Source organism: Lonchura striata, chromosome 20 (genome assembly GCF_050655825.1).
Source record: "Lonchura striata isolate lonStrDom1 chromosome 20, ASM5065582v1, whole genome shotgun sequence".
Lineage (NCBI taxonomy): Eukaryota > Metazoa > Chordata > Aves > Passeriformes > Estrildidae > Lonchura > Lonchura striata.
The window spans coordinates 13,686,167-13,746,684 of NC_140722.1; the positions used below are offsets into that span (position 1 = coordinate 13,686,167).

At 45.8% G+C, this 60,518-nt stretch overlaps 2 protein-coding genes across 5 annotated transcripts; both read right to left on the bottom strand.

Annotated features, from left to right (window-relative positions):
- Positions 1-4,874: 4,874 nt before the first annotated feature.
- On the bottom strand, positions 4,875-29,464 carry DOK5 (docking protein 5). Of its 4 annotated transcripts, none has more exons than XM_085558300.1 (9): positions 29,320-29,464; positions 17,938-18,045; positions 12,989-13,156; positions 12,538-12,652; positions 12,318-12,437; positions 11,460-11,610; positions 8,995-9,130; positions 7,371-7,491; positions 4,875-5,486 (listed from the first exon to the last, which is right to left on the bottom strand). In XM_085558300.1, the coding sequence occupies exons 1-9, from the start codon at positions 29,383-29,385 to the stop codon at positions 5,419-5,421; spliced, it is 1,053 nt and encodes a 350-aa protein (XP_085414426.1). In that variant the 5' UTR covers positions 29,386-29,464; the 3' UTR covers positions 4,875-5,418. The 4 variants fall into 4 exon arrangements, with proteins under 4 accessions (XP_085414426.1, XP_085414425.1, XP_021389716.2 ...); XM_085558299.1 differs by having other exon boundaries at positions 11,460-11,649; XM_021534041.4 differs by lacking the exon at positions 12,989-13,156.
- A 26,888-nt stretch (positions 29,465-56,352) lies between these two features.
- Positions 56,353-58,495, bottom strand: PFDN4 (prefoldin subunit 4). The gene is made up of 4 exons (XM_021534046.4): positions 58,447-58,495; positions 57,599-57,706; positions 57,026-57,169; positions 56,353-56,770 (listed from the first exon to the last, which is right to left on the bottom strand). Exons 1-4 carry the CDS (start codon positions 58,468-58,470, stop codon positions 56,639-56,641), a joined length of 408 nt encoding a protein of 135 aa, XP_021389721.1. The 5' UTR covers positions 58,471-58,495; the 3' UTR covers positions 56,353-56,638.
- Between the last annotated feature and the right edge of the window lie 2,023 nt (positions 58,496-60,518).

Genomic DNA, 60,518 nt, shown 5'->3' on the forward strand with positions numbered 1-60,518 from the left:
AACACCTGCAATAAGTCTTGAGTTGTACAGAAATCATTTGTTCTGCAGTCCTGAACTGGTGTCCTGCTTTTACCTTGTGAAAAGTTCAAATTTTGGACAAGTCAGAAAGGAATATTTTGACCAAAGAGGCCATTTAGATAAGATATTTAGGGATCTGTGAACTTGGGGAAGAATTCTGCCTGGGGAATTGCAACAGCAGCACTGGACAGGAGGGGAGGGGTCTTGGCAATTGATGCTGGATTTCCCTTTTTCCTCCAGCCAGGAGGAGCCTGGAAAAGCTGGGATAAGCACAGCCCATCCTGGGCTCCCTCTGCCTGTGTTTTCCACAGCAGTGCTTTGCAATATCAGGAGTTTTGGAGGCAGAAATCCCAGAGATGTCCAGGTCTGGAGGTCTGCCCAGACTTTCCAGGAGGAGTCACATCCTCAGAGGAGGCAGGAGATAAATGTGAGCTGCAGGAAGGAGCCAGGAGGATCTAAGGCCAGGACAAGGCTGGAATCCTGGGGTCCCATTCCCAGGACAAGGCTGGAATCCTGCAGATCCCATGGCCAGGACAAGGCTGGAATCCTGCAGATCCCATTCCCAGGACAAGGCTGGAATCCTGGGATCCCATACCCAGGACAAGGCTGGAATCCTGGGATCCCATACCCAGGACAAGGCTGGAATCCTGCAGATCCCATACCCAGGACAAGGCTGGAATCCTGCAGATCCCATACCCAGGACAAGGCTGGAATCCTGGGATCCCATACCCAGGACAAGGCTGGAATCCTGCAGATCCCATGGCCAGGACAAGGCTGGAATCCTGCAGATCCCATACCCAGGACAAGGCTGGAATCCTGGGATCCCATACCCAGGACAAGGCTGGAATTCTGGGATCCCATACCCAGGACAAGGCTGGAATCCTGGGATCCCATTCCCAGGACAAGGCTGGAATTCTGGGATCCCATTCCCAGGACAAGGCTGGCATCCCGTGGCAGCCGCTGGCATCGCGCCCTGCAGACACAAACTCCCAGCTGCTCCTCCTCATCCCTTTATTCTCTTATTCTCTTATTCCCTTATTCCCTGTATCCTGCGGCTGGAAAACCAAAAATTCCTCTCACCAGCTGCTATGGTTTGACACTGGCACAATGCTAGTGCCTTCATGAAAATGTAACTTTTAATTGAATGCTGTGAAAGGTTATTGAGAACCGGGTAGAGCAGGCTTAAGCTTAATAACAAAGGAAAAAAATCTTTATTAAAATACTACTGCTATACTGTTATAAAAGAAAAAAAAAAGAAATAAAAACACACACTAAATCTAAAATAAAAACCTTATAAAATATTCTTTTTCTCCCCCTTCTAATTTTAATAAATTATAGTGAGACACAACTTGGACCCCTAATTAGGTTGCTACTTTTTAGATAATTCAGATTTAGTTTATTGAAGGAGAGAGAAGTATTTACTCAATTAAGGTTAAGTACTCAATTAAGGTTAAGAGTAACCTTAATTAGTCACTCTAAGTGCTAATATCTAACCCTGACCCCTGACTGGATTGAACTCTTCTTTCTGAGAAAATTTTTCTTCTATGTCAAACCATGACACCAGCACAATTAAAATCAGTCTTGCATTGTCTTCACACAGATGAACCCTCCCTCCTTTTACCTGCAGGATTCCCAGAGTGTTCAAAAGCTGGGAAAACAAACCAACCACCATGAATGCCTCTGCACCTAATTCCCTGTTTCTTTTTTTTTTTTTTTGATTGTCAAAACTCACTATCTTTCTTTAGAAGGTTTTTTTTAAGTATTTAATTTTAAGTGTTTACGTATTTAAGTTTTTAAAATATTTAAGTATTTAATTTTAAGTATTTAATTAAGAAATGGCACTTGAATTATTTTTACTTTTAACTTAATAACTGATCGCTCCAAGTCCACAATGCAGACTTGTCTAATTACAAAACACTGCTTCAGCTTATGAAGAAGAAGGTGCAGAAGAAGGTAAAGGAGAAGGACTAGCTGCCTTAAAATTTTATAAATATGACTATATTTTAAAGTTTTCTACGATGTGATATTACACACTTCTAATCAAAAGACACACTTAATCCCAGTTCTGCCAATTTTGGAGGCCTTCTCCACAGCCTCAGGTCAAATGCAGTGTTGTTCTTCTGGGGGCAGAGTTTGTCAGCACAGCAAGTCTCAAACTCTCAGCATCCAGAACTGAACAGCAGAACCCACGGGCAATAAAAACCACCCACACCAAACTTTCCCTGCGTTTGTAAATCCACCAGTGTGGAGCAATCAATAGAGCCGAGGCCTGGGTTTTAATTAGAGCTTTCTGTCTGAAACCTGCTTTTCTTTGAACACTACAGCGCAGGGCAGAATATTCCCTAAAAATTCAGAGTGTGGTTCATTAGTGCTCATGGACACAGCCTGCCCTTGTGGAAGTCAATGAGAGCAGCAGATTTCACATCCTGGCCCTGATCCCAGTGCCTGAGGCTGCAGGGCTCTTACCACCCCCAAACTGCTCAGGTGCAACTCTCCTGGAATTAATTTCCTCTGTGGGACTATTTAAATGAATGCAAATCTGCCTGCAAGTCACAAACTTCTAGAGATGCTCACCGACTTAAATGCTAATGAAGCTTTTCTGCTGTGAGGTGTAAGGGGAAGGAAAACTAAACAGAATTATAAGAATAAGCATTGAGAGCAGTGAAAGCTGGAAAAATAAAAGGTGTTTCACCCAGACAAGTGTTAAACCAACCCACCTCAATCACCGCCTGCCCTCAAGGGGGCAAAAATTGCTTTGTTAAATCTTGGTCAAGCAAAAAATGGAAGATCTCCTTTATTTAAAAAAAAACCAAAACAAAAAAAGGTCTGACCTATGATAAAAATATGTCGAGGTTTTGAGCAATTTTAGCAAGTCCTGGTGCAAATCCATGTCCCTTCATCCCTTCAAATGGGAATGGAAATGATGTGACCCATCCCATTTCTCCCAGTACCACCAGGATTTATTTCCAGCAGCTGTGTTGCCCTCTGTGCTATTTAAATCATGCCATTTGCATTTTGTTTCCTGCAATAAAAGCATCTAAAAAAAAAAAAAAAAGAGAAAGAAAAAAAGGGAAGTCCTGATATTGGATTTTTTTTCCCTCTTTTTTCATTCCAAGATTGGCATTTCAGGATCATTACCTGCTGTGGACTGGACTCCCTCCCTCTATCCACTGTGCTATTCCAGTTTGTTGGTTCAAAAACTGGAATAACTTCTCAGCACGGATTTGAGATGTGGGATGAGCAGCTCCACAGTTCCTCCCTGCTCCTTTTTTCCCTTTCCCCTAACTCACATCCTTCCATCTCCACTGCTCTGACCTGCAGGTGGATTTTGTGGGATGAAAGGCCCAGGGGTTCAGCATTTCCCTGAGGCTGGAGGATATTAAAAAGGATATTAAAATTGCCATGGGGCAATTGAAACCAGTGTGTGGATTGTTTTTTATTTCCTTTTTGCCCAGAGCCCAGCCCCTTGGTGAGGGGCTGTTTTTGTGGAGGGCAGACTCTGGAGGTGAGGAATTCTCCAGGATGTGGCACCCTCTGAGCCCTGGAGCCCACAGCCCCACAGGTTTGCAGCACATTTTCGGAGTCCCTCTCTTCATGGAGGATCCATGCAGCCCTTCCCAGGTGTGCAGCATCCACGGAGCCTGAGCAGCCAGCTCCAGCCCAGGGAGCCCTTCCCAATGCCAGGAAATATCAGAATTCAGGCAGCCCCGGCTCAGGGAAGAGATGATGGTGTCTGCTCCAGATCAGGAGGCTGAAGGATTGCTTTATTAAAACCATATTACATTAATATACTATTTAAAGAGAGACTGTGCTATTCTCCATACTTCTTACTTACCCATCTAATTAATTAACTAACTTGTGACTCTCTGCTGAGCCACAGCTGGCTCCATTGGTCACTGACCCCAAACAACTTCCCCAGAATCCAGCCCAGCCATCCCTGCAGGTGAACAATCTCCAACCACATCCCACATGGGCAAAACCAAGGAGCAGAGATAAAGATTGTTTTCTCTTCTCTCTGTGGGACAGAATTGTGTCTCTGTGCAGAGTGAGTGTCACAAGGAAGCCACCCCCTCCAGGAGCAGCAAATCCCCTCATTCCCTCTGAGCTTTCTGAGCCAGCAGGGATGCAAAGGTAACTTCATGTGCTGCTACCAAAAATCAAACCAAAGCAGCTTCTTCATCCTGTGTCACCCCCACCCAGTGATTCACAGCCAAGTGAGCTCCAGGCTGCTGTCCCAGCCTTCCCAAGTGGTTTCACTGGCAAGAATAATCTCTGGTTGATTTAATGACCCTTCACTTAAAGGTCAAGGTTAGAGTGGCTTTTTTGTTTGGTCTTCTTTGTAGTTGGAGTGTTCAGCCTATCAATCACAGTGTGTCCTATCAATCACTGCACACAGGTGAATAAAAGCATTTCCTGAACTGTCATATCCAGGTAAAAACAACAGCTGCTGCCAGCAAGGGAATGCATGAGCAGAAGCAAACCTGAAGGATAAAGACTCATTAGTCACAACATGCCTTTGAATCCCTTCTCTGTGTGAGCAGCTCAGCTCTGGGATGAGCATAATCCTTATTTACGATAAATTAAGCTTATCTTTGCACTCTGGGGCACCTCCCACAACGATGACAGATTGATTTTGCATTCTGCAGAAACACGTTTGCCTGCACCACTCTCAGGGTTTGGCTTCCCTGAGAGCCTCCCTCCCCTCCAGTCTGTTCCTACAACACTCCTGCACGTGGAAATCCAGCATTTACCTTTTTCTATTTTCAGCTCAAAGCCCCAGACCATGATCCTGTCCTAGAAGAAAATTATCTTGTGCTAATTGAATGACAAAAAAACCCCAAACTCGGAAACACAAATTGCATGGGACTTTTTTTATTTTCAATGCTTACAGAGATAGAAATAAATACAGGAAAGAGAAGATTATTTTAAAAGAAATCAATCAATACTTCCAACAGGAAAAATTGTATCCAAGAGCTGCTTCAAACTGGCCACCATTCCAGAGATCAGGAACAGGGTAACAATAATGGGAATAACTAAAGTTAAGCACTGCCACAAACCAGTGTCAGGAGACAAAATAACCACACTACAGCAGGAGTCTCACATATTTACAACATACCTATCATACAAAACCAGTGGGAAGTGTTTAGGGAGTTATTTCTTCTGTGTCCAGCTGTAAGATACAAAAGATTCACCAGAAAGGGTTTGGTGGTTTGGTTCCTCTCCCCAGTATCCACAGAAGCGTTTCTGTATTTGCCAAAGTTTAGAAAATCCTTTGTATTGCAAGAATTTTTCCTCCAACCTGAACTTCTCTGTGCCTCCATCCCTGGTTGTCATCAGCACTGTCACGCTCTGGGGCAGCTGGTCAGAGGACAAAGAGTTTGTGAAGCTCTGCCTGGGGTTCTATCGCTGCTCTGACCTGTAGGCTGGGAAAGTGTCCGTGCGCTGCAGCTTCAGGGGGCTGGAAACACCTTCACCAAGAGATGGAGAAACAGAACAGCCCCGTCAAACACAGGCACCCCAGCCAGTCATTTACACACAGACCAATTCATTAATTACCAAACAGAACAGCCCCGTCAAACACAGGCACCCCAGCCAGTCATTTACACACAGACCAATTCATTAATTATCAAACAGAACACCCCAGTCAAACACAGGCACCCCAGCCAGTCATTTACACACAGACCAATTCATTAATTACCAAACAGAACAGCCCCGTCAAACACAGGCACCCCAGCCAGTCATTTACACACAGACCAATTCATTAATTATCAAACAGAACACCCCAGTCAAACACAGGCACCCCAGCCAGTCATTTACACACAGACCAATTCATTAATTACCAAACAGAACAGCCCCGTCAAACACAGGTACCCCAGCCAGTCATTTACACACAGATCAATTCATTAAATCTAACCCTGCTCCATCTGCTGCTCCAGCTCAGAAATAGCCACACAGATTTTCTTTACCACTTCCATCAGAACAGAAACTTGTACAAAGCAAATTAATTTTTTTTTCAAACTTCTGAAATTTTCTTGCTTTTAAGATGTAAAAATGCTCTGTTAGATCTTTTTTTCCCATTCTAACAAGGAAGATATTTTTCTAAATATAAAACAAGTGGCTTGTACCCCTGCAATCTGTTTATCCCATGCCAGCTCCACGCTGAATTACTGATTTGGCTCTGTGGAAAGCACAGCAGGGCCAATGCAGACTGTACCAGGGGCTGCCACCAGGAGCAGGCAGGGAAGTGCTGCTTTCATCCTGCATCCCTCCTCTGCATGGAGCTTTCCATGTGCTGCCTGCCCCCTCTAGTGTCGGACAGAAAGAACCAGGAAAAACATTTCCTTCAAGGATTTTTTTGGTTTGGTTTGTTTGGTGGGTTGGTTTTTTTATTTTTGGGTTTTCAATTCTGGAAACAAACACAACTCCACGGAGCTGAACTTGGCCAGCTCTGGGCACCTGGTGCTCCAGCAGGGGAAGAAGATCAGCAGCACAGGGCACCCATAGGTGCTGCACATCAGCAGCACAGGGCACCCATAGGTGCTGCACATCAGCAGCACAGGGCACCCATCGGTGCTGCACATCAGCAGCACAGAGCACCCATCGGTGCTGCACATCAGGGGCTGCACCTTCCCCTCCTGCAGGAGCTCAGAGCTGGGCAGCAGCTCAGCTGAGTGGCACCCAGGAGTGCCACCCCCACCAGTGTCACCCCCATGGAGCAGAGCAGAGTTAGGGCTCAGTGTCATCCCCACGAGTGTCACCCCCACGAGTGTCACCCCCACAAGTGCTACCCCCATCTAGCAGAGCAGTGTTTGGGCTGAATGTCACCCCCATGAATGTCACCCTCATGAGTGTCACCTCCACAAGTGCCACCCCCATAGAGCAGAGCAGCATTAGGGCTCAGTGTCACCCCCATCAGTGCCATCCCTATGAGTGTCACCCCCATGAGTGTCACCTCCACGAGTGTCACTCCCATAAAGCAGAGCAGCACTGGGGCTCAGTGTCACCCCCATCCGTGTCACCCCTACAGGTGCTACCCCCATGGAGCAGAGCAGTGTTTGGGCTGAATGTCACCCCCATGGATGTCACCCCCATCAGTGCCACCCCCATGAGTGTCACCCCATGGAGCAGAGCAGAGTTAGGGCTCAGTGTCACCCCCATCACTGTCACCCCCATGAGTGTCACCCCATGGAGCAAAACAGTGTTTGGGCTGAGTGCCACCCCCATGAATGTCACCCCCATGAATGTCACCCCCATGCAGCAGAGCAGCATTGGGGCTCAGTGCCACCCTGGGGCAGTGTCAGGTGTGCCCAGTGCCACCCCGGGGCGGGTGCCAGGCGTGGCAGTGTCCTTACCTGGCAGGCCCAGGAGCTGCCCCGTGCTGTGCTGCCGGGTGATGTGGTGCCAGTAGGCGCTGCGGGGCAGGGGCACCACGGTGCCCAGCGACACGGCCCGCTCGCTCCTCCTCAGCTGCAGCTGCAAGGCAGGACAGGCTCAGGGACAGCTGCAGCACTGGCACTGCACCCCCATGCAGGGCCGCTGCTGCAGGGGCTGCAATCCCCTTATGGACAGGCTCAGGGACAGCTGCAGCAGTGGCACTGCACCCCCATGCAGGGCTGCCGCTGCAGGGGCTGCAATTCCCTTATGGACAGGCTCAGGGACAGCTGGCACCCCCACAAGTGTCACCCCCATGCACAGCACCCCATGCAGGGCTGCCGCTGCAGGGGCTGCAGGTCCATTAGGGACAGGCTCAGGGACAGCTGCAGCAGTGGCACTGCACCCCCATGCAGGGCCGCTGCTGCAGGGGCTGCAGGTCCATTCTGGGGTGCTGGGGGACACAGTGCTGCTGACAAAGCTGCTTTGGAGGGTGGGCAGCTGCTGCCTGTCGAAATAACTCTGCAGCTGGGAGTCTGTGGGCACTTGGAAGATGGAGATTTTACTCCATAAATGCAAACCAAATAAACTGTAAACCTATTCATGGTCATTTTGAAACATAAATTTTAAGGAATTTATATTATTACATTACATTACATTACATTACATTACATTACATTACATTATATTATATTATATTATATTATATTATATTATTACATTGTATTGCATGATATTACATGATATTACATTATATTACATTATATTGCATTCTATTCTATTCTATTCTATTCTATTCTTGATATAATACATTGTAATGGAATGCAATATAATGTAATTAGTATATAATGTAATTAGTATAATATAATGTGATTAATATAATATAATGTAATGTAATAAATATAATAATATAATATATGTGACTGACATATGATATTACATAATAGAATGTAATATAAAGTAATAAATATTATATTCTAATAATATAATATAATCTATGTTATTGATATGATATAATACATTGTAATGGCAAATGCAATATAATGTAATGTAATAAATATAATGTAATTAGTATAATAGACTGTAATGTAATGTAATATGTTTAATACAATATAATGTAATGTAATATAATATATTGTAATGGAATGCAATATAATGTAACGTAATAAATATAATGTAATTAGTATAATAGACTGTAATGTAATGTCATATGTTTAATACAATATAATGTAATGTAATATAATATATTGTAATGGAATGCAATATAATGTAACGTAATAAATATAATGTAATTAGTATAATAGACTGTAATGTAATGTCATATGTTTAATACAATATAATGTAATGTAATATAATATATTGTAATGGAATGCAATATAATGTAACATAATAAATATAATGTAATTAGTATAATAGACTGTAATGTAATGTAATATGTTTAATACAATATAATGTAATGTACTATACAATAACATAGTACCAATAAGATACAAGAACAGCAATAATAATAAACCAATGCTGACGGTGGCAATACAAGAGCAGCCCCAGCAGCAGCCCTGGGGGGTGCCCAGAGCGGAGCCCCTCCCGGTGCCCAGCAGCTCCTACCATGGAATCCTTGGCGCTCTGCAGCAGCCGCTCGTGCTGCTCCGCTATGGCCAGGGCGGCCGAGTGCACCTTCTGGTAGATGGCCTCGCCCTCCCTGGTCTGGAAGATGAAGAGCCCTTCTCCCGTGTCACACATCCTGCAGGGCACAAGGGGCAGCTGTGGTGGCAGGGCCCAGCCCAGCTGAGCCTCCCCGTGCTGCCCCTGGGCTGGGGGAACCGGGGGGACAGGGTCACTGCCACCCCCTGGAACAGGGTCACTGCCACCCCCCTGGAACAGGGTCACTGCCACCCCCTGGAACAGGGTCACTGCCACCCCCTGGAACAGGGTCACTGCCACCCCCTGGAACAGGGTCACTGCCACCCTCTGGAACAGGGTCACTGACACCCCCCTGGAACAGGGTCACTGCCACCCCCTGGAACAGGGTCACTGCCACCCCTCTGCTGGGGAACAGGGTCACTGCCACCCCCTGGAACAGGGTCACTGACACCTCCTGGAACAGGGTCACTGCCACCCCTCTGCTGGGGAACAGGGTCACTGCCACACCCCTGGAACAGGGTCACTGCCACCCCCTGGAACAGGGTCACTGCCACCCCTCTGCTGGGGGACAGGGTCACTGCCACCCCCTGGAACAGGGTCACTGCCACCCCCTGGAACAGGGTCACTGCCACCCCCTGGAACAGGGTCGCTGCCACCCCCTGGAACAGGGTCACTGCCACCCTCTGGAACAGGGTCACTGCCACCCCCTGGAACAGGGTCACTGCCACCCTCTGGAACAGGGTCACTGCCACCCCCTGGAACAGGGTCACTGCCACCCTCTGGAACAGGGTCACTGCCACCCCCCTGGAACAGGGTCACTGCCATCCTCTGGAACACGGTCACTGCCACCCCTCTGCTGGGGAACAGGGTCACTGCCACCCCCTGGAACAGGGTCACTGCCACCCTCTGGAACAGAGTCACTGCCACCCTCTGGAACAGGGTCACTGACACCTCCTGGAACAGGGTCACTGCCACCCTCTGGAACAGAGTCACTGCCACCCTCTGGAACAGGGTCACTGCCACCCTCTGGAACAGGGTCACTGCCACCCCCTGGAACAGGATCACTGCCACCCCCTGGAACAGGGTCACTGCCACCCCTCTGCTGGGGAACAGGGTCACTGCCACCCCCTGGAACAGGGTCACTGCCACCCCTCTGGAACAGGGTCACTGCCACCCCTCTGCTGGGGAACAGGGTCACTGCCACCCCCTGGAACAGGGTCACTGCCACCCTCTGGAACAGAGTCACTGCCACCCTCTGGAACAGGGTCACTGCCACCCCCTGGAACAGGGTCACTGCCACCCCCTGGAACAGGGTCACTGCCACCCCTCTGCTGGGGAACAGGGTCACTGCCACCCCCTGGAACAGGGTCACTGCCACCCCCTGGAACAGGGTCACTGCCACCCCTCTGCTGGGGGACAGGGTCACTGCCACCCCCTGGAACAGGGTCACTGCCACCCCCCTGGAACAGGGTCACTGCCACCCCCTGGAACAGGGTCACTGCCACCCCCCTGGAACAGGGTCACTGCCACCCCCTGGAACAGGGTCACTGCCACCCCTCTGCTGGGGAACAGGGTCACTGCCACCCCCTGGAACAGGGTCACTGCCACCCCCCTGGAACAGGGTCACTGCCACCCCCTGGAACAGGGTCACTGCCACCCTCTGGAACAGGGTCACTGCCACCCTCTGGAACAGGGTCACTGCCACCCCTCTGCTGGGGGACAGGGTCACTGCCACCCCCTGGAACAGGGTCACTGACACCTCCTGGAACAGGGTCACTGCCACCCCCTGGAACAGGGTCACTGCCACCCCCTGGAACAGGGTCACTGACACCTCCTGGAACAGGGTCACTGCCACCCCCTGGAACAGGGTCACTGACACCCCTCTGGAACAGGGTCACTGCCACCCCTCTGCTGGGGGACAGGGTCACTGCCACCCCCTGGAACAGGGTCACTGCCACCCCTCTGCTGGGGGACAGGGTCACTGCCACCCCCCTGCTCCTGCCTTTGCTCAGCCTGGAAGGGAAACCTGGGATCATGTCAGTCAGAGGTGATGGCAGAGGGGGGATTGATCACAAAGCCTCTGGGGTAATGCCACAGTGGGTATTGATTGATCAGAAAGCCTCCAGGGGTAATGTCAGAATGGGTATTGATTGATCAGAAAGCCTCCAGGGATAATGTAACAGTAGGTACTGATTGATCAGAAAGCCTCCAGGGGTAATGTCACAGTGGGTATTGATTGATCACAAATCCTCCAGGGGTAATGCCACAGTGGGCATTGATTGATGTGCTTTTTGGGAGGGGTTATACTTATTCCAACATTCTAATTGCATTTTTCTTTTTGAAGCAATGGGTCCATTATCCCTGGGAGCCCTCAGGAAATGTCTGCAGCAGCCCCAGGAAGGCAAAGGCAGGGGAAGTCCTGCACTTACCTGCCTGCCTCGAAGGTGAACCAGGCTGGGTCCCGCCCGTAGCGCCGCAGGGCACTGAGTGGCCACGAGACCAGTTTGACTCTGGGATTCTGGATGTCCCAAAGACAGATATTCTCAAATGTTATCTGCAAGGTACATTCCCCATGCACATCTAAATTAGGGGATGGCATCAAATACACATTGAATCTCTCTGGGAGAAAAACAAAAGGTTAGTCTAAAATCCCTGCCCAGCAAGTCATTCAAGGAATTTCCTATTTTCCATCTCTATTTCCACTTAGAACTGTTCATTCCCACACAAAGAATTCCCGCCTGTGACTCTGTGAACTCCACAAATGCTGCACCCAAAGGGCATCAAATATTTGTGTGTGCACACAGAGCCTGAGGAGAAGTGCACCAGCATAACCCTGGTATTTGCAAACAGCTCATAAATGTTGTGTGCAATTTGTGAATAAATCCATTGCTCGTGCAGGTAATGAGCTCGTTTGCACAGGGAAGTGGAGTAGCCACAGGCCCAGGTTTTGCATGCAATTACTGTTATTTATTATTCTCTTTACAAAGCCTCAGTCATTGACATCACACCAAAAAAAAAAAAAAAAACCACAAAACAAATAGTTCCCATTTCCAGGAGCAGCTAGCTCATCTGAGAAAGGGAAGTGCTACTCCAAGATATTTCTAGATAACTTATTTCTCTGGTAGCAATTAAAAGCCAAAAATAAACCTTCAAACAACCAAAACCACCCCCACCAAAACAACAAGGAGGGCTTGGAAAAAGAGTTTTGCTCCTCTTTACTTCCAATATCCGCATGGCTTGAAAATAATGCAATTAAAAATCCCAAACATAAAAATTTCTGTACCTACCACTCTGCTCCCTCTCTACTCCAGATGACAACAAGTCAGGCTCTCCAAGGCTAATGTCATTAATTCGTGTTCCCAGGCACTCCATCTGCAGCACCTTGCACCACTCATCTGCCTCAAGTTCTGCAGAAATGCCCAGAAAATCTCTGTGTAGGCAGATCGTGTTTATAATTTCACACTCAGTGCTCTGAGGTTTTCTAAGGAGCGTGGCCATGTCACCCACCTGAGTCACAAGCAAAAGTTTTGGAGGTGTCATCACTGAAATAAATGCCCACTGCGTGTTTCTTTGTGCTTTTTGGCAGCCTCGAGATATTCTTCACGTTGTTGAGCTCCGTGACCTGGAGAAGCACAATTTGGGATTTTAGTGAGAGGCTTGGAAGAGACCTGTCTGTTCTTGGCTGGGCAAGGGGAGGAGAGGAGGGGAAAAAGAGGGGGAAAAAGGTGAGGCAGCATCTGCAGGCTCAGGATCTCTGTGGTGGCTCTTGAGGAGATGCAGCCAGGAATCACCTGGGAAATTCTCCCACCTTCCCTGGGAGATGCAGCAGCCACCTCCTCCAGCTCTCCAAGACATCAGTGTGACACCATCCTGATGGAATTGCAGCCAAGGGAAAGGTGGGACCAAAGCTGCCTCCAGCCTGAGCAGCATTCACACGAAGGGCACGAGAAAAACCAACCTGGTGCAGCAGAACCAGAGAGAGGTGGAGATGGAAACCCAAATTCACCCACGTGGAGTTCCAGCACTCCCAGCTCCAGCACAGAGGAAAAAACAGTGGTGAAAAGCTGCTCCCTACATAATATATTTTTTTTTTGAGGGAAAGTTGAGGATTTGTTGGACTGGTCCACTTCAAAAAAAAAAAAAAAAAAAAAAAATCACGGTTCTCATTATCACAAAGTCTTTTAGTGGTAAAGATTCAAAAACACAGATTTCTGTTGTTTAGTTGCCAAACAATTATTGGAAAAATAGCTTTTACACACACAAAAATATAAAATTTGGTATTACCTTGTACACAACTTTAGTAAATACATAACACACTGATTTCATTTTTCTAACGAGAACCTTTCACCCTCACAACCCTTGAGTAATGCTCCAAAATTTGGCTGAGGAGCAAGTTTTCTTTACCATTTCTTTAAATTAATCACACTTCCAATCAAGAAAAGCTCTTCCTGCTGTGAATGAGCAGCTCATGGACAGCATCTCCCCAGAATAAAAACAAAAACAAGAGCCAATAGCAGAACCTCGCTCCATGGGCACAGCAGGATGGAGTGCAAGGAGCATCCCGTGGGGAGCACCCAAACCTTCAGCAGAGCTGCCACATTTGGAGCTCAGCTTTTTCCAGCCTCCACCTTGAAGGTTTTGTCAAAGTGTCAAAACTGAGACGTGCTAATTGGGCGTAATTCTGCAGGAGGATTTTGGTTCTCCCCCTCTTGCAGGAAATGCTCTGATGGGAGCAGATCCCCACGGCTGAACACAAATCTGTCACAAATTCGTGGGGCATGGCAGGCCAAGCACAAACTGCCAGCTGCCACTTCCACTCCAAGACATTTTTCTCAGATTAGAAGGATTAGAATTCAAGGGGGAATAAAATCAGATTTTTCCCCGTTCAGGATAGCAACCAACTTGACATTTTGGCCGAGCACATTTGCATTTCCTGCAAGGGAAATTGCAGATGACCCCAGCATTGTTTATCTCTCACCTATTGCCTCTGCAGTGCTCACAGAGGTTTGTCTGGCTTTCCTGGGAGATTAATTGTCCCCATGATGAGAACAGAGAAACCATTTCCCAGGAAAGCCCAGGGGAATGCTGAATGGAAAATGTTATTTCTCGCTCCTGCCTGCACTTCTCTGACCTGCTGAGTATAAATAAGGGATTAAATTTTATATAAAATCATGGAAAGGTTTGGGTTTGAGGGACCTAAAAGCCCATCCAGGCTGATCTTCTCTTCTCTTCTCTTCTCTTCTCTTCTCTTCTCTTCTCTTCTCTTCTCTTCTCTTCTCTTCTCTTCTCTTCTCTTCTCTTCTCTTCTCTTCTCTTCTCTTCTCTTCTCCTCTCCTCTCCTCTCCTCTCCTCTCCTCTCCTCTCCTCTCCTCTCCTCTCCTCTCCTCTCCTCTCCTCTCCTCTCCTCTCCTCTCCTCTCCTCTCCTCTCCTCTCCTCTCCTCTCCTCTCCTCTCCTCTCCTCTCCTCTCCTCTCCTCTCCTCTCCTCTCCTCTCCTCTCCTCTCCTCTCCTCTCCTCTCCTCTCCTCTCCTCTCCTCTCCTCTCCTCTCCTCTCCTCTCCTCTCCTCTCCTCTCCTCTCCTCTCCTCTCCTCTCCTCTCCTCTCCTCTCCTCTCCTCTCCTCTCCTCTCCTCTCCTCTCCTCTCCTCTCCTCTCCTCTCCCCTTCTCTTCTCTTCTCTTCTCCTCTTCCTCTTTTCTCTTCTCTCCTCTCCTCCATTTTCATCTCTTTTTCTTCTTCTCTCTACTCTTCTTTTCTTTCTTATTTTCTTTTCTTCTTCTCTCCTCCTCACAAACATTCCACAGAATTCCCCTGCGTGGAATTTCACCAAACACCAAAACCCCCTGAAAAGTTCCTTTAATTCTCTTGAAGCCCTGAACCTGGTGCCTCACTCCCAGCTAAGTTAAATGCTAAATTAGTTAAGCTAACATTAAAATAAATGTTCAACAGCTCCCTCCTAGCAGAGTGCTCAGATTTGAAACATTTAATTTGCTACCCATAGTTTTGCCTGGAAAACAATTACAAGTTCCTCAATCCAATTTTCCAAATGGATTATTCCAGAAGCAGACAGAAAAGACTGTGTGAATGACTTCTGCTGTTTCAAGGCAAGATGAATACAATGGGATTAAAACTCAGAGCCCCTCGAGGGCTCGGTGCAGTCCTGTCAGCAGGACACAGTTCAGTTTTTATTGGAATATTGAGGGTTCTTCTGGCACATCACAAACTCAAAAGAAATAAGAGTTTTTTCCTTCCTCCAGTATTATTTTGTTCAAGAATTTTTATCCATTGTTTTATCAATTATTTTATTTTATCAATAATTTCTATCAATTATTGTATCAATCATTAACAATTATTTCCATAAGAATCATTCAACTCAGCACCATCAGATGTGATGCTGCTTTCAGCAGCATTTCAGAATCACTCCAGAGGCCAGGTAAATGGAAATGGATTTGCAGAAAATGTTTAAAGTTTGAGAGAAGGTTTATATAGGGTGTATTTTTATGCAAATTTTGAGATAAGAAATGTTAATTTAGAAACATTATGGAATAGGATAGATATTGCTGAGAGAGAAATTGAATTGGAAATAAGTTTTAAAGGCTAGTTTTGCAAAAAAGATTAGGTATTTTAGAGAAATCAAATTATGAAAGATGTATTGTAGTGGGACTTATAAGAGGTAATTACAGATGATTAGTTTTAAGGTATTTATAGTATAGTGTAGTTAAAGTTTTATAATGTCACTAAAATCCCAACATCTTTATAAACAATATCACCAAGATCCCAACATTTTATAAATAATATCTCCAAAATCCCAACATGTTTATAAATAGTAGCACCAAAATCCCAACAGCTTTATAAATAATATTACCAAAATCCCAACATTTTTATAAATAATATCATCAAAATCTCAACATTTTTACAAAAATCACCAAAATCCCAACATTTTCATAAATGACATCACCAAAATTCTTATAACCAAAAAGCAGGTGGAAAGCAGCGAGTGTGGAAGACACTGCCATATTCTTTGTTGGGTGTTTTGATCAATAATTAATTATGATTTCCATCAGAATCATTCAGCTACAGCCTAATACAGAGCAGCAGGGACAAGTTCTCTTTTTCCAGCAGCTCACATTTAATACTCTCAGAAGCTCCATCATTCACATTTATATTTCACACATTTACAAGGCTTATTTTATTTTTTAAAAACCTGCATGTTTATGCACCTGTGCTCTTCACAAATGAGCCCATTTTGCCCAGGAAATTTAATATTCATTAGCTCCCTCTCAGTGAGGTTTGTTAAAAATAAAGCAGACCTGTCAGTTTGGAGAGCTGATGACTCCAAACCAGAGAACAGCCTCACTCAGCAATCTCAGCTCTCCCTCTGCCTGAGAATATTCTCAAAATCCAAATGAACCCCAGAAAATCAGATTTTTCCCACTTTTCATCCCCCTGGAAGTGTCCAAGGGTGTCCCTGAGTGATCTTCGAGCTCCTGTGCACGATTGGCAAAATTCTGATAAAAACCACACCAGATTTGTGTGTCAGCTCTCAGGAACTGATTCTGCACCTTCATTCATTCCTGTCAAATCAGCTACTAGAGAAATCCAGAAATTAAATTGATAGGAAAAGCAATAATTTGGAATTAATTAAGTGCAAAGCTTGGCTTAAAACTGAAAATCTCTGAGCCAGTGACCTTTCCATGGTGCTTTACTGTGCAGAGCCAGGCTGCTGTGGGTTAAACACCTGCAAACAGGTGCTAACCTGTGGAATTTCAGGAAAGAAGAGAAGAAATTCCAGCCTCCTTCAGCTTCCTCTTGGATTTCACATCCATTCCCCAAGGTGCTGCTGATATGTTGCATTGGCACAATGGAAAATATAGAGGTTTGCATCAAGACTTGACAGAGTTGTAATATATAATTATCTATAATTTTTATATATATATATAATATATAAATACATATTTATTTATATATAAGTATATATTTGTATATTTATATATAAATATACATAAATATGTGTGTGTATATATATATACAATAAATGTAGTGTTTGACACAGGGCTGAAGTTCTTACACACACCGTGCAGCCCTCACACAATAAATTTAAAAAAAATCTCATTACTTCTGGAAGTTGCCCAATAGAAATGTGAATTATTTCTGGGCCTGCCTTATTAGAAATAGCCACGGGTTTTATGAGCAATCAGTCCCAGACTCTGTGGCATTCAGAGGCAGGATTCCCCCAGGATTTCCTCCTAAATGCCTGCCAGGGTGAGTGCAGAGCAGCCTCCAGCCCCTGGGAATTCATGACCTGCACTTTCTGCCTACAATTATTATAAATGAAAAGGTTTCTGATTCCCACCTCCGTGCCCAGGAGAATGGCACATGGAAATTCTCAGGTGGGTGTGAGATGTGCATCATTCCAGAGCAGTGGCTGGAGGGAAATTCTTCATTCTTTTAAACACCAGTGAATTTAGCAGAGCTTTTCACAGCACTTTTCACAGCATCACTGCTGTAAAAATGAGTTTTGTGTCTGCAGCTGCAGAGGCAAAAATCCCACAAAAATGGGAACTCCAGGAGCCTTCAGCATTCCCCTGCTCCCTGGGGTGGCTCTTCCTGCAAATATGAAGAGCAGGAGCCACTGCAAAGTATTTCAGAAGTGATTTTAAAGGGCTGAGGAGAGGAAAGGCCAAGTGCTTCAACAAAAAAGTCATTTTCCACTTGCTTAGCAAGATATTTGCTAGAAAGAACATTTATTTTGCCTCTACTTCACTGAATGAAAGCACACACAAAGGTTTAGGACCTTAAGAGTAAAAAAAAAAATTTTGATTTTCAGGCTAAGTAATACACCAAACTTTAGATTTTGCTAAGTAATAAAAGAAATCAAGAAATTAGTTGGAGAAAACCTCGTGCCTTACCTTGTGGTAGCACCTGAAGTAGGCAGCTCGTTCGTCTGAGAACTTCTCCAGCCTCTTGGGCCCTTTGCTTGAAGCTTTTTTGAAGACTAACCAGCATCTCTGGTAAATCTGGAGACACAAAAGAATAAATTTGGCATCTCCACTGACCCGAGTATCACCAGTGCCCCCAGAGAAGTGAAGTCCTGAATCAGCTGTGGGCTCTCAGAAGTTTAGAGAGAACACAAGCCCAAGCTGCTGGGCAGTTCCATCCTATTCCTCTGGGTCCAGCCAGAAATTCTTGTGTGTTTGTGAATTCTGAATTTTGTGAATCAGGCTAACACGAGGGAGCAGGAACTGAATTACTGACAATGAAAAAAAAGCAGATTATTTAACTGCAGAACTCAGGATTTTGCTCCCAGGGTGAATTTAAAATTTAAATTTTTAAACTCAATTTAAATCCAAGTTATTTGGGGCAGAGTGGTTTTAAAACTTCCTTTTCCTGCCACCATTCCTTGCAGAGAAGGGAGGAATTACCAGCCCTGCCAACTGCTCCCAGCCCACACTCCATCAGCAATTCCAAAGCAACACCTGGCAGCTTCCAAATGAATCCAAACTGCCACCAAAATCAGTGGGATTTCAAAAGCAAAACAAAACAAAAAAAATAATAATCAGACATGTCCCCAGCACAAATTCAGTAGCCAGTGGCCACAACATCCCACTGCAGCTCCCAACAGACAAACAGCTCCATCCTCTGACCCCTGATGGACCAAAAAAGTCCTTATGTATAATTATATACATTATGGATTATATATAAAATTATATATATTATATATTATCTACATGGATTATATATAAAATTATATATATTATATATTGTCTACATAATTATCTATGATCTATATATAATTACATACTACAGCTCTGTCAATTATTGATGCAAATCTGTACGTTTTCCATTATAACTGCCTTGCTGAACCCAAAAAAAGTTGTTGGTTGTGCTTTTTCCACCAGTTTCCAGCTGCTTCTCTCAGCTTTATCATTTTCCCTCCCCATCTCACACTCCTGGCCCCTCGTGGCTGCAGGAGCATTTAGGTTATGGCCAGGCTGCTCCTGTGCCAGGCACCAGCTGAAACTGGATTTTTTTCCCCATTTTTTTCAGGATTTTTCCCCCCATTTTCCAGCTTTTTTTGGCCACTCAGCCTGTTCTGTTAAATGTAAGGGTTTGAAGCCCCTGACCACAAGGACAGCTCACACCAAAGCCACTCTCACCCTGAAGGCTGCAGGTGGAAAATCTTGAAATTTGCCTCTTTTTTTCCTTTTTTTTTTTTAATTTTGTGGGGAAAAAAGTGCTGCCTCTTTACCCATGGCTGGTAGGAACTCTCAGCCTGAAGGCTGCAGGTGGAAAATAATTGGATTTTTGCTGGACTTTGAGAGGGAGGGCTGGAATTCCAGGTCCAAGGTCCTTCCAACAGGGAGCAGTTTACACAGGCAACCAGCCAGCCTTTGGATCTGATATTTAAGGGAAGAAAAAAGCTTTAATTTGTCACTTCAGAGTCCAAAGGTGGGCAATGAGCCCTGAAATCATTTCTAGTTTGTGAGGGGATGGGATCCAGAATTCTGCTCTGCTTTGGGAAGAATGAAGCCGTGCCACAGCATCCCCCCAGCAGATCCCACCAGGAATCTGTTCCCAAAAAAAGCTCTGGTACCACCAGCTCTCATCTGAACAGACTGGGTCACCCTGGACAACACCCACAATCTTCCCAAGAGCTCACCAACTATTTAATTGGAATCATTCCCTCCATAAAATTACAGTTTGCCTCTCCTTTTCCTACCCATGCCCACGCTGGCAGCTCATTCAGGCCGATTTCACGCCGAAAATCCACAATATAACAAAGAGATGGAAAAAAAAATCCCACGGCTCTGAACATCTCTACCTGGAACTGTGCTCAGCAGGACTCGAGTGGTCCCTGCAGAGGGGAGCAGGGGCTGTGGAAAAGCAGAGCCAGCCCTGCTGCTGCCAACAATTCCATTCCCTGTCCCAGAGCACCCATTCCATGTGGCAGCAGCTCAGAATGACTGCATCCATCCACCAGGGCTGCTTTGCATCCTGCTCTTCCCTGCTCCTGGGCACTACAGAAAATAATCTCAATTTTCCTTCCCCCCCACCCGAGAACACATTTTGGGAAGGATAAACCTCCGTCCTTCCTCATCCAGGCTCTGTCCCCACCAGCAATATTTTACATGAGAGTCATCCACAGCTGCTAACAGGGAATGAGGCTGTAATCTGCTTTCTGGCTGCATTCAGAATGCACAGTGCTACTCAGGATTGCAAAGGGGTTTTTGTCATCGAGTTACAAAACCCAGCTTTGGCACTGGCCAGGACTTGCTGCGAGGCCAGGGCACACAGAAATGCCTGGCAGATCTTTAGGAATCCGTGCACCTTGTTAATGCAGGTCACAACAGATTGCTGCTGCTCTCAAACATCACTTCAGGTCTTTTCTCTTCAAAAACCCTCCCCTCCCCAGCTGGAATTACATCAACCAGAAGTGGGATTTTTGTTAAAGGTTCAGCCTCAGAGCCATTTCTCCAGATTACCTTCAAACACCTGAGAGCTGGGTGCTGTTACTATTTTATAACTACGTGTTTTGGTGTTACCAAAAACTACCTGTGCCATGTTTACAATAACGTGCCAATATCTGTCATTTATGTTGGATAGTGTCTCTCCACCTTAAACCAACAGAAAAGTGTCACCAGCACAGCAAGGCATGGAGGGCAAGAAGGAGAATAAGGTCAGGACATGCCCAAATCCCTCCATCTTGTCCCCTTGAACGCCTTATTTTAAAACCCTAAAATTCTACTTTTTCACTCTGTGTTAATTCTCTCCTCACTCTACTCAGAGCACACTGGGAGGTGCCTCTTAAGTGTGACCAAAAAGACATTAAAAAAGCAAGACTTGAGTCTCCAGACTGCTCTCCCTGCAAAACTGATGAGTTGGATGTGGTATCTATTGTTAGAAAGAGCATTATGTGAAATATGCTTCCTCTTTTTTATGCACCTACAGCCTGCAAAGTGTAGGTGTGCTGGCTTATTGGGGTTTTATTACAGACCATTCCCAGAGCAGGTTATAATTCAGGGCTGCTTAAGGCCATCAGGGGAGAGAAGAGCCATTCCAAAAGAAGAGCCAAGGAGCATTTACAGCAGTGACAGCTGAAAAAAAAGCAGCCAGGCTGGAGCTAAGTATCAGATTTGGCTGCTTGAACATCTGCTGAGCTTTGTACAGGGGCACAGTTAATGCTGGGCATGAAACTGGAGAGGAGAGATCAGCCTGGGGCTGCAACTGGGCAGGAGAACGAGTGAAGACTTCCCTGGAGGCTGAAGCTGGGCTCTGTGCAGGCAGCTGGTGCTGCCAGCAGCTGGATTTGCAGCTGGAATTGCAGCTGGAATTGCAGCTGGAATTGCAGCTGGATGTGCTGCCCTGCTGGGCCAGCCACGGCACAGTCCCGGGCACCAGCCCCGTGTAGGATCAGGGAGCTGCAGAACAGGGGCTGCAGTGATTCCTGTGTGCCACCCCAACCCCACAGGCCACGGGGCACTGCTGCAGCTCATTAACAGCTCTCAGAGCCGGCTAATTAGGGCATGGGATGCTCTGGGTGACAGCCATGCCCAGCTCTGGCAAGCACAGGGCAGCAGGGTGCTGTCCCCAGCAGGCACAGCTGGGACCTGCCCCATGCCTGGGGCTCACAAACTCAGATTTTCATCCCCCCAGCACACAACCAGCAGCAGGAGCTGCAGTCAGAGCTGCACTCCTTGCACTGCAGAGCAGGACTCGTCGTTTTAGGATGACACCTAAGGAGACCCCCCCAAAAAAAAGGCAGAAGTTGCACAGGGATGAAGTTTTTCTGTCTGTAAAGGAATTTTTCCAGCACTATGCTGCCAGCATCCAGAGGCAGCCACGGGAGAAGGGCTGCAGCTGCTCCATCCTTGGGCAGCCCAGCTGTACCTGAAAACAGGATAAAAAACCTGCAAAACTCGGGTAATGATGCTTGTTAGGAGCTGCTTGGAGAGCTGAGGTGACAAACGCCCTGCAAGCATCCCTGTCCCTCTGGCCAGCACATCTGGAGTGATCCTGCCCCTCTGACCAGCCCCATGAGGCACATCTGGAGTGCTGAGCCCAGCTCTGCTTCCTCAGGACACAGAGCTCCTTTTTAGGTTCTCTTTTGGTTTGGTTTTTCTTGGGTTTTTTGGGGTTTTGTTTTGTTTTGTTTCTTTTTTGGGTTTTTTTGTGTTTTTTTTTTTTTTTTTTTGTTTTGTTTTGTTTAGGGGAAAGGACCAATACTGACTTAAAGAAACACTGAATAAAACAAGGATTCCAGAGGCAGTATTTCCCTGGTAGAATTCCCTTTTCCAGTGGCTCCTGCAGCCCTCCTGCCCTTTTCCAGGTTGCTCAATGGACAAACCCAGCTCGTATGAATTTCTCATGTCCCAGCTGGGTAATTAAAGACAGAGGTCAGGAGTTCATTCCCATTTAGGAAGATCCAAACTGGAGAAAGCTGCATTAAAAATTCTATACAAGCCTTACACTCCTCCATTTACCAGGGAGTAGCCACTTGTATTTTAGTGCCAGGAGTCTGCCACGCAGTGGGATGAGTTAATTCAGAACATATTAATCCAGAACATCAGCAAACATCCCCCCTCACCTTCCTGGAGACATTCACAGGAAATTTTCCTTTGCCAAACACAGAGAAGTCATTGATAGTTCCCCAGACAAACATTACTTGGCAAGTAAAGGGACAATTTAACCTCTTACATTGACATTACTGAGGGCAAATTCCACTCTTTTTACCCTATTGATCTTCTGAACTGAAACAAGTGACATCATTATCAGTAAAACAAAAAAAAAAAAAAAAAAATCACACCAATATTCATTTCAACAGCTTGAACTCTCACTGGTATTTCTGACAGCACTTGATGAAGCCAGACAAAAAGGTAATGGAACAGTCCATCATCTTCCACAGCATTCCTGAAGCTACACAAACACCAAATTAAGATGTCAGGCTCAAATTAAGATGTCAGTCTCAGCCCTTGCATCTGTTACTTTCTTTCAAGTGTTTCCACAGCCACTGCAAAATGTTATTTATCCCTGATCTCACTCCAGGGCAATGTCCCTGCATGGCAGCAGAATTTCCTTCACCCTGGGAAAGGAACTGGTGATGAGAAGGCACCAGAATCACCAAAGAGTAAATTTCACCTGTTTATAATTAGGTTTCCCTTCTCTTTCTGCCTGTAAAATCATCCCTGACACACCCTGGCAGGGCTGGGGCTGTCACCTCCAGAAATCACTGATTTTTCTGCCTAAGGAAGAGCAAATAGGGAAAAGAGAGCCAGGATCCACAACCAGGTCAGGGAAGTGTTTGGGATAAAGGAGAAAGGGTCAGATTGGCTTTAAACTTGTTACAATAAAGCATCTTTAGAAGAAGACTGCAAATGGGTAAGAGGCACTTATTTGGGAGTCAGTTCAGACCAAGGAAACATTTGGAATTATTGCTTGACTTCACAAATTAAAGCCCATATTCCAAAGAACACAGAAGGTGATTTATCTGCAAACAGGCTGGAAAGCACAAAAAAACCCCGTTCCTCCTCCTAAAAGGTGCCAGCATCAAAGCAAGAGTTTCATACTCTAAATCACAATCTGTGTAATCTTCTGGGGGGAACCAGGAATGGTTCTGAGGTTTGTCCTTTTTGGGTTTTGATGGGGTTCTTTGGGAATAAATTAAACCCCTCATCACTCCATGCTGATCCCCCAAGTCAAACATCAAAAGAAACAAAATGCAATTCCACCTCAGGAGCTGCAAAACTTCCTTTTACCTCCTCCAGAGCCAGGCTGAGCACCCTGATCCACCAAACAGGGGTGACACGAGGTGACAGCACCCAAAGGACAAAACCTTCTCCAACCCCAGTCCCAGGGCTGACCCCATAAGGACACGGACCTGGACTCTCATCCCATCAACAGAAAACCCAAAAGGGGACACAGAAAACCCAAAGGGGACACAGAAAACCCGAAAGGGGACACAGAAAACTCAAAAGGGGACACAGAAAACCCGAAAGGGGACACAGAAAACTCAAAAGGGGACACAGAAAACCCAAAAGGGGACACAGAAAACCCCAAAGGGGCCTCATCAGCTCCAGGAAAATGCTCCAAGGAATGTTCTGGATCCCATCCCTGCTGCCACTGACAAGCTCCAAGCAATAAGAAATCTCAATATCTGTGAATATATTCTAACACCTTATCTAGCAGCGCACTAGAACTCTGAATTTCCAGTGGGATTAATATCCTGCAGGTTGCAGTTGGTGCCTGAGAAATCTGTTCAGTTTTTCTCCAACTTCCAGCCTGAAAGGAGCTGCAGAGGTGAACAGAGTTTTATTAATAAAGCTGCTTCAAATGGAGATACAGGCAACTTTTTTTCCTTCTCCTTCCCCCTTCCCCCAGCCTTACATCATTCTTCTTTGCAGTTTTCACAGCTCAGGCTCTTAAAATCCTCATATTCACTTGCTGGCACATGTATGCAGGCACCAAATCTCTCCCACCATATGGTTCCAGTCCTGCAGATTGTCTCTCCCCCACTCTGCCTCTCCTCCCCCGGGGTTTCACAGCATCAGAGCTGTGCAGAACTTGTCAGAGCACACGTACAAAGCACAACGTGCAGCACCAGGCTCCTCAATGACGCTGCCACGGGACTCACTTCAACCAAAATCAAGCTCAGCAAGCCCCGAGAGCTTGAATCCCTCTGCAGCTCCCCAGAGTCAGGCGTTTCTGCTGAACTGGACAGGTCCTGAGCTTTCTGCAGGAGCTCCTCCAAATTTCTAGGCATGAGGCAGAATGTGAAAAAAATGAAGATTTTATGATTGGCTTTTCGCAAATGTTACACTGAATATTAGATGTGTAATGTTAGAAAGTTGTGCTGTATTAATTCTTTTAAGTAGTGTGTTAAATGTAGTTTTAGGTTCCAACATAATGTTAAAATAGAGACTATGGATGTGGGGGAGTTTTCTTTTTAGGAATGAGATACTCGCTTTGAGGAACACCTAAATCTTCCAAAGGAAAGGAATTTATGGAATTTATGGTTTTCTTATCAGAAGAAGCTAATTTCTTCAGGCCTTGCTCAGACTCAAAGACGCCATAGGGATTAAAGGAAACAGTTGACACACAACAGACAGAGTTTCTTGTTTTAAATAGAATGTATGCATAACCATGAAAGATAAATGAATATGCAACAAGTGTATTGTTTTAAGGGTGATTCCTTTGTTCACAAGACATTCTTTCTGTGACTTAGTGTCTGAGAGCATCTGGACATCTGCAATTCTTTGCTTTTTATTGGCTTGTAACTGTCCTAATGCAAAACTTTATTACTCTAATTGTATTATAATTTTAATAACAATTTTATTATTATTAAACTTTTAAGTGATTGGCGTTTTTCACTCAGAAGTTTTCCCATCTAAAATGAGGGTGTGCAGCCAGCACTGGTGGACAAAACTGCTGGATTTTCCCAGTTCAGCCTTGCACCTGGCCATCGTGTAACTGGGAAGTCCTGACTCAAACAAACACAGGAAGGCTTCACATCTTCCTCATTTCAGGTGAAAGTTTAATACTGCCAGAAAATCACTAATCAAAGCAAAGCAGGCAATCCAGAAAAATAAGAACTATTTTTTTTTTTTTTTTGCTGAGTTTTTTAATCAGTTCAGAAATATTTGAGCACTGCTGACACCACTTCAGCATTTCCTAGGAACAAAGAGCTGGCTGCAAAGTTGGGCAGGCTCAGCTCCTCCCTGTCAGAAGCTGAAGGCTGAATTACTACAAATCCCTGCAGGGGCTGGCCAGGAGTGCCTGATGCTGGAGGACACCCCTGACAGCACATTCCTTCCTCCTGATGTGATGGAGATGTTTTGGGCCACTCAGGCCCATCAAGCACAGAAACCTGAGCCACACAGATCCGATTTCTGTCCTCAACCAGGGTCACAATTCCAGTGCTGTAGTCCCAGCAGTCACATCTTCCATCAGATTTTAGCAGTGGATACAGGAAGGGGGAGCTCAGCCTGGACAGGGAGTGCAACCCAAAAAGTGAGTCTGGAAGCAGCACACACCACTGAGCCTCCACAGAGCCCCAGCTGCCTCGTCCCTTGTACAGCTCCTCGTGCTCACCAGGGCCACAAACCCCTCCAGTTCAAAGCTCTGCTCCTGTTTGGGTTTTAATTGGTATTTTTAACTGAGCCAGCCCAACCTAAAGAGAAAGCTCAGGCGTGTTCGCATCACCCCCACCCCAAAAATGGAATGTCCAGAGCAGGCTTTCCATCAGGGAAAAATCTCCATGATGCACTCCTCCTCAGGAAGATCACACCTGTACCACAGAACGAGGCACTGTCTGAAAATCAGGAGCACAAAAATGACTTTTTAGACAGAGGGAAGCCACAAAGCAACAGCCCTGCTTCGTGCACAGATATAAATCCCTTAATCAGCTGAGAGCTGGCTGCAAAAGCACGGAGTGTCCCCCTCCCCACGCTCAGGTGCTGGTGGTCCCTGGCAGAATCCCTCCTCCCAAGGCAAAGCTGATTTTCTCCTGGCTGGAAGAACTCTGGCAGGTTGTGCTCCTGCCCTGTCAGCAGTTCTGCAGCACTCCTGTGTGTCACTGCTAATGACACACCAGCCCCACACCACCGGCTCAGGGAATGCTTTTCCTCCCTGCAAGGATGGAAAGAGTGGGGAAGAATGAGCTTTCTGCTGAATATATTTGGCTGTGCAGAAGGCACATGTGATACAAATGTTGCTATGGAAACTATTCTATTAAATAATATTCAATTAAACTCACACGTTTGAAGCACGCAGAAAGAGTTCAGGTGCAAAACTAATTAGCCTTAATTCAATTTTTGGCATTACAAAGTAGGGCCTTCCAGAACTGTCACGTTCCTTTTAGAAGAGGTTTGGATTGGAGCAAGCTGCTTCTCTGCACCCCTTCCATCCCAAACGTGGCACCCCACCCCAGCTCCTCAGCAAAGTCATTCCTGGAGGCAATTTTTGGCTCCCAGTTCCCTTGGAGATGGAATTGCCACAGCGTTGTGGAGGCAAAGGCAGGAGCTGAGCTGCATTCAGCCTGGAGAGACAAAGCTCTGATTACAGCTGTGCCACCAGAGCAGGGAATGGATTTCAGCGACTCCCACTCACATCCTGCCACACGAGATCCCTCTCCATCAACCAGCAATCCTGCAGGGGCTGCACAGCCTCGTCCTTCCTGATTGCACAGCGTGGGGAAGCTGGCTGGTAAAAAGTCACTCTTTTATTCTCTGAAGTATTTTTTTCCCTTCCCAGCTCCTGGGTGCCCTCCCAGCACAAAAACAACCTGTCAGCGTAAATCCTTCACCCCCTGAAGGAACCATAATAATATATGTTATTATTAGTTATTATTATTAGTTATTAGCTTAGTTATTATTATTAGATTCAGTCTCACTCAGCAGCCACTGAGGGAGACTGAATCCAGGCTCTTGCTGAAGCCAGGAGCTCAGCCAGCTCCAGGTGTCCCATCACACCTAGAGGAACCAAGGAGCTCCAGCCCTGCCTGTAGGGACCCCAGACTGATCAAAATTACCCATTTCTGCACATCAGAGCTGTGAGCAGCTCACAGAAAATGCTCCAGGAAGAATCTGCAGCCACATCTGCTCTCGAGTCGTGGGCCAACATTTCCCAAGCTGGAAACTAAGCAGCCCTGAATTATAACCTGCTCTGGGTATGCGCTGTAAAAATCCCCAACAAGCCAGCAAACCTACACTTTGCAGGCTGTAGGTGCATAAAAAAGAGGAAGAATATTTCACATAATGCTCTTTCTAACGATACCACATCCAACTCATCAGTTTTGCAGGGAGAGCAGTCTGGAGACTCAAGTCTTGCTTTTAATGTCTTTTAGGTCGATTTAAGAGGCACCTCCCAGTGTGCTCTGAGTAGAGGAGAGAGAAAAATTGCTCTTTTACAGCTGTCACATGCACATCTCCTAAGAGGGCATCCAGCACTTCCTCAGCAGCAGCACCCTCAGAGTGGTCTGGAAAGCCTTAATAAAGGAAAGGCACCAGCACTGACAGCATTTACAGCTTTTGTGGGCTTAGATAAACCCTGGTCACATCTTCACTGAGCTGCACTGTTACAGCACAGAAAAACGTGTCACAGTTTAATTGTACTCATCCTTTATGCCAGAGCAAACTGAACGCTGGTATGTATTCAGTGATGAGACTGAATCAGGACACACCAGTTGTGCCCAATTTACCAGGAGTGCTCTCCAAATGGCATTCCCCCAAAATGCCACAGAATCGCACGGTTGTACAGAATGAACTGTGCCTGCGAGTGCAGGGATGAGAAATCCAGCCTGATGGAACACTTCTCAACCTCTCCTGTTTCCACACCAGCCCGGGAGACGCAAGCTCCCAAAACTGTGGAGCAGTCATTGCCCATGGGTGCAGCAAGAGAAGGGAACTGTAACTGCAGGGAGGCAGCAAAAGCTTTCCAAAAGCTTTCAGAGCACCACAGACAAACAAATTCTGAGCTGCCGACCCAACAGTTTTTAATAAACACAAGAAATCAGTTCCTTTCCGGTCCTGAGAGGCTGATGGAACAACTGAAATGTTTCCTATACACAAAGCCTCCCTCCTGAGCCAGAATCCCTTCGGGACACGGAGGGAGCCCCTCTCTGTGTCCCATCCCCTGCCCTGGAGGAGCAGCCCTGGAATTTCAGAGCTCATTCCAGCCCTGCCACTCCCGGCACATCCAGCGCCCACAGCCGGAACCGGGAACCGCCAGGGCAGCAGAACAACCTGAACATACCTTCAATATTCAACCAGCAGCTAAAGGGGGCTGCGTGAATTTTCATTTCGCGCACCTCTAACAGCACCGAAGACACCGCAGAGCTTCACCTGTCCCACGCAGGAGCCCAAAACCTGAGCGGCAGCAGGAACCGGAGCACCTGAGCGGCTCCAGAAGCTCAGCCCTGCCCGGAGCTCCCCCATCCCCATCCCCATCCCTATCCCCATCCCCATCCCCATCCCCGGGTCCCCCCGCAGCGGCGCCCGGAGCTCGGGGCACGGACAGCGGGAGGAGGCGGCGCAGCATCCCCGGCTCCCGACGGGAGAGAGAGGCGAAAAGGAATATATCCATCCACACCTATGCATAACATATATTCATGTGCCTTCATTCCTCTCTCCTCGTCTTTTTGTTTCCTGCGGAAAAACCCACACAGCTCAGTTTGCAAAAAGAGGACAAAGGAGTGGCGGGGGGGGTGGGAAAAATAAATAGCAAAAAAGATATAAATAGCAAAAAAAGACATAAACAGCAAGAAGCGCAGCCCTGGGCAGGCTCCCCCGGGCACTCACCCCCAGCCGCCGGCTCCGGATGCGCACGTAGCCCTGCTTCACGATCTCGTTGAAATTGGACGCCATCCTCGCCCGGGACAGGCGGCGGCGGCGCCGCTCAGCCCGCCCGCATGGCCGGGCAGCGCCCGCAGCCGCGGCTCCGCCCGGAGGGACGGACAGCACCGGGAGGGACGGACAGACAGACAGCACCGCCCCGGGAGGGACAGACAGCCCCGGGAGGGACGGACAGACAGCACCGCCCGGGAGGGACAGACAGACAGCACCGCCCCGGGAGGGACAGACAGCACCGGGAGGGACGGACAGACAGACAGCACCGCCCCGGGAGGGACAGACAGACAGCACCGGGAGGGACAGACAGACAGCACCGCCCGGGAGGGACAGACAAACAGCTCCGCCCTGGAAAGGACGGACAGACAGCACCGCCCCGGCAGGGACCGCACCTCCCCCCGCACCGCCCCTCCGAACAACCCGCACCGCCCCGGGAGGGACCGCGCTGCCCCGGAGCGCTCCGCATCCCCGTCTCTGGCGGTCCGCAGAGCTCCTGGGGCGATCCGCACCGCCCCCGAGTGTCCCGCATCTCTCCGCATCTCTCCGCATCTCTGCGCCCGTCCCGCACCAAGCCCCGAGCGCCCCGGGCCGGGCATGGAGCCGTCTCAGCTCCCGGCCGCGCTCCCTGTGCGACCCCCGCCGCTCCATGCCGCATCCTCGCCCGCAGCCCGCAGCCCGCAGCCCGCATCCCGCAGCCCGCAGCCCGCAGCCCGCAGCCCGCAGCCCGCAGCCCGCAGCCCGCAGCCCGCAGCCCGGCCGAGCGCACCCTGAGCGGCCCCTCCGCGCCGGGCCGCCTGCCTCGCACCTGCGGCTCCTCCCCTGCAAAGCGGCTTTCCCAGAAAGACACTTGGATGCCTGGAATTCAGGCGGGATTCTCCGGCATCTCCTCCCAAGGACGAGGGACGGCTAACCCGAGCTGCTGCCCCGTGCCTCACGCCGGGGAAATGTCCCGGGAGCCTGAGCTGTGTTTTTTACGGGCAATTTGACCTTACTCCGGTCGCAGCAAGGACAGACCTTGCCTGGCTCCGGGCCCTGGGGTTGCCTTCTGTGGCTGCAAGTTCTCCTTGTCCCAGAATGTGCAAACAGTGCCAAGCACTCCGGAGATGCAGCAGAGAGGGGCTCTGGTGGCTCCTCACGGGTTACCTGCCAGTGGCACGCTATAAATACCATGTCCTGGAAAAGGGACTGCTCAGCTCTGCGAAACAGCTTTTAATAGAGCCACCAGTACAGCCCAAGGAGGTCAGCCAGACACGGAGCTTTGACTTTGGGAATTATCCTGAGCTGGAAATCACAAATGGGACAGCAAAGATGGCAGAGCAGGGACACACCATGGAGCACACCAGGGAGAGCAGCCCCAGCTGGGCTGAGCTCAGGGCTGGGGGGAAATGCTGCCTGTATTTATTTAGATCACAGAATCAAAGAATCATTTAGGTGGGGAAAGATTGTGGAGGCTAAATCCACTTCTGACAGAAGTGGCCCCTGTCTGGTTTGGATGTGTGGCTCCATCATTTCGGGCAGCCAGGAGTGATGTGGTGGCAGCGTGGAGATCACAGCTCTTGCTTGAAGAGGTGCTTGTGCTTTGTGAGGCTTTGCGAAATATTAATTGATGGAGTGGATTTCGAAGGGCTCTCCAGCTGAAGGACTGATTCACTGAGGGTAGAGGAGGCAAGTCTGCGCTCCTCACTTTGGGATTTTACACTTTTCACAGAGCTTTCTTTACAGAATGCATTAAATAGAACAGCTTCAGCCAGAAACAGCAGAACCTTCCACCCCCATGCACCAAACCACGCCAGAAATTAGAGGAATATTCTGAGGTAAATCTGGAATATGACCTTGAGGTCACCAGATCAGAGGGATGGAGCATCTCTCCTATAAGGAAAGGCTGGAAGAGCTGGGATTGTTCACCTGGCCAGGAGAAGCTTTGGGGTGAGCTCATGGTGGCCTCCAGAGCCTGAAGGGGCTGCAGGAAAGATGGAGAGAGAGTTTAGACAAAGGATGGAGGGACAGGACACAGGGAATGGCTTCAAACTGCCAGAGAGGAGGTTTGGGTTGGATACTGAGGAGGAATTGTTCCCTGTGAGGGTGGGCAGCCCCTGGCACAGGTGCCCAGAGCAGCTGGGCTGCCCCTGGATCCCTGGCAGTGCCCAGGCCAGGCTGGAGCAGCCTGGGACAGTGGGAGGGATGGAGCAGGATGAGCTTTAGGATCCCTCCAGCCCAAACCATCCCATGAAATCCCCACACAGCAGCTGCACGCGGCAAAGCCCAGGCTGCAGAATCACCGAGAAATGCCCTTTTGTTCAGCACTAATGCCGGAAACATCAAGTGACTTCTAAAGCCAGGATTAAAAAATAACAATAATAAACAAACCCAGAGAGGCTTGGCCGGGTTTCAAAGACATTTGGAGCAGGGAAGAAGTGACAGAGCCTCTTTAGTTGGCTTTTCAACAAGTTTAGATGTTTCTCCTAATCCCTGGCAGGACCTGTAAACACTCACTGCTGGTTTCATCAGTCACTGGCAAATTCCTGCAGGTAAACACATTCCTGAGAGCTTGGCTAAGTCAAGGTGGATTTAAGCCTGTGCTTATTCTTTGATGAATTAGGATATTAGAGGCCACTTACATCTTCCCTTTGAACAGCATAAATCCCTTACATACGCCATGGTTCAAAGAGAAAATGCACTTTAATTCCCATGTGGGCAATACATTCCAAGAATGTGCCAGAAAATCTCATTGTTCAGGTTTTCCCCTCTGCGCTATCTCCAGAAAAAAACTTGTTTCCCACTTTTTAATATGTAAAAGTGGGCCCTGGTTGGTTTGACAGGAATCCTTTCCTTTGCCTGGGCTCTGCTGACCATTAGCCCTCACCACAAGGAAATGCAGCACTAAATTTATCTTCATCCACATTCCAAACTGTCAAAAACCTCTTTAATAAGCTGAAATTCTTTTCCTTTTAATGCCAATATTTTTGCTATTATTTCTGGGGAAGGTAAGAGCCAAGGGTCACTTTGAAGCACCAGCCTGTTGTTAATAATTTAAGTGGATTACTGATATATTTTAATCTCATCAAAACTCATATTGTGCTGCCCTGTGATGAGCTCGTTGCTTTTAGCCCCCTGCAACCACAAATCACAAATTTTAACTCAGTTTTCCCCAAAATGCCATCCTGACATTTGAAAAGGAAGTTCCATTTCTCTTATTTATCTGCAGCCTCACCCCTGGAATGGTGTTTGAGCACTGCTGTTCCAGGCCTTGTCCCTGATTAAAGGACATTTCAGCCCAGACCACCCCAGTAATCCCAGAAAACATTTTGCAGTGCATTCACCGACATTTTTCGCTTGTACCTTCATTTCTAGAAGAAAGGCAGAAAACCCTTTTTCTATATAATTCTGTTGATTTTACTTTCCTGGCTCTTTTTGTGGTTAAAGCAGGATAAAAACCTGCTCTGGGCTCAGTCTGAACCCCAGCAGAAGCACCACAATAAACTTCTCTCACATGGGCACTTTTTACCCTAAAATTCCCAACCTAATCCAAAAGGAAGATTATCCTTTCACTCAACAAGTGCCAGTGCAGAAGATAAGCAATCGTGCCAGCAGATTAGAAAGACTCCAAAATCTCCTTGTAAAATAAACTATTAAAGGCTTTGATGTGTCCTTATCTGGCAGGGAGAGATTTCCCAAACATTCCAGAACAGAAACAATTGCACTGCAGGACTGGAAGGCAAAGCAATAAACCAATAAACTCTGGGTGCACTTTTGGAGCTGAGTCAGTAAAAAAAAAAAAAAAAAAAAAAAAAAAAAGCAGCCCAGGCTTTAAGTACAAACCACACATTAAAAATAAATAAATAAATAAAATATACCTTGCACATATGGAAAATAAATAGCTCCTCGTAGCCTGATGCAAAGGATTCATTGAGTTGGGAAATATTTTTACTGATAAATATAGGAAAGGGGGGAAAAGACCTTCTAGCAGTTCAATAATATAATTTAACAGAAAAAAATTAACATATACACACATATGTTATATATATATAAATAACGTAATTTATACAAAAAGTGTAAATTAAATCAGCCTACGTAGTGAACTCTGCAGTATTTTCAAGGATATTTGGGAAAAAAAAGTTGCTCAAAACTCATGAACCAGAAGCCAAAATCCAGTTTGTGAAGCTAAAAGGCAGGCTCTGAAAATATAAAAAAGATCAAAAGGTTTATTTAAAAATCTGCTTCACTGAAAGTGAGTAGCTGCAAACGGCCACGCTGGCAGAGCATTTCATTCAGAGGAGGTTTCAGATGGTTAATGGTAATTATAAAATATGTGACAAATTAACTCAAAGCAAGTGAAAATAAACGTGACAGATAAAAGCAAATATTACAGCTCTGCTGACAACTCCTCAGTCTTTCAGTGACAAGAATGTTAGAATTGGTCAGAAAGTGCTTGAAAAAAGAAAAAAAAAGGAAGATAAAAGCAGTCATTTGGAAGATGAAGCTACTGCAGTTGCAATGGAACCATCCAGTTTGATGTCCCCAGGCATTGTGGGGCTGATCAATCTTCAAGGCTTTGGGGAAAATTAAGAATTTTTTAAAAACCAACCCAACAACTCTGTCAAAAAATAGTATTTGTGATTCACATTCCTCCCTGTAAGTCTGCTTCACTGTCACAGTCAGGGTTGGGAAGAGCCTTCAGCATCTCCAAAATTCCAGACCAACAGGAGCTGAAGTGACACCTAAACCCCACTGGTTTTCCTTTCTGCAGCCACGCTCAAACATCACATTTTTATCATCATTAAGTGGTGGAATCTCAGCTCTTCTCCTGCCCCTGACATCTCAAAGGCAGCACAAATTCCAACAAAAACGCTGCTGCCCTTTGGTGCTGTGCCAAATCCACTCCTGGTCCAGCACAGCCCCTCACAGCAGCCAGGAGGAGGCAAATTTTGGGGTCTGCCAACCCAAAATTTCCCTGCAAAGAGGCTTGCTGGGCACCCAGAGCCTGGAAATGTCCCCTCTGTCCCTCCCTCCCTGCTGCTGGGAATCTGCCTGGTTTGTGCTCCAGAGCAGGTTTGATTTCAGGAAACGTCCTTGTTGAATCACTGCCACATAAAGGAGCACGAGACAATGAAAATCAGTTTTTGTTAAAGCCCCATAATTGCATTAAACCCCATAAAGCTCTGCCATGTAGCTTTTGGGGTAGTGGGCTTTGGGGGTTTTGTTTTGTTTGTTTGGTTTTCTTTAATGTGGTTGGTTTTTTGGGTGCTTTTACTTTACAGGTGAAATGTTAAATCACCTCTTTTTTTTTTTTTTTTTTTTTTTTTTTTTTTTTTTTTAATGTCCAATTTTCCCTCTTCTGGCATTATCCCAGCTCTGCAAAAGCAGACAAGGAGCATTAGGAGCACGACACCCAGCCCAGACAGCAGCTGGTGGAGGCTCTCACCTCTCCCTAGCAGGGAACAGAAGGAAAAGCAGCTCTGCAAGAGGAAGGAAAACCATCCAACACACACCGGGAGCTTAATGGGATTTGCACCAAACCTGCAGCTCGTTGAAGAGAAAAAAAAATAAGACAAATGTTGGAATCTTGGGTGCTGAGAATTTTAAATTTTCTGTGCTGAAAATCCAGATAAAGCATGGACAAAGAGCTTCATTTGTTGTCTGGAAGGGAGAAAATGAAGAAAATTCCAGTGATGGCATCCCTGGGAGTGAAGAGCAGGTTAGGAAGGAGAGCTCAGGGGTAGAGATGTGAGCAACCCCAAATCTGGCCATATTTTAGGGAGCTAAATGGAGATTTGCATTTCCCCCAGGGGCAGGGAAAAGCTGAAGGTGGCAGATGATTTTTCCTGTGGAAATGCGAGGGAGCACACAGAGGGGAGGGATGGGGATGGATGGGGCCTCACAATCACTCCTTCAATAATCCAGGTCCTTACTGAATAAAAACTTTCCTTAGTCTTGCTCCATTTTTTTTCACCTGTAAAGAAATTTTCCTCACCACGTCCTGTTGATGCCTTTTCAGGCAAAAAAAAAAAAAAAAAAACAAAAAAAACAGAATTCAGACAGAATCAAGGGAATAAAAAGCAGTTATATTTATTGTAGGGCCTTCAGGTACATTTAGGGTAGACAAAGCCCCCCCAGGGGCTGCACCCAAAAGGGATGACAGGTTTTCATACTTTTATAAGTCTGGTCCTTTTGGATATTGGGGGTTAATCTTCAGGTAATGAAGGCACTTACCCCAGGTTTGCTGCCCTAACTCACTTTTGTTCCCATCTCTGGCCTGAGGCAGTGAGGTGTCCTTGGTTCCCAGCCTGGAGAGGAATTGCTGTGTCTGCCCAAAATGGGAAAGCAGCAGCTCACACTGGATGTGGAGTTTGGAGTTATGCACTAAAGAGCTGCAGGATTACAAATAGATGAAAAATAAAAAAGCTGAAATCCTTCAGCATCACAGTGTGGGAGGTTTTTGCTCCTGCTGAGGAGTCTGAGGTGGTCCAGAGCCAGGGAAGTGCCTCAGTGGAACATCTGCACGCTGTGAGTGACCCCTTTGTGCCAAAGCCTGGGCTGGCACTGAGGGGATGCTGTGCAGTGGGGATTTAACCCCAAAATCTGGATTTCCTACAGGTATTTCATATGGCAGAATTAGGATGGACTGTCACCAAACAAGGTACCTCAATCCTCACAGTCACACCAGAGAAGCCCTTTAATTTGAGATCTGCATGGCCACAAGTGTCACCTGCCCCCACCAGGGGACCTAGAAGCTGTTTTGATATGGAAATCAGTCCTGAAGACTGTTGTGATTCCTTCAGAATAATCAAAAGTATCAGTGATATGGAGGTGGAAGAGGAAATCATTTAAAATTAACAATTATTGGTGTGGCATGATGGCACGAGGTTAAAGAGATGTCTGAGTGCAGACAGCTCATGACTGAAAAAATTCTCATTACATTTTGCCCTGGAGTAATGATTTATGCAATTAGGATGTTTCCTTCAGCTAACCTTTCTCCCTCTATCCAAGTTCTCCAACCATCTTCATTATCCTGGAGCACCCTCAATGCAAAATTTATAGCAATGATCAAATCTCCAGGAAACTCATGTTCAGTTTTTGGGTTTTTTTTAAGTGCCTCAAATTGAGGACTGAAAACAGCAAAATCATTTCACTGCTCAGTCTTAAAAATGTTGGAAGGATTAATCTTAAATCAATCCATGGATCCCTCTGGTCCATCACAGAGACCACTGACAACGATGTAGGAATGCTGAATTTCTGTAGTGCTGCAGCTCAGCCACATTCCTGGATTCCTTAAGGATCATTTTTGTTTTTCGGGACATTTAAATAAATCCTTCTCAAGCCAAGTGTGTTTGTTCTCCTCCCACTGTTTGGTTCTCAGTCCAGTGCATTACACAGATCACGTTACACTGAAGTGAATCGCAAAAATTCAAAACCACAACGTGCTGCCACCTCCTTTTGATGGATTTGTTCATGAATATGTACCAGAAACCCAGAATTTGCCTTTTGGACCTGAGCTGATCCTCCTGTGGCTGTCACACAGCAGCATCCCAGACCAGGATCTCACTGAGAACGGGTCCAGCAGCATCTGCCAGCATCTTCTGAGGCTTCCAGAGAACAGAGAGGCTGCATAATTAACAAGTCAGCACCCTGCAACCAGCCCGAGGCAATGTGAGAGCTAAAAATGACTGGAGAAGCACAAGGAGTGGCAGAAGGACTCGTTCTGCTCCTTCAAATAATGAATTGGCTTCAAAGAATCGAGTGGAGCTGTTGTCTTAGTAACCCAGTCCGAGAGAGAAAATCTTCTGGGAAGTTGGCAGGCAGAGCCTGGAACATCTGCACACCCAGGCAGGCTGGCAGATCCAGGTTCTCTGGCAATACCTGGCAGGAATTGTGCTGGAATTCAGCAAATGCTGAATTCAACAGAACAACAGAAGTTGTGTTTTGCTGCCCCTATAGCACTCATTTCCCAAAAATAAAAATAAAAAAAAAAAAAAGAAGAAGACAGAAAAAATAAAACTGGCAGGTCAGCTCAGGACACACCTCACTGGGATGTATGTGGTGTTTTAAATAAATGCAAGCCCAAAATGGCACTCAGTCAATAAAACTCACTAGTGACCAAAGCTGTGTGAGGCAGAGCATTTCCTGTTGTCCTGTTTGAAAGGATTTTCAGTGTTGTGCATCTGGAGATGCAAAAGAGAGTTCTCAAAATATGAACTAAAATCAGAAAGTGTGTTCAGGCACTGAGCTGTGCATGAGCTCTCTGCCATGGAAATGCCTGCTGCAATTATAGTTTGTTAAAAATACATCATTCCCTGTGGCTAAACCATCTGCAGGGATTCGCTCACCTGTGTGGACAAGCCAGGATGCCACTGGACTAAAAAACCAGAAAAATTGTATCACAAATAGGGATTGTCCCTCTGTGCTGGGCACTGGGGAGGTGACAGTGTCCAGTTCTGGTCCTCACAAGAGGGACACTGAGGGGCTGGATCATGGACAGGGCAGGGAAAGCGCTGGGAAGGGAATGGAGAATTCCTGAGGGAGCTGGGAAGGGAATGGAGAATTCCTGAGGGAGTTTGGAAGGGAATGGAGAATTCCTGAGGGAGCTGGGAAGGGAATGGAGAATTCCTGAAGGAGTTTGGAAGGGAATGGAGAATTCCTGAGGGAGCTGGGAAGGGAATGGAGAATTCCTGAGGGAGCTGGGAAGGGAATGGAGAATTCCTGAGGGAGCTGGGAAGGGAATGGAGAATTCCTGAGGGAGCTGGGAAGGGAATGGAGAATTCCTGAGGGAGCTGGGAAGGGAATGGAGAATCCCTGAGGGAGCTGGGATTGGGATGGAGAATCCCTGAGGGAGCTGGGAAGGGAATGGAGAATCCCTGAGGGAGCTGGGAAGGGAATGGAGAATTCCTGAGGGAGCTGAGGGGGCTCAGCCTGGAGCAAAGGAGCTCAGGGGGACCTTGTGGCTCTGCACAACTCCTGCCAGGAGGGGACAGCCGGGGGGATTTGGGATCATCCCAGGGAACAGGGACAGGAGCAGAGGGAACGGCTCAGGCTGGGCCAGGGGAGCTCAGGGTGGGACCAGCAGGAATTTCCCCATGGAAAGGGGGTCAGGAATTGGAGCTGCCCAGGGAGCTTTGGATCCCCATCCCTGGGGGTGCCCAAGGAGGTGGCACTCAGAGCTCTGGGCTGGGGACAAGGTGGGGATGGGAATCACAAGATTCTGTGATTTACAGAGGGAAAAGACCTCCAATCCAAACCTCAATCTTCAGAAACCAAACTATTCTTTCCCAACCCCCAGTGTTACTGTAAAAGAGCAATTACTGTGGCAAATAGATTTAACTGGAGTGCCTGCAATGATCTCTCCTGAACAGTATTTCATAAGCATGTCTGTATTTCATCAGTTTGCTCTGCAAACAGCAAAGAATTCTGCAAGTCACACAACAATCAATCTTTTGCAGCATCACTTTGATTTTTGAGTGGTCTGAAGTGAGGGTCTTAGACCTAATAAAGCATTTCAGATCATCTGGGATCCCTTGCTGGAATTTTAAATGTGCTCCCCAAAGAGGAGAGTGGTGCTCGTGAGCTTGGAGTTCAATTGGCTTTAGTGCTTTAAGTGTAAAGGAAAGTTAATTAGTCATAAAAAAATGCTCCATGATAAACATGGCAGCCCAATTTGTATTCAAATATGACTTTTCTGGTCTAAAATAGAAAGCAAAGCAATTAGCCTGCAAAGGCATTAACTGCTGGGGTTATTCAGTGGATAATGAGCAAATGCAGCCACCCGCCACTTCCCTCTGCAATGCTGTTTTTCATTGCCTTTAATGCTTTGCTAACATTGGGGTTTGTTTACCATGCTGGTGATTAACAACAGGATCAAACCCCGCTCTCAGCTGCCTTACAAGACCAGGAAATTTATTGCAGGAGCAGCACTTGGCCCACTACAACCCCTGAATTTCAACCACAGCTCAGCAGAGAAGCGATTTGAGCACTGAAAAGCCTCTTCAAAGCCTGCAGGAAGTGCTGGGAGCTTACTTGGCAGCTTTTAAAATGTAAATAAGAAATTATCAGAGATCTTCAGCTCATGGGATGCACGGGAATCAACAGTGGAAATCAACTGAGGGAAATGCAGGAGTGATGGAAAGAGCAGTGAAGGAGCACTGGGCAGAGCTGGGCAGGACAGGGACACTCAGACAAACCCCTGAACCTTCTGGAGGCACCAACAGGCAGAGTTCCACTGCAGCTGGACAACCCACGTGCAGAATGACACCTTCAGGAGGCACCTGAGAGATTCAGAGGGAGGAATCCCAAATTTTAAGTGATTTAACCTGATTTGAATTGCATTGCTTTTCTTCTCCCTCTCGGAATATTAATTGGGGTTTTTGACAGATCAGTTTGCTGTCAGTGAGATGAAAGATATGCCTGTCAGGCAATGTTTACAAGGCAGGCTTCAAGCTGAGTGAGAAAATTAAAACCATTACCATGCCACCAGTCTGAAGCCAAACTTAATATCACACCAAATATTTTGCAATTAAGCTGAATTAGAAGAAATGAAGGGAAGAATCCTTCACCTTGGCTGGAACTGGAGTTTTTACCTCAGCACATTGTCCAGTCACACTTAAATCACAGATATGAGGAGAGGGGAAAGTAAGCTTACCAAAACATTCAGTGTGTAAAATCATATTTTCAGGGTGTTCTTACTCCAAACCCTCCAGGAAGTTCTGCTGGGATCAGATGGAGATGGATGGAGCAGGGTGTGGAATCCTCATCCTCTGGAAGTCCTGGATTGCTCAGTTAATAACCCCAGCAGTTAATTTTGCAGGTTAATTGCTTTGCTTTCTATTTTAGGCCATCTTTGAATCCAAACTGGGGCGCCAGAGCATCCTCAGGATGTTCTGGATTGCTCTGGGCGTGTGCTGCCAACAGGAATTGTTCTCTCTGCTGCTTTTGCCCAAATCTTCACCCACTTCTGGCAGAAGCACAATTTGATTCTCGAAAAGAATCTCCAGAGAGAAACAACAGAACCACAGACATCCCTCAGCTTCCTCCCCCTCTGCCTCTTCCTCACCCAGGGGAGGCAGAGAGGGACCAGGGACAGCAGGGTGGGACCTGTGCCCACCCCAGCACTGCCCAGGGAGGATTTTCCTGCTCTGTCCCAGCAGATTCTCAGCCCAGGACAAAGCCCAGATTTCCAATCCAGGCTTTGTCCCCTCCCAGTCAGCCCCAGTACAAAGCCTGGATTCCCAGTCCAGGACAAAGCCTGGATTCCCAGTCAGCCCCAGGATAAAATCCATATTCCCAGTCAGCCCCAGGACAAAGCCTGGATTCCCAGTCAGCCCCAGGATGAAATCCATATTCTCAGCCAGTCCCAGGACAAAGCCTGGATTCCCAGTCAGCCCCAGGATAAAATCCATATTCTCAGCCAGTCCCAGGACAAAGCCCAGCTCCAGCTGGGATCCCAGCTCAGCTCCCAGTGAGGAATGGTTTATTTGGACACAACTTTCCTGGTGCTGGGCAATAACTGCATGAGACAGGAGGAGCCTGAGGCTCTTCCCCAGGCCCATCTGAAGCACTGAGGCAAAATAAAAATGGGATTTGCAGCCCTGGCTTGTCTCTGCAGCAGCTCACATCTTTTGTCAGCACTGAGTCAGTGCTCCTGACAGGCACAAAGGTCGATTTTCCCCTCCTTGAGCAGAGGAAACTGAGGCTGCTGACTCAAAAGCAGATTTCCAGGCAGTGGCTTGGCTGAATAATCATCAGTTTTGTCCCTGCTTGAGCAGGAAATCCTGGAGCTGTGGGGAAGAGTGAATTAGGGTTTCAGATGCTCTCAAAAAGGAATATTTGGTGCCTGTTTAAAAGAGTAATTGGGAAGGGCAGGTAGGGAAGGACACCTCTGAGGGGAGGAGGAGGAGAAATCTGGTGGAGTTTTAGCTTAGGAAAAAATCCTCAAATCCCAGAATGGTTTGGGTTGGAAGGGACCCTAAAGACCATCCAGTCTAACCCCCTGCCATGGGCAGGGACACCTTCCACCAGAACATTTTGTATTTTTGATTGTTGGTTGGAATTGCATTCCAAATTAGCCAGCAGCTTTTTCTCCCCCAGAGAACAGCCTTGCTAACATCTCCTGGGCTGCGCTGCCACAGATTTTAGCAGATTCACAGTTGGATTGCCACAAGACTTCCCAAACTAAAAAACAAAGATAAAATCCCTCTTATAAGAGCACAAGGCATTTAAAGTCTGTGTTACAGCACTGAATCCTGATATCAAAAATCCTCTGGAACACTTTGGAAATACGGGAGCAGAAAACAGAGTCGATATCTTTTTATCTCAATCTTGGCAATTTTGGGACAAGAGCAGGGGACATTTGATGGGTTTTTCAGAGCTTGTTCAGGGATTTCAATTTAAAAGGGATTAGTTACCCAAAGTGGGGTTTTAGAGGGAGGAATTCAGGGGTTTAAATACCTTTATGCCCCTCATTCTAGAGCTTCAGACCTGAAAAAGTGATTTTTGCACTTGTTCATTCTGTGACCTGAACAGAGAAAGTGAGTTCCTACCCCAGGCTGGCACAGAGCAGGATTCTCCTCACCCCTTACAACCTGCTTGGATGTCACACAACATTTTATACAATATATTTTATACAACGTGCTCAGTTTTCACACAACAATATTTTATACAATATATTTTATACAACCTGCTCATATTTTATACAACAATATTTTATACAATATATTTTATACAAGCTGCTCAGATTTCACACAATATTTTATGCAATATATATTTTATACAACCTGCTCATATTTTATACAACAATATTTTATACAATATATTCTTATACAGCTTGCTCAGATTTCATACAACAATATTTTATACAATATATATTTTATACAACCTGCTCAGATTTCATACAGCAATATTTTATGAAATACATATTTTATACAACCTGCTCATATTTTATACAACAATACTGAATAAAATATATATTTTATACAACCTGCTCATCCTGCTCCTATTTTATACTATATTTTATACTATATTTTATACTATATTTTATACTTAGACCACCTGCTCATATTTCATACAACAATATTTTATGCAATACATATTTTATACTGCTATCCCATATTTTATACAGCCCAAGGCAGCACACTCCTGCTCTGGTCCTGCAAACCTTTCCTGGAGCTCTCTGGGGGGATCAGGAGCTCAAGAACCAGGCCAGAAAATGCCAATACTGTAACAGGTGGTAATTTTCTCCTCCAACCTGTTCATTTTACCTCATCCTGCCTGGATGTTTGCTCTGGGCATGCAGGAAGAAAAAGGGAAAATCCAAATTGCGTGTGCCCGTGGCTCATGCATTTTCAGCAGGCAGCACAGGAATGAGTTCATTTGGAATTGAAATTAGCTCATTATAATTTCTTTTATTACTGGCTCCTGACCAAGCAAGGAAATGCTTTCTAATATTCAGAACATGCTGTACAATTCACTGCTTTACAAACAATTGGAGAGAAAAAAAAATATTGTGATCAGAAAATGATATTCTGCTTTGGGTTCAGTCAGACTAGGAACAGGAGTTGGAAAACAAAGTCACAGATTTTGGTGAAATTATTCCACGAGATTTGTGCTGCCCATGCTACCTGTAATATTTCAGTAGTAATTAATACAGCAGTGTTTTATGAACCTCCTTGCTTTCCTCTAATTAAGCTGCACTGGCATTGCCTGTAAAGAAAAAAAAAAAAAGAAAAAACTTTCTGAGCATTTAAAAAACTCCAGCAAAAAATAATCTGTTTTCCACTGTAACATGGCGTGAAGAAAACAAAATTTAAATTTCTGACTGAAGAAAATTTAAATTTCTGGAGGAAATTTCAATGAAAAAATGGCAAAACCAAGGTGCTGGGCACTGGAGGGAGAGGATGGGGAAGAGTGTCTTGCTTTTCCCATGTCATTCCCTGCCTCCCAAAATGGAGATGCTGCTGTGCTCAAGCCAAAAATCTTCCCGCTTGTTCTGCAGGTCCAGAAATTCCCTGATGTTCTACAAACCCTGGCACAGCTTATGCCAGAACTGGGATCCTCCAGAGCTGTTTTATTGCACTCAGATGTGAAAAAAAACCCACCAAAATTCCTTCTGGGTGGATCATCCCAGCAGTGAGATCAGGAGCTCAATTCCTCTGAGGGCCAGCTGAAAGGACACGTAATTAGATAAAAACAAATTAGGATTCTATTGAATTCTTTTAATGAAACATTCATCTCAGCAGCAGAGAGTGTGCATTAAGGTGTCAGAAATGTAAATGGCTGAAAGCACAATGGGGCATTTGGGAAAAAGCAAATTATCCTGGTGTTGCATTATCCTGCTGCTGCATTATCCTGGTGTTGCATTATCCTGGTGTTGCATTATCCTGCTGCTGCATTATCCTGCTGCTGCATTATCCTGGTGTTGCATTATCCTGCTGCTGCATTATCCTGCTGCTGCATTATCCTGGTGTTGCATTATCCTGGTGTTGCATTATCCTGGTGTTGCATTATCCTGGTGCTTCATTATCCTGGTGAAGTGCAGCCAGCTCGAAGGGGAAAACAGATCCCTTCCCCAAATTTACACTGGAACTGTCGGAATTAAGAAGATCTCTGAAGGATAATGTATTATATCACCATTTTCTTGGTCAATATTTGACAAAAAGTCTTTTTCCCCCCAGTTGCTCAGGGAAGTCAGACTGCTCCTTTTCCCTGTTCTGATGTTCCCCAGTGCACACCAGGAGTGGGGAATTTGCTAAATGGATGATAAATGCCCAGCCTTCCCCTGCCTTTACTGTGATTTATTAACAATATGGATATTGATCCAGTACCAATATCCAACTGTGACAGGGGACAAAAACTCTCTAACAGTTTAAAGTTAGAAAGTGTGTGTTTATTGTGTGTGGGATCACTCCCAAATCCACACCGCAGCTTCCAGGTGATTACAGAGCTCTTTTATCCATCCAAGTACTGAATACCCAAAATACAAAGACATTTTCATCATTTTGCTACATCCCATTCCTCACTTTGCATGCTAATCATTTCAAAATCTATTCAGCATGCGTGGTTTGTTCCTTGAAATGGGTCGGTGTCCCTTCCATGGGGAGGGGTCCCAAAATGAGGAAGTCAATGAAGTCTTCCTCCTTGTGACCTTTCTACCTTTGCAATGCCAATCTGACAAATGAACTCTTGGTAGAACTCCCATTCCTTGGCTTCAGTTGGTTTCAGAACAGAGGAGGCCACAATTGTCTCATGTTCCTAAAAGCTCTTTGTCAGTTTGTGTATTCTTCATTATAAACCAGCTAACTCAACATTGTGCTGATGAGCAATCAATTATTACTTAACTACTAACTCCTAACTTCATCGAAGCCTACTCATTTATTTTAATTAACTCTAGTAAGGCTTATCTCTAACTAAAATCTTAGCTCCTTTAAATTCCTTAAAATTTACGTTTCAACTGGGGATCTCACCTTGTGCAATACAGCTTTGATTATTGTCAGAAAAGCAGGCCAGGGCAAACCCCACCTGCCTCACACAATAAATCTGTTTTCTCTCTATTTTTGATCCGTCCACTTGGGCGTCACTGAAGAAATAAATGTTCTCCTTCAGCACTTGCAGGGCTGGGATTTCTTAGCAATGAGGAAAGTCTGACAGGAGCCACAGGAGCAATCCTGGGGCCCAGACATCCTGGTCTGCTGAAATGAAAAACTGCCTCTTCCTCCCAAGGATCACAAGCAGTGAGAAAGAGCCTGAAAGAAGAATTTAGCTGACAATCCAACTGCATGAGCCTTTCTTCTGCCCCCAACAGCTCCCTCAGATCCCAGCTGTGTTTACTGCTGTGGTAGAAAGCATTCTTTGGCTTGTAAGCTGATTAAATTTGACCCAGAAGTTAGAGAAAAATGAATGTAGCATTCCGTTAATCCAATTTTTTTTTTTTTTTGCTAACCATCCAGCATCTCATAGACAGCAAGCTGAAGATGTGGGAACAGTTTAGTAAAATATTACAGCTTGCATTAGTCCGTGCTAAATCGAGAGGTACAAAGGGATCAAACCCAGAGCACACTGCAGAGCTGCCTGCCAGGATTTGCAAACAGCACCAAAGGTGTTGGAATCTGAGGTTTTGATGATCCCAAAATTGTAGAAAGTCTCTGTCTGTCAGCCCCCTGCCAAAGCAGAAGCCATAATTGGTCTGTGCTGGTTTCCAGGTTGTTTATTCTGTTGATCTCTCACATGTTCTGCTGCCCTGCCCAGCTCTGTCCTGCAGGGCAGCGTGTGGGGCTCTGCCCTCAGTGGGATGTGACAAACATTCAATACCAGAAACTCCCTGGGCTGCATTTACAAGAACGTGCCAATATCTGTCACCTACGTTGGACAGTGTGTCCCCAGCCTGAACCAACAGAAAAATGCCAACACCACAGTGAGACATGGAGGGCATGAAGAAGGAGAAAAAGGACAAGGCACACCCAATTTCCTCCAGCTTGTCCCCTTTGGACCCCTCATCTAGAATCCTAAAATTTTACTTTTGCACCCGTGCCACACTTAATTATCACTTATATCAAACACTCCGAGCTGGTAATTGATCCTGTAAGATTGAAAACTCTTTTGCATGGCCAGAGATCACAGCCAGTGTCTCTGGGGGCTCTGTCCAGGGGGTTCCTGACCCCTGCCAGGGTCCCAGGGCAGCAGAGGGATGTCCTGGGTTCCCACACAAAGAGAAAGAGACTGAGGTGGAAAATGAGCTGTTTGGGGATGGAAGTGCCACTGATCCTCACCAAGAGGCCTTTCCCCCACCCCTTTATTGGGATATTTTAGTGGGAAGTGCTGGACTGTGTTCTGCCCGCTGGGGATGGGGCAGGGTGTGGCAAGCACATTTTTCTCTCTCTCAGGATTTTTTCATAAAGGTCCACAGAGAGAATTGGAAGAGAAAACAATTTCTATTTCTGGTCCTTGTTTTCTGATGTGCAATGTGTTTGGAGAATTGTTTTCCTGGGGTGAGTGCTTGGTTGGGTTTTATGAGGATTGTTTGAGCCTGGTGGCCAACCCAACCCACCTGGGGCTGGACCTGAGAGAGGGTCATGAGTTGTGTTAAAGTTAGATATGGGAGTTATAAAAAGTAGGTTTGTAGTTTTAGTATCTCCTTTAAATAGTATATTAATGTATTATAGTACAGTTATAATATAGAAATTATTCAGCCTTCTGAATTGAGTCAGACATCAGCATTTCTTCCCACCGGCTTCACCTGCATTTCCCATAGCAGGGTTGAACTCTGCCTTTCCCAGCAGTGCTGCTTTTTTGTTTTACACAAAACTCCAGAGGATTTGTGGGGCTGCAAAGGAGCTCTCAAACCAAGGGGCACTCAGGCTGGAAATTGCATTTTGGACAGCAACACCTGTAGGCGACCCCTCAGGATCTGGAGGGATGGAGAAAGGCAGGTCTCCTGTGGTAATTAATAAACTGTTTAACTGACAACTGGATTTTCAATGCAGAAGGAAATGGGAAGCAGGGATCCATGGGAACAGCAGGCTCCAGGGTGTTACTTCTGGGAATATCTCTGAGCCTCAAGGTCTTGCTGCCAAACCAAGTTCCCAACACCTAAACTCTGTCTTTTCATTGCTTCCTTCACCTAATTTTGAAGACCCAACTTCACAATATCCATCACTTGAGGCTGTAAGCACTCCACCCTGAAGGAGCTGGAAGAAAAATCCCTTTTTTGAGGCTGGAATTCCTTGGTGCCCTGAAGCCCTGCGGGATTCTGAAGGGTGTCTAACACCTATTTCAATCCCCACCTCTGATTTTGCATTTTTTTTTGGATCAGCAGCTGGCTCAGAGAATTGAACCAGCTGTTCTTGGGGAAACGAGGGCTGCTGAAAAGTCCGGACTGCAACTTGTCTTTCCTTTGCTGCTTCTCCTCATCAGATTCCAGCTCGAATATTCCACGTGTCAAGAGCCTTCCTAATGGCTTTTAAAAGTGAGGGATAGCTCAGATCCAAAGTGTTAGCCAGCTGAGTAATTCCTCACTTTTTCAAGTGGCTGAAAGTGATTTCCTTGTCAGGCAAGGAATAGGCAGAGAGGTTCATTAGTGTAATTGTGGTTTTTCAAGAGAAATGCAGGAAAATGGGAAATAGAAGGGCAGAACATGGAATACAGCGATCCTCAGCATCACCTGTGCTTTATGTTCAGTATTAAACATTAACCTCAATCCCTCTGAAAACTCTGCAGGGGATTACTCAGTGCTTTAAATCAGTGGCACTGTGTGTGCAAGTCAGGTGGAATTTGGAGACTGTCACTATTTCTTTATCTTTCAGGGCTGTAACCTGGAGAATTTCACCTGCTTCTGATTTCAAATACTTCAATTGCACACCTGATTTCCAAGACCCAGCAGAGATATAAAGCAGAAAATCACTTACAGGACCTGGTTCACTGCCTATTTATTCCCTTTGGTTGAGATAGCTGAAATACTGTCAGGATAATTTAAAAATATCCCATTGCTCCCCATATAAAAATACTTAAGATGATGATTAACTGTTAGAAATGAGATTGATACCACTTGATTGCTGTGTAACTTCAGATATTTAAAAACTCCCCAGATTTGTGCATGCAAATGCTCAGCCCTGTAGCTCCATTAGGAGCAAACAGGATTTATTATGTGAGCTGTCAGCTCCTTTGATCTGTGCATTCACTCAGATGCTCTTTGCAGGCAAGTGCAATTACACATGTAAAGTGCAGAGGAAAATGGATTAAACAGGTTTGGAACCTCTCAGAAAAAATCACCCCATGTACATTTTAAGCCACTCTTTTCACAGCAGTTGAAATAAATTCTATTTATTTCAGAAGTGTAAAATTCTATTTATTTTCAAAGTGTATTATAGTTGCCAAAATCCACTCCAAAATCATCAGGGGTAGGGATTATGATACACTGGTTTACATGTGATTTTGGGAACTGAGGCATCTCGTGGTTCAAGGACAACACAACCAGGATCAGCCTCTACAAACTGTCAGCAACTCCTTTATAAAAAATTAAATTTTTGCTTAATTTTCTTTGCAAGGCCCTACAAAGATTTCCTGTCCAGCTGCAGCAAAGTTAATTGAAAGTCAGGCTGGAAAATTGTAATTAAAGCCAATGTGCAGCAGCAGGAGGGGCGAAGGAAGGCAGGCAGAGTGTGCTCAGTGCCTGACCCAGCCCTTGGATTGTTCATGGAAAGGATTCCAGCATTTTCCCAACCCAAAAAATCCCAAATCCATCGGTGCCAGAGAGGGCAGTGACAGCTGTGCACAGGTAGTGGTGCAGAGAATGACCTGGGGACAGGGGGTAATTAAAGCTTCACTCATCTGATCCACTCCCCTCTCTCTTCATTGATGCTCTGCTCATTAAACCGCTCATTAACAGCTCAGAATGCAAATGAGGGCAGCCAGAGGCAAATTAATGCCGGTGGTTGTGAGGAGTGTTCAGAGCTGGGCTGATAATTTTTTACAACTGCTATTATTAGAGTGCTTCTGTCAATGAAAGCAGCTCAAAGAAATGAAAATGAAAGCTAACAGGAATTAATATTACCCTGTTAAATAGCCAACAAATTGCTGTTCTGAAAGGTGCAACTCACAATTCTGGTGGCTCCAATTTCCTGAACCAAAAGGTGCCTTTTTTTCTGTTTTAATACAGAAAAAAAAACCCTGTTTCTCTTCACCAAGGCTGCACCACTCTGAAACACTTGGGCAGAAAAACCTGGGGAAAACCTGGAATGATTCATGCCCAAAAATGAGTTGCACACAACGATGAGTGTCAGGGGATCTGTCCCAGCTCTGCAGCCTGCTTGGGCCAGAGGAGCAGCAGTTAAAGAGGAATCCTGATGGTATCAATCTCATTTCTAACAGCTAATCATCATCTTAAGTATTTTTATATAGCGAGCAATGCAATGTTTTTAAATTATCCTGACAGTATTCCAGCTGTTTCAACCAAAGGGAATAAATAGGAGTGAACCAGGTCCTGTGAGTGATTTTCCAGCTTTATATCTCTGCTGGGTCTTGGAAATCAGGTGTGCAATTGAAGTATTTGAAATCAGAAGCAGGTGAAATTCAACAGGTAAAACCCCCACATCCCCCCAGATCTGAGCAGTGCCCTTTTCTAGGCAGTTCAGCTACCTTTAAAAAATGACTCAAATTTACAGAGCAAAGGAGTTAATTAACAGGGCACTTAATCACATTTCCTGGCACCAATACATCAGCTACAGGTGTCATTTCCATTAACATCCTCCAATATTTATATTTTTCAGGACTCTGTAAAAGTGCTGTTAATGGGGTTGAGAAGAAGAGATCATTTTCTTGCAACAGCGAGTCTGTGTGATTAAGTGCTCAGGCTCTGGTAACAAATGAATGCAACAACCTTTAAATCCTTTCCATACAGACAAATTAATGTATTTCTCATAATAATATTGCTGGAAATCCAGACAGACCAGTGCATCTTTGTGACTTTCCCTGCATGAGTCAGATTTACACTGCTGCAACGGGGAGAAAAAAAACCAGAAAATAGCTGGGATGACAAGTTGATAAACAAGTTAAAATAATATCATTTGCACTGTGCCATTTGTATGTTGTCAGCACGCACATAATTCCAGAAATTACTGTGGATAAATCCATTCCAGGAGGTGCTGGTTCTTCCTCCCCGTGAGGAATTTGCGGGGCAGAGCCACCCAGCCCTTCCCTGCCAGGGGAAAATGCCACCCGGGCTCCAGCACTGCTGCCATTCCACTTTGATGCCAGTGGTATTCCCATCCCCATTTCCAAATCCCCGTGCTAATAGTGCTTAAGCCTTAATTGCACATTTAATCATCAGAATTACAGAGTGGCTCGGGCAAGTTGGATGGGGAAAATGCAGTGGGCAAAGACAGCAGCACAAATCAAACAGCAGAGGGAGGGAAAAGAAGTCATTTTCTGGTTTGCAGAAAATGTTAAACATGTTTTTCAGCCCGTGGTGGAATGAGATCCCTGCAAGTAGCAGCTTCGTGCTGCTGAAGCTCTGTGCTTACTGGAACTAATTATCTACAAATGCATCTGTTTACCTACAATCTAAAAGAAACGCTGCCATCAACTAAACTCAAGCACTAAAAATGAAAAAAAAAAAAAAATAAAAGAGCTCTGGACTCAGATTTTTCTGTAGCTGGCTGAGGTTTTTTTCAAAGCTCTGCATACTAAATCTCCACCCCACACGAGAAATGTTCTGTGTTTGAAGGAAAATACAGATTTTTAACTTGATAATTACAATACTCAAGTGCAAACAGAAAATCCATTCTATCCACAGATTCTCTGAACCCAGCATTTCAAGAGTCTCAAAGAACTTGCTAAATCACTTCACTCACCAAGGAAATAAAGGTGACACAGTTGGTGAAATAATGAACTGAAACTGGGAGCTGGGATGTTGATGCTGAGATGTCAGAACTGCAATTCCTGTCTCAGTGCCTGCTCTCCTGCAGCATAATTATTTTGAGAAAAGTCAAAATCAGATTTGAAAACAGTCCACAGACAATAGAATAATTCCTACTACAGGAAACTGCTCGTTACTGACACTTCTTCCTCCAGTGGAAGTCTTTTGGTGGCCGTGTAACTTCTGAAAAATGAAACTCTGACTTCATAACTGAGCTGCCAGCTCCAATCACTGTGTTAGAACTGGGTAAAAATACATCTTCCTTCTTCAGAAAAAAATTGTCCTTTTCTCACTGGGAAGCAATTTGTTCAGCAAAACTTTAAAAGCTTTTTCTAAATAATCCAAAGGTATGAAGCTGTTGTGGAGGCTGCCCAAGAAGAGGATGAAGGACAAAATCCAACCCCGTGTCTGACAGTGGGAATGGGTTTGCTTTTGTATCCAGCCAAGTTCTGCACTCTACCCCCAGAAAATCAATTCCTCCTCTGGTTTAACTGCCACCAAACCCAAATTGATACTGCAGGGGAAAACTGGAGTGATAAATGCAGGTGGGTTTGACCTTTTTGCTGCAATCTGGCATTACAGAGATGAGCACCTCTGAATCACCCACAGGGTGAGGCTGTGCTGCATCCCCCAAACCCAGCTGGGAACAGCATTCCTGCCTCTCCTGGGAAGCCAGGGAAGCCTGGACCTCAGCCCTGTGGGCTCAGAGCTTTTTTTGGAACCTCAGCCCTGTGAGATCTCAAGAACTTTGCTTTGGAACCTCTGCCCTGTGGGTTCTCAGAGCTTTCTTTGGAACCTCTGCCCTGTGGATTTTCTCAGAGCTCAGCTTTGCCATCATCACCTGTTGCTGCTCAGCCCAACCACAGCAAGCCCAGCAGAAATTCCTGGTGGGAATTCCCAGCTCTGCTGACGCCAATGCCAGCCTGCCTGAGGTTGTGCTTCTCCATTCCCTTGAGGATTTCCCTGTGAGTTTGTGGGTTTTATGTTGGGTAACTCTTTGGGGCCTCCCCTGGCAGGGGGAATAATTTTGTGTTAGGAACGAGAGATGTATTGGGCTTTTTTGGTTTTTAGTTTTTGTTATCTTATTAAATTCTGTCCCTACAAATGAAAAAGATGTAGGTTTCTACATTTCCCTCTTCCAGTTCACCAAATACCTTCAGATGTGGAAGTCCAAACTTGTTCTGCTCTGCACACACACCAGCCCAGAGGAGTGCTGGAATGATCCTCATGGTTCCAGCTCCCTGGGATCCTGATGTGCTTTACAATCATTTAAAGGAAATCTTCTTCCTCTCCAATGCACTGGGTGATGAGCAGGTGAAATCTCTCCTGAGCCTTATGAATTATCAGTAGCAAATCTGTGCCTTCTTGATAAACCAGATAAAATATCTACTTTGCAACCTTTCATTTAATCTACAGACTGATACCATATTGCTCCAGGCTTTATATCTTAAAAAAAAAAAAAAAAAAAAAAAATGAAAGATGGCCAGGCTGTGCTAATGGTATTTGACAGCTCTTTGTCCACGAGAACAGCCTCCAATAAAGCAGTTCCAAAAGCAGAGATTTCCCTGGCTAACATTTGCTGTGAGCTCAGATGACTAATGACAGGCTGGGGTACAAAATGACAGGGATAAAGGTTTCCTATCCCAGCTTTATCACCAGCCCAAGCCTCTCAAATCGAGCTCATCAGCAGCTTCATGGGGTTTTTGGGTGTGTTCTTGTTTTGGTGGGGCACTTCTCAGCAAATCAGTGGAACAGACTGACAGAGAGGAGGTTTAGATGGGATATTGGGAAGAAATTCCTCCCTCTCAGGGTGAGGTGTTTGCCCAGAGGAGCCTGTGGTGGTTTTTCTTCATTTATAAATATTTTATAGCTTTAACCGTTTGCTTGGCTTGGATTAGGGATGGAGCAGGTTTGATTTGGGTGCGTGAGCAGCTCAGAGCTGCATCCTGATCCAGCCCAGCCCTTTTCTCTCTCTCTATTGACATTTCCTCAATCAATCTGGACTCTGACAGAGCTGGAGATAAACCAGGCCAGGGCTCCATGTGCATTCCTGTTCCCACAGCCCTGGTGTGAGATAAAAACCCAGAGAAAAACACGGCCCGAGCTCCCACACCCCGTGCCTCATCTTTGGGCTTCTCAGTCAGTAAATGGAAATGCAAATTTGCATTTAGATATTTAGAAATAGATTTTCAACCACAGATCTGTCAAATTTAGGAGTAAAAGAAATTCTGCACCACTTGTCTAAAACCAAGTGTCGTGACTGCAATAAAATGTGTCATTGGGACCAAAATTCTTCTACAGCAAAGTCCATTTTGTTCCTTTAAATAAAAATGGTAATTTGTAATATTTAGGTTTGACTGATTTGTAATATTTAGATTTTACTTGCCCATGTGCAGCAGCATTTTCTGCAAAGGAAAACTCAACTCTTATAAACGCCAACCTGAACATCTCCAACTCACCCAGGACTCCCCAAGAGCTGAAATGCCCACAATGATTTGTTTTAGGCAGCACACACATAACAAACACCTGAACACATCCCCAGCCCCTACAAACAGACAAGCTTTAGTTTTCAAACCTCTCCCAGAGGCTGTTTGATCCCTGATATGTTCAACAATGGTGCTGGGAGACATTTTCAGAAGCAAACCAAAGCTCTTCTGGCTGAACTTTTAACAGCAGGGTTAAAAACTGGAGGGGAAAGTGCTTTCACAGCGGCAGTGGAATGGAATGTTTTATTATTTTCCCCCCAAGTGTTAATAAAAAGCAGTGTTGGAGTTACCAGCAGTCCTTGGCCGTGTGTGTTGGGATTAATAATTTTCCTCTGAGTTGACTGTACCCAAAGGCAGGCAGTTTTATCTCATAAATAAATATATATTTGTTGTTGGTCAAAGGCAAGGCCTTACACAGGAGCTTGGTTAAATTCAGACTTACCCCAGATACCCAAGAGACAGCAGAAATTTAAACTCTAAACAGAATTTTAAAACCCCCAAAGCTGTGTGTTGTAAGTCTGGTGTGCACAATGCTGGGTGTTACAGAAAAGGCAGGAAAATCACCCCAATTTGAGGATTTGATGGAATTCTGGACTGTGCTTGAAGGGTAAAACTTGTCAGACTCTAAAACTCCACTGAACAAGGTTTTTCCTCACTTTGCTGGGCTGTGTTGAGAAATCCAACAGGAATTTTTCCTTAAGGAATGGCTGGGAGCAGTCCTGGCCTAGCCTGGAGTCCAACACTGAGCACATCCTGATGTTCTCCTCATGTTTAGAATTTTTTATTCCATTTTTTTATTCCACCTTTTATCATCTGGATGAAACTCCCCTTAATGCTGGGGGAATCCTCCCTGGCCTGTGTTTGGTGTTCTGTGCAGCCCCATCAGTAGCCAGAGTTTAATTACAAAATAATTTGGTTTTCTGCGTGACTCACACAATCTAAATAAAGACAAAGTTGGCTGTAAATAATTTCTGTCAGGCCTTATTATGCCTATATATATATTAATATTTTTTTCTCTCTCGTGAATCAGGCTATTAGAATAACATTAGAGAAATTATCTGAACCACTGAGTCATGCAAACCAAACTGCTCAGCTCTGTTGTTCCTACAGAAAATGTGGCTTCAGTATTCAGAATTCAATCTCTTTGCCCTTGGATGTGATTTTATTATCACAAAATTGTCACTGCCTCAGATACACACCATTTCCTGTAATTACTGAATCATTACCCACCACATTTGTATTGTGGAGTGTAAAGGGAGCCCAGACCTGCTCTGCAGAATGGGGATTAATAAAGGTTCCACTGGAGATCATCCTGTGGGAAACATTTTTGTACCAGAGATACAGAATCACAAACAAGCCTTGCAAACCCCACCGTGTTTGACAGAGGTTTTACCCAGCTTTAAAAATTGGGAGCTCCTTAACAGCAGGCACCAAAATGAGCTGATTTTCACCTGTATTTTACTGCTTTAATTGCTGCAGCCAAGTGAAAACCCAGCCATGGGTGACTCTGTGACTTGCAAAACAAAACCTGCACTGAAGTTGTATTTTAAGACAAAAATAAAGCTGATTCCGTGAGTAATGGGTGAACAGAGCACCAGGGTTTGGTTCATGGCTTCTATTACAGTTCTCTTGTTCAGGTAAAGGAAACATTATTATTAGAGGTAACAGATTCCAATCTGCCAAAAATAAAAAGTCTTTAGAACATGGGGTGCTGAACAGAGTTAAGTGCCAACTCAAAAAACAATTGCAAATCTTCATGACAGAAAGGTTATTAAAAGGCAAAAGCAGGATGCTGTCAAATACTTCAAGCAGCTGATGCACCATCTGCAAAGTCACTTCCATAATGACAACTCCAGAATAAAAAAAGTGTTTCCTGCACGTTCTGCTTTACACATATAAAAATACCAAATGATAGCTTGGCACAGGAGCTCTGCAAACGACAAAAATTCACAGGCTGAGCTGAACATTTTTGAGCTGTAATGACTTGCAAGAACAATTGGCCAGAGCACACGAGGAAATTGGACATCCCAGGGGCAAAAAAGCCCTCCCATTTCTGTAGCAAGGACTAAGCCAACAGGAAAACTGCATCACACACGTAAAGCCCTAAAGGGTGAGAAAATAAGGGGAAAAATCAGATCTGTGGCACTGCACAATCTTCTCTAAGCACCAGGACTGTATTTATGGCCAATCCCAATTTTAGGATCAAAGAGCAGCAAGCTCTCCATGCCCTGCCATGGCAGGAGGGGTGGAAATAAATCATCTTTAAGGTCCTTTCCAACCCAAACCATTCCAAAACCCATTTTTTTCCCCCCACAACGAAGCCACATCCATCCTGTGGCCCAGCTGGAAGTGCCAATCACTGAAATCCCTGCAGAGCTGTGAAATGCTCAGCACAGCAGTGACTTTGGAACTGTCACCAGCCAGTTAAATCCCTGCAGCCAAAGCTTCTGCACTCCAAGCAGCAGTGGCACTGCCAGCCTGCCATGGGCCTGCCCAAAATTGGGATTCCCAGATCGTGGATGCCATCTGCTGGGTGCTCCTCGTTGTGGGTCAAACTCCAGCAGTTTTCACCTGGAAAAATCACCCCCCTTTTGTGTTTTGTTTGGTTATAAAGACAAATTAAGGTAATTAAGACATTTAAAAATTACATTCAACTCCTCCTAGTGATGGAGGCAAAGATTAGGGCTCGATGCTGACTCTATGAACCACTGTGACATCAATTTGCTACAGAAATATGGATTTAGGAGCTGTTCAGGACAATTAGAAATTAAGACTCACCACTGTGACTTGCAGCAGTTTTTGGGATTCCCAAATACAAAGCAGTAAATGAGTGAATATGGGGGCTCCAAAAGCTTTTCCTCACTACAAAACTGAGCTTTAAAGAGCCCTTGTTTGTCCCCTGGCAAACTCCTGACACCTGAGCTGAGGGTGAAACACAGAGGAGGAATTTAGGAGCTCCAGGAGGGCTCTTAAAAACCCCTGGACAGCATCACTCCCTCATCATGTCCCGTGTCACACAGCTTTTAGCCAACAGCCACTCCCAAATTCCCTCCTTCCATTTGTTTTAAACCTTTTCATGAGTGGAAAACAAAACCCAGGAAACTCCAATACATGCCTGGCTTTATTGCTTTAATAAACCACGCAAACATTCCAATTTTGATGCTTTGCCAGCAATGTGAAGTCAGTGCTTTCCTGAATAAATAAATAACTGCAATAACCAAAATAAGGAAGTTCTTATTAAATGTACAGAACTTTATACAGGGAAGTAAAAAAAAAAAAAAGACAAATCAACAAAAAGAAAGGGATGGATTTTCTGTTCTCAGTATAATTGCAGCAATGTTATCAAAACATTTAATAACCTAAGGAAAAGTTGGGTGTTGTGTTTAGAAAAGCTTTAACTGTCCTCAGCCTCCAGATTTATGTTATTCCCAAACTTGGCATAGAGCTGAACTTTGAGGTCAGACAACACGCTCTGGATCGACTCCACTCGGGATTCCAGCGCCTCAATTTCCTCCTGTAAACTTCTCTGCAAAAGAAAAAATAAATTCAAATCAATCCTGTGCAACAAACTGAGCCAGGCTTGTCAGCAACACAGAACCAACGGAGAGGTGCCTCTTTTCCAACTCATTCCCAGGTCTGGCTGCAGGATTCACTGCTGGAGTGCCTTTGGAGTGGTTCAAATCCTAAACCAAACCAAATTTCAGACTGAGAAAGCTGCAGAGGGTGCACAGACCCACCCCAGTGCCCAGCTCACAGCACAGCCCAGCTGCTCCAGACAAACCTTGGCCTCCTCCAGCATCTCCTGCGTCTCCTCCAGGGAGTGGCTGATGAAGACATCCCCAATCTGGTAGGGAATCAGGTGGGAATCTTCATCATCCAGCAGCATGATGTCATCACAGGCATCCTCCAGGTTCTGCAGCTGCTTCTGTTTGCCAGGACACAGAAAGAGGCTCCCTGTGTAAAGCCCTTCCATGGGCACAGCTGGGTAAGGAGGCCAGAGAGGCTGGAGTCCGGGGACAAATCCCACCCACCACCAGGACATCCACGAGATCAGAGTCAGAGCTGGAATTCAGCAATTCCATCCAGTAAAAACCCCAAGTCAGCACTCATTATCTGTCATTAATGGAATAATTAACTGTCCAAGCAAGGGTAATACAGGTTTAAATGTCACTAATATCTGATATTAGTGACATTTATTAATTAATATATCTTACCATTCTCTATTTTCAAAGTATAAGAAACCTCATATCAGAACCCAAGCATAACCTGAACTCACAGTAACTCACTGCTGCTAATTTTCTCTGTTCCAGCTGAAAATCCAATGAAAAGCTCATGAGATCTAAAGCAAATATACCTTTTTCACATCTATCTCTTCTTTCAGCTCTGTGATCCTGCTGGTGTTTCTTGCAAACTTGTTAATTTTCTGTTGATCTTCGAAGGTGACATTGACATCTTCTGCAGCCTGCGAGGAGGAGAGGTAAAAATGATGATTTCAGTCCTTACATTAACCTGAGTTTCACTGAAAGGATGCTCCTACAAAGTGATGGGAAATAATCTGGCAAACACCACACTCTGCTTATGCACCTGACTGCTCAAAGTGCCTCTTCAAGGACACCAGAAATACCCACATTTAGATGGGGAACATCCAATTACAACACTGCCATCCTAAAGGCAAAACAGTTTCCTTGCCACTGGCGGCTGAACTGAACACCCTGCTCCGAGTTTTCTCTGCAGAGACACCATGAACAGGAGCAGTTAGTGACATGCAGAGCAGAATGGCTGCGAATTGACAGACAGGAGGGATATTTAGGAAAGAATTGTGAGGGAGGTCGGGCCTCGGAGCCCCTGGGACAGTGCGAGGTGTCCCTGCCATGGCAGGAGGTGCAATGATGGAATGAGATGAATTTAAAGCTCCTTTCCAACCCAAGCCACGATGACGACGATTCCATAACTAAGCACCCTCTCAGAGAACAATTTTCTCCTCACGTCCACCCTGTTTATCATCGTTGTTTAAACGAGCCGCCGGAGCCCGGGGCCCTCAGCTCCCGAGCGGCGGCCGCGCCGTTCTGGGCACGGCTCGGCCCGGCCGCGTCCGAGGCTGAGGGACACCGCGGAGCAGCCTCGGGAGGGATGGAATTCCTGCGGGAAGGGAGCAAATGCTGCTGGAAAGGAGCGAATCCGCCGGGCCCGCTCCCCACTCACCGCCTTCTTCATGGTGGCGGCCATGTTGGCGCTGCAGCAGCCATGCGGGGCTGAACCACCCGCGCACAGGGGGGGCAGCGGGCGCGGGGAGAAGAAGGAGGAAAAGGAAAAACTCCAGGAAAAGGTCGCGGCCCTGGGAAAATCGGGGATTGTCTCTATGGGCGCCGCTGGCAGCGCGCCGGGATGTCCCGAGCGGCCGCGGAGCTCGGAGGGATGCGAAGGCGCCCCCGGAGCACTTGGTACGGCCCGGTGGGAGGGGCGGCAGGCGCCGTGAGGGTCCGCCAGGGGGCGCCATGAGACGGGAACGGGTGGGACCCGCGGGATCGCGGGATAACTATTGGGATAACGGGATAACTATTGGGATAACGGGATAACTATTGGGATAACGGGATAACTATTGGGATAACGGGATAACTATTGGGATAACGGGATAACTATTGGGATAACGGGATAACTATTGGGATAACTATTGGGATAGCAGGATAACTATTGGGATAACGAGATAACTATTGGGATAACTATTGGGATAGCGGGATAACTATTGGGATAGCAGGATAACTATTGGGATAACTATTGGGATAACGGGATAACTATTGGGATAACGGGATAACTATTGGGATAACTATTGGGATAGAGGGATAACTATTGGGATAACTATTGGGATAGAGGGATAACTATTGGGATAACGGGATAACTATTGGGGTAACGAGATAACTATTGGGATAGCGGGATAACTATTGGGATAACGGGATAACTATTGGGATAACTATTGGGATAACGGGATAACGGGATAACTATTGGGATAGAGGGATAACTATTGGGATAACTATTGGGATAACTATTGGGATAGTGGGATAACTATTGGGATAACGGGATAACTATTGGGATAACGGGATAACTATTGGGATAACTATTGGGATAGCGGGATAACTATTGGGATAACGGGATAACGGGATAACTATTGGGATATTGGGAAAACGGGATAACAGGATAATGGGATAACGGGATAACTATTGGGATATTGGGATATTGGGATAACGGGATAACAGGATAGGAACCATGGGATATTGGGATATTGGGACCCACGGCATAATGGGATAACTATTGGGATATTGGGAGAACGAGAGAACGGAATGGGATCCATGGGATAACAGGATAACGGAATCCATGGGATAATGGGATCCATGGGATATTGGGATAATGGGATCCATGGGATATTGGGATAATGGGATATTGGGATATTTGGATCCATGGGATAGTGGGATAACAGGATAACAGGATATTGGAATCCATGGGATGGGATCCATGGGATATTGGGATATTGGGATAATGGGATATTGGGATGGGATGGGATGGGATGATGGGATGGGATAGTGGGATATGGATGGGATCCATGGGATGGGTGAATGGGATGGGATGGAGTAGGATGGGATACTTAATTCTATAATATTGCCTGAAATAAAATGATTTCTGGTTTGGTTGTTTTTCGGTTCTGAATGGCTGCTCATTTCACAACTCCAGTTCCAAACCAGTGGGAAAGACAGGATAATAAAGGATATTTTGGGTGCTCCTCAGGCTGATGTTACATTTTATTTTGGTGCATCATCATCATAATCACCGTGCCTTGCTTCCCACTGAGGAAAGAAGTTCATCACCAAATTTCTTCCCAGAGAAGCGCATTATTTATTATTAATTTCTATAAAAACATAATCCCAGCTCCAAACCTCTCTTTTCCTCAGAAAACAAACCCTCACCCCTCCTGCTAGGAAAGGACACAGCGGGTATTTCCCTGGCTGCAGGAACTGCCCAGCACACGGAGCCAGTGCAGCTTCCCCCAAGAGAAAAGGAGTGGATTTCACAAGAATCCGATGACTCCAAGGCTTTGAAAAGAAATCCTTTTTATTCTCCCACACGCTCGGGCAGGCTCTGCGGGGTGAGCCTTGCCAAGAGTAACTCACTGCAGACCTTTCTTATGTAAATAAAAGTGAAAACAGCTCACGAGTGCAGCCAGGCAGCGTGGAGGGAAGGAGAGGAACCCGCTGAACCCAGCGCCCTCGCTCCTCTCCCGTTGC

Coding starts and splice junctions, on each gene's coding strand:
- DOK5 (XM_085558299.1), bottom strand. CDS start 29,385: ATGGCGTCCAATTTCAACGAGATCGTGAAGCAGGGCTACGTGCGCATC. Junction 9,131..11,459: donor TTCACCTTCGAGGCAGGCAG/GTAAGTGCAGGA, acceptor TGTGCCCTGCAG/GATGTGTGACACGGGAGAAG. Junction 5,487..7,370: donor GCAGCTCCTGGGCCTGCCAG/GTAAGGACACTG, acceptor CTCTTGGTGAAG/GTGTTTCCAGCCCCCTGAAG.
- PFDN4 (XM_021534046.4), bottom strand. CDS start 58,470: ATGGCCGCCACCATGAAGAAGGCG. Junction 57,707..58,446: donor CCGCCACCATGAAGAAGGCG/GTGAGTGGGGAG, acceptor TCCTCCTCGCAG/GCTGCAGAAGATGTCAATGT. Junction 56,771..57,025: donor AGATGCTGGAGGAGGCCAAG/GTTTGTCTGGAG, acceptor TTTCTTTTGCAG/AGAAGTTTACAGGAGGAAAT.